The 72,089-nt window shown below is 36.8% G+C and overlaps 2 protein-coding genes and 1 pseudogene across 2 annotated transcripts; 2 read left to right on the top strand and 1 right to left on the bottom strand.

The window, feature by feature from the left end:
- The first annotated feature begins 2,760 nt into the window (after positions 1-2,760).
- On the top strand, positions 2,761-2,858 carry LOC132305696 (small nucleolar RNA R71; annotated as a pseudogene).
- Positions 2,859-41,827: 38,969 nt separating this feature from the next.
- On the top strand, positions 41,828-43,408 carry LOC132304959 (uncharacterized). The gene is made up of 4 exons (XM_059802654.1): positions 41,828-42,016; positions 42,077-42,154; positions 42,552-42,839; positions 42,905-43,408. Exons 1-4 carry the CDS (start codon positions 41,828-41,830, stop codon positions 43,406-43,408), a joined length of 1,059 nt encoding a protein of 352 aa, XP_059658637.1.
- Positions 43,409-53,510: 10,102 nt separating this feature from the next.
- On the bottom strand, positions 53,511-55,355 carry LOC132303236 (UPF0481 protein At3g47200-like). The gene has a single exon (XM_059800419.1). It carries the CDS (start codon positions 55,178-55,180, stop codon positions 53,681-53,683), a length of 1,500 nt encoding a protein of 499 aa, XP_059656402.1. The 5' UTR covers positions 55,181-55,355; the 3' UTR covers positions 53,511-53,680.
- Positions 55,356-72,089: the final 16,734 nt, after the last annotated feature.

Raw genomic sequence — 72,089 nt, 5'->3', positions numbered from 1 at the left:
GGGTGACGAGATCCGAGAGGAGAGAGAGATTCGAGATGAGAGTGAGGTCACCGGAGATTCGCCGGAGATGGAAGATGTGAATGGGTACGGTGGTGATGAGCTCCTAGTGTTTGAGAGAGGGTTAGATCGATCCTTGGAATCGATCTACAAACCCTCGGTTTCTATTTTTAAAAACATCCCCGACAGAGTTCAATCGATTGAACCTCAACTGAGATCGATCGAACTTAAAATTTTTTTATTTTTTTTTTTAATAAACAATTAAAAACTAAATAAAATATTTTTTAATTTTTGAAAAATAAAATAAAATAAAATGAAAATGTTTTTGGATTTTAAAATTTGAAAGTCAAAATAAAGTCAAAATAATGCGATGAAGAATTGAGATCGATCAGAACAAGTGTTCCATCGATTAGATAGAGAGTAAGAATATGAAAGATAGAAATGAGGGAGGAATAGGGTTTTGACACCCTACGATTCTTGTGCTAGTCTTTAACGTCTCTAGCAAGACATTGGGCTCTTTTAGCCCGGATCAAAGATCTTGTTGTTCATCCCTTCCTTTTTGGGGTGATAGATACCTTGAGGTCCACCCAAAAAATGGTTCTTGGAAGAACTTGTTAGATCAAACTCAAAAGAAGGTTTTGTTCCCTTGTCAATGCAATTAAAATTTTTGGGCTTCCATGCCCTTTCAAAGCAAGAATATGAAACAATGGTCGTAGAATGCAATGTTGAAGATAAAGCTTTAGAAACTTTTGAGTCACACAAAAACTCATTTCCTTCACAATTGAACCCATGACATTTTTCCACAACATTGACCTCTCCTTCATACTTGTCAAATGAGTTAGGGGTTAGATTGAATATATTCAACTTCACTTTCATGTGGCCAAAAGAGATCTTCATTACCCTCTTCCTACAATTGATGTTGGCATATGCGGTTGCCAAGAAAGGACGGCTAAGGATAATGGGTATTTGGCTCTTAGGATTGGAAACCGGTTCCGTGTCTATGACAACGAAATCAATCAGGAAGAAGAATTTATCAATTTTAATCAAAACATCCTCAATGACGCCCTAGGCTTTTTGATGGATCGGTCGGCAAGTTGTAAAACTACCGACGTCGGTTTTAATTCACCTAGGCCTAATTTGACATAAACCGAGTATGGAAGAAGGTTAACACTTGCTCCTAAGTCAAGAAGCGCCCGATTAATGATATGCTCACTAATGATGCATGATGTAGTGGGTGAACCGGGGTCCTTAAACTTTGGGAGAGTGTTGTGTTGAAAAATTGAGTTCACTTGCTCAGTCAAAACCACTTTCCTTGGTGCTTGGCTTTTGTTCTTCCTCTTTTGGGTGCAAAGATCTTTTAAAAACTTGGCATAAGCCGGTATTTGCTTGATTGCATCCAAAAGTGGGACATTAACTTTTACTTGCCTAAACATTTCCATAATCTCATTGGTCTTAACCTTTTGCTTTTCTTTTGAAATAGACCCTTTCAAGGCATCCAAAAATGGATCTCTTGGCTCAAAAACATTTTCAGCATTTTCTTTTAAAGCCTCTTCAGCACAAGAAGTTTTCAAATCACTTTTCAATAAAACTTTCTCAACATCATTTTTCAAAACTTCTTTTTCAAACACATTTTTCAAAACTTTTTTCAATGAATCATTTTCAAGATCACTTTTCAAATCACATTTTGAAGATATCTCATTCATAAGATCAAGAACATGCAATGAAGGAGGAATAGAATGTTAAACGGGACGGGTGACAACTTATGGTTGCACTAGTTCACTCTCTTCATTAGACACTTCTACTTGATTGTCCACAACCCTACCACTCCGTAAGGTGGTCACCGCATTGACATGTTCTATGGTATGCCCTTCCGCTGAGGAATGGGTCTCCACAACACATTGTTGCTTGATTGGGGAATTTATAGGCATCTTTCCTTTCTCTCTAGCATTAAGAGTGCTAGCTATTTGCCCTACTTGGGTTTCTAGCTTCGCAATGGATTGAGAATGGGAGTGTAACAATTGAGTATTCACCTCAAGAGTGCCCAAAGCATTTAAAACTTTTTCTTCAAAAGCGGGACTTCTAGTATTACCTTGAGAATAAGATTGGTTGGGAAAATGAGAATTAGAGAATTGATTTCCTTATGATTGGTAAGACTTATAACCTTGGGATCCTTGGTTTTGAAGTGGAGGTGGAATATACTTCCCTTGGAAACCGCCTTGGGAAGGGTTTGAGCCTTCTCCTTGGTTTTTCCAAGAGAAGTTCGGATGATTTCTCCAACTTGGATTGTAATGAGTACCATAAGGATTTCCCCCTTGATTCACAAAAGCTGCATTGACTTACTCATTAGGTTCACTTTGCACTTGTCCATGAGGACAATGAGAAGTAGAATGAAGAACATTAGAACAAGTCATACAAGATTCATTGGATGTACGATGTGAATGGTTAGTGTAGGAAGATACTTTGTTTGCCGAGTTTTGGTTGATCAAGAATTGATTAAACCTTTGAGATAGAGATTTCATCTTGGCGGCTATCTCATTTGAATGGTCGACTTGATGTAAGCCAACACTCTTCCTACCTTGTGTATTTCTACCATTTTTTGAAGACAATGTTCTATGCAATGAATTCTCACTCATGCTTTCATAGAGACGCCACACATCATCCTCATGCCTATCAATATAAGAACTACCCATAGAAGTATCAACCATACCTTTGTAATTGTCCGATAAGCTCTCAAAGAAATATTGAACTAATTGCCATTTCGGTATGTCATGATGTGGACACTTCCTAAGCAATTCATTAAAGCGTTCCCATGCCTCATGAAATGTTTCCCCATCCCCATGTGTAAACTCTCTAATGGACATTCTCATGGCATTGGTTTTTGAAACCGGATAGTACTTCTTCAAAAACTCTTGTTGCATTTCTGCCTAAGAAGTGATTCAAAAAGGCCTAAGATTGTTGAACCAATTTTGCCTTGTCCTTTAAGGTGATTGGAAAAAGTTTAAGCCTTTTTTACCTCTTCCGGCATGTCCGTGTATCTAACAGTGGAACACACTTCAAGGAACTTATCCAAATGCTTGTAAGGTTCTTCACTAGGAAGTTTATGAAAGTTAGGAAGCATTTGAATGGTTTGTGCTTTGATTTCATAATGATGTGCTCTAAATGGTGGCAATTGGATGCATGTGGGTGCATTATACTCATTTGGCACATAATGGTCTCTTAAAGCAAGTGGTGGGTTAGCAACTTGAGTTGCAACATGAACACCTTGATTTTGAATTCCTTGATTGATGATGGGAGGTTGTGGAGCATACATTGGCCTTGGCATTCCAAATGGAACTTGGCCTTGTTGTTATTGAGGTTGGTGAATGTATGGCCTAGGGATGCCTAATGGTACTTGTATGTTCTCATTGTGCATATTAGGATGAAGAATGCCTTGTTGGTCTATGTGACCAAGGTCCTCAATGTGATCATCATTATGGTCATCCATTGATAGATTGGTTCTATTTGAACTTCCTCTTCCCCTAGGATTTCTAACGATGGATTTAAGATGCAAATCTAAAGGGATAAGAACGGGTTTCAATGAACGACGACCATGCATGCACAATAACAAACAAGCAAGCACAACAAATGAACAAACACTTTGCCTTCCAACAATGCAATTAAACTTCCTCCATAATCACAATTCCCATGTTTGAAACAACAATGATGCAATGACAAGAAAAATGCCTCTACGCGGGCTCACGATTTAACTAAGGAGATTGAGTAGAGAAAAGCTCACAAAGGTCCTATAGCACTTCAACTCCAAATTTTTAGCCTAGCTTAGCAATTTTTCAATTTTCAGTTTTTTTAGTTTTTTACTTCCTTTGCTTTGCTTTGCTTCCTCTCCAACAATACACCTAGTAAAGTAAGAATAAACACAATAAGTAACCAAAAAGAAAAATAAAATTAAAGTAAAGACACGATCAAAAGAGTACTAATCCTAATTGATTCCACAAATTCGACGTTGCCAAATCAAGTCAATCCCCTGCAACGACGCCGAAAACTATGGCCGTCGTCCACCGCATAGCTTAGAGAAGTGCATTAAGGTGAGGGCCAAGTTTTACATTTATAAAAGCCACTACTACCTTCACTAAAAATATAGTTAGAGCGAGTAGGGATCGTCCCAAGGGATTGAGGAGTCGAATTGGGTTGTGGAATTGCAACTAGGGTAGTATGTTGAATGATCAAACAAATAGATGGTTGGTTGTTTAAACTAGTGAGCAACTAAATTAAACTAAGTATGAATGCAATGAAGAGTAAGTAAGAGAGAGAGAGAGAGATCTTGGGGTTTAGAGATCACCACCAAACAATGCATTTCTATACCATTAGCAAGTGACTAATGAGGGAGATGTGTGTTGCAGTAATGATGTGTGTGTGTTTGGGTGATTCAATTAGCAAGGATGACTAGTTAAGCATATAATGTCTAAACAACATGTTAAAGGCACAATATATCTAATCAATGAAGCATATATTGTCTAAACAACATGTGAAAAGCACAATAGATCAAAACAAACCATTCACCTTTCTTTAAACTCACAATCTTAATACACCACAAGGTTAGAGATATATGCTACTTGTATTCAAAAACATGGAACATCAAATAACAAGCATGGATTGTCCTCCCATTTAACATCTACACTATGCTACACTACCGCTACACTACAATTAAGCTACTAACATGAAATTAAACTAAGGGAGAGGCACAATCCATCAAGAAATAAGTATGAACCATCAAGAAAATAGCAAAAGCATTCCATTAAGCACTATGTCTTGACAATCTCTAGATCTATAGCAATAATACACATAGACATGCATCAATAACATAAAATCTAGAGACAAGCACATGAACATCTATTTCTAGCATACATAGACATATAGATAGAATGAAATGATCAATTGAAAGCATTAAACCATATAAATCATTGAATAAACAAGATCTATATAAATCAAAGTGTCAAAACATGTATTACAACACTAATCCCTCAATAATACACAAGATGAAGATATAAAAAGCATGCTTGGGGCTAACTCTAGCCCTAAAAGGATGTCTAGCCACTCATGGTAGTGATCCTCCAACCCTCAAGGGCAAGCTCCATGTAATGGCCCGGTCATTTGACTCCTTTTCCTTTTTCCTGAAATTTTACGGATAAATTTTTTTTTCGTTTAATTTTCTGTTCTGAGTTCAGTTTCTCATCTCATAGTGTCGTCTCGAGTGCTCAGAAAAGGTTTCTGAGTCTCTTTTGTTCGGATTGACAACTTCCTTTGAAGACCGAGTCATTTTCACATTTTTTGTTCTTCGACACTATGCACTATTTTGTCATTTTCCCTATTTCGTGCTTTTCCCTATTCTGTCTTATTCCCATTTGTCAGTTTTTGGCACAGCCTCACTTTCTGTGCTCAAAGTTAGTTTTTGACTTCACATATCTTGATCTTGAGTGGTTTCCACGAAATACGTTTCTTTACTTTTTCAAGAAAGTACTCTGGTTGCTCCCGGTGTAAATAGGGGCATGTATGCATAATTCTTTGGAATTCTTTTCTTTTCTTGGGGTGTTTTTCATAAATATCTTTTGAAGATATTTTATTTCAAGGGTATCTAAGAAAATATCTTTTGGAAGATATTTTCATTCAGGGGCAGTTTTGCAGTTAACCCTTTTTGTAGGGGCCATTTTGCAATTAATGTAAGTTATTGTAAAATACTTCGTCTGGAGCCTGGATTCTCTTACGGGATTCATTTTCACATTTCATCGAGTCGTGTACTCATGGAATTCCATTCTGGTCATTTTTCTCCAGTTTCAGGGTTTCTGGCCCCAGTTTACGCCAAACTTGTTTGGGCCATAACTTTCTACACGGGACTCAGTTTTTGACGCCGTTTCTTTCGTTGTTCATATTTTCTCATTTTAAAACTTTTTTGTTCATAGAGTTTTGCCATTTGAGTGCGTCTGCTCAAAATTCACTTTTCCAGACCTAGCGGGGCCCGTTCGGGGCACTTTTTGAGATTTTCTATAAATAGGAGGACTTAAAGTCAAAAAGCCATCTTCTCCTCTCATCAAGTACAACCAGCAGCTCCCATGGCTGCCTAAGGGGGGATGCCACCTTTCTTCTCTCAAGTAAACCTCCTTCCCTTTGTTATAAAGTCATAGTGCCTTCGCGTTTAATGATTGTCTTGACGCCGCGCACCTTTCACCCTTACTAGAACCTGTTTCTGACCATTTTTTGAGTTTGGGATTGAGGCCAAGTTTGGATTTTCATGGGGCTTCTTGCGGATTCTTGTTCCCGGTGTAGTCCTCGACAAAACCTCCCTGTATCGTCAGATTCGGGACACTTTTATTTTGGTGGGCTTTTGAGATTTCATCTTAAATCGAGGTAGGGGATGTTCTAGATTTAATTCTTGTTATATATCATGCTATTGATGCTTATACAACTTGTTTACATGATTAAATATAAAATCTAGAGATTTTATTATTTATTTTTCTTGTACTGGATCTGATTTTCCCGGTTGCTCATGACTTGGTTTAAACATGTAGCATGATATTATATTGCCCTTTGATATGTTCATTGTCGTGTATAAAAATTAGAATAATTGAATAAGTATTAAAGGTTTTATTTAATAATTATCTTAGGTGAAAGATTAATTCACATGGCCTTAACTAACTTAAAATCAATATGTGTTAGCATATTAAATTAGGCCCTAGCATGCTCTTCAACATAGATTAATTTGAGAGCATTCGGATGTGTTTTGAAATCTAGAGAATATTTAATTAATTTATTCCGAGTGTACTATTCATTCCATTGGAATTCCGACTTGATATTCGTGATATGCATGCTATGTAGTTTCACATATGTTTAATCTAGAATATTTGATTAGGTTTTGAAACCTTTCATTTATTATTTTTCTAGTATTAAGGTTTAATACTCATGGCCGTGCATTGCATGTACTGTACTTGTGTCGTGTTCTTAAATCAAGTCTTGGCATGTTGTATAACATATATTAATTTGAGATCATTTAGATGAATTTCAAAACCTAGAGATTTTAATTAAATGAAGTAATTAAAATTCATTTCATGGTTCATTGGTCTTGATTCAGTTCTAACCTTATATTCATGATTTTCTAGACAAGTTCATTCACGTGTATCAAATCGAGAATAATCGGATAAGTTTTGAAACTTATATTTAATTAATTCTTTTATATGGAACTTAATTCACATGGTTGTATCTTGCTTAGAATGAACTTGTAACTTGACATTGGACTTGCCTTGTGTAATGATTTGCACACTTCGCATTAAACATCTTTCATGCATAGCGTGTAACAAATCGCACACTGAGGATTCGACATTCATCATATAATATTAATGCGAACTTAGGGCATGACTTGTATGTTTCAAAATCTTGGTTATGTATGAAACGTGATAAATGCATATCTTGTATTTTTGATACTATCTTGACTTGCACAACATGTTGATTTTGGAACTTGGGATATCAATCAAGAAATGACATGGTTAGGACTTGGTTCTAGTACGGGAGATAGAGAGCTCCCTATTATCAGTGCGCATTGGGGGAAAGGTACCCTTGGGTTAGTAGCCCTAAATTGATCTCAATTGAATGGTTATCTTATAATAAGCAGTAGGGGAAAGGTACCCATGGGTTAGTAGCCCTAAATTGATCTCAAGAGTACGGTTTTAATCCGGGCGATATCTAAGTTTCCACATTGGTTGATTTCACTCTTTAAATTTCAAGTTGCTATGCCTTGAAGATTTAAACTTTTCGTGTATGTGAAATGCTCCATTCTTGTTTCATAGCATAGATTTTATGCCTTGTCCTTGCATAGATATTATGTCGTGTTCCTGATTTCGTGTATAACTCTTGTCTTGCTAATTGGATTATCCCAATCTTGTTATTTGCATAGATATTATGCATTGTTCTTGATTCCTTGTATAACTCCCATTGTGTAAATTAGAATGTTCTAATCTTGTCGTTAGCATAGATATTATGCCTTATTCGTGATTCAAGTATACTTCTTTTCGTGTTTTATGGAGTGTTCCATCTTTGTCTACTTGCATAGATATTATGATTCGTTCTTGATTTTAAGTGTACTTCATGTCGTGTATTCTATCCTTGTATTCTAGTGCAAACTTGTCGTGTTCTTGGATTGTTCCAAATCTTGACTTGTTTCATACCTGTATATGTATCATGATTCTTGTTGCTTATGCTCTAGGGTAGCTTAGGATGCTCCCTGAGTCTCATTGTGATATAGACGTTAGGTGGCATGAGCCCTTTAACATGTTTCACCCTAGGGTGATAAAACTATAAAACGCTAGGTCGATGCATGCTCATCTCCTACGAGTAGCTTTATGTTGCTCACCCCTACATTACTGGGGCATATTTCAGGTACGAAGACTTGGTTTGCGATGTTCATCATTGCTTGGATGATCGTAGACTTGAATGTTTTAAATTCTTGAAAAGGTTGGCTTGAAATGCCATTTGTAGCTATTTTGTCAAATGCGTATATTTGATCCCAAACTTGTATTATGTGCTTAAGCATATATTTTGGTATTCATTCTATGTATATGATATGTGGCCAAGTGCCAAATTTCATTTGAAAACCTTGTATATTGAAAAATGTTGAATTTTGCCTTAAATGAGAAAGGTATGAAAAATTAGGGTTTTAATATGTCATTTTTGCACCGGAGTGTGCATTGTATATGAAATTCATCCTTTAGCATTCATTTGCCATATGTGAGGTGTGGCCAAGGGTCAAACACCATTTAGTTTTCATTTTTGCATTTTAGTTCACATATTGCATTTTTGGGCTAAATAGTAGAATCCGAGCCTTTAAGGGTTCATTTTCAAATCGGGTGGTGCAAAGTGTGTTCCGGCACCTCCAATAGGTCTCATTCATCTTGTATGAAGTGTGGCCAAGGGCCAAATGGTCATTTGAAACCATTTCCTAATTTCGGTTTCCATATTTTCCATTTCAAGTTCATTTTTGCCTTTTTGCCCATTGGGTGGTCGAATTTTGCATCGGCTATATTTTTAAGCCATGGACCATTGTAGCGCATCTAAATAGGTAAGTTGCACTTGCGTGCACATTCGTTTCAACCTAGAAATGCATTTAGGGCCAAATGCATACTTGGTGCAAAGTTTCATTTTCCTCATTTTTGCTCTTTTCCGATCTAGGGGCATTCTGGGTATTCCATAGTGCATTTTTTTCGTTTTCTTCCACGCATCGGGTAGAAAACATGATTTAAGGGGGGGTTTTTTTTCGTGTTTTTCCAGAAAATGTCGTTAAGGTCCCCGTTTTTGCTCTCAGTTGTGGGCAGATTCTGAAAAATATGTGTAGCAGCTTTTTGCAAAACCCTCTTGACCTAGGCTGTTCTAGGGGCATTTTAGGGATTTTACAGCTTGTGTTTTTTTGTTTCTTCAGCGTTTCCGGTTAGAAAATGTGATTTTAAGGGGGGTTTCTTCTTTGTGATTTTCCAGAATAACTTGTTTAAGTGTCCGTTTTTAGCCTCAATTCTGGGAAAAAAAAATCAAAAGATGTTTTCTGTCAAAACACTATTCCTGCCCAGATTTCTTACCCGGAAAATGAGTTGTTTTTTTTGAAACTTTGAGGCTTCATATCTTTATCATCCGGACTCCAAATTAAGTGATTTTTGAGAGTAAGTTTATAAGTTTTTTCTAGTCTATCCAACGGTATGCACAGTTGCATCTAATTATATCTTAAAAGACCATTTTACCCCTTGCAAAGTACCCTTGCTGCACTGATTTTAAGCCCAAAAGTTATTTTTTTTGAAACTTTGACGCTTCATATCTTTATCATCCGGACTCCAAATCAAGTGATTCTTGAGTCTAGATTCATTAATTTTTACTGTTCTATCTAAGGGTATACTCAGTTTCATCTATTTCTGTATGAAAAGACCATTTTAACCTTTGTGAAGTACCCTTGCCGCAATGTTTTCAAACCCAAAAGTTTGATTTTATGAAACTTTGGAGTTTCATATCTTTTTCATCCGGACTCCGAATCATGCGATTCTTGAGTCTATCTTGACTAGTTTTTCATTGTCTTTCTAGTGCTATTCTTGGTGGCATCTGAATCCATACTTTCAAAAATAACTAACTTGCCCCTGGGGGCTTAATTGTCATTTTTCCAGTCCTTTGCTTCCGCACCTCGGTTCTTTGAGTTCCGTGATCTCATGGAGGGTCATATTTGGGTCTTAGAGGTGTTTTTTTTGCCTTGGAAGACCATCGTTTTGTTCTTGGTTCCGCATCTAGATTCGTTATTGGGTCAATCTTCGGTTCATCACTGTAGTACCTGGTTGAATCCAAACCCGGGTCGTTACACTCCATCAATGAAATCTGCTCCTTGGAAGATGAAAGGCCTCCAATGGTGTCTCTAGCCTCCTCTTCCTTTTCTTCTTCACTAAGAATAGCCTCTAAAGTTCCTTTACCAAATGCTAATCTCCTCTTTTTTCAAAAAATGCATCATATTCCTTTTATAGGTAGGTCAAGTGACACACAAAATGAGCTGGGGTCGTGCAAAACATATTCCCCAATGATTGGATAGATGATGGAATGAATGAGCTGGCTTTTTAACTTTTTTGCACTGGAGGAAGTTCGATCAATCGAACCATGGACTTGGATCGATTGAACTTGGCTGAGATATATCAAACTAAGGCTGGATCGATCCAACTGGCTAAACTTTTTCGTATAAGAACAAAGCTGAGATATTTTTAAGATATTTATGGGGAAAAGGACAAAAGTGGTTAGTGGGTGGTACAAATGGATAAGATCAATCATTGGATGAGGACAAAGGTGTTTGATCAATCAGAGATGGAGTTGGATCGATCGAACTTTGGACTTTCTGCTTTCGGTTCAAGGTTTGGATCTATCTTGAAATGCTAGGATCGATCCATGTTGGATCGATCGAACCTTTTCTTGGATTGATCGAAAATCTTGAATTCCACCCTTTTGCTCATTTTGCTTCTTTCTTTCTCCACTTTGCTCATTTCTTTGTGTCATCTCAGAATTGCTTCTTTTAAGCTCTTATTTGGCTGAGTTAGCTTATTTTCGGGATAGGTGCCTAAAAATGGAAATAACATGAAATCAATTAAAAACGGTAAAGTAAGATAGATAAAGGTACTAGAATACCTAAGCTTAAAGGGTTTAAATACACACTTTTCAGTACTCATCAATGATAATGTATAGCTTAGCTTTATTTGTTTATTTTTGTCCTCTTTCAGGTTAGTTCCCCCGAAATTGATTAAAAGAATAGTTTGGGCAAACTTTTGAAAAATCGAAGCACGCCATTGTTGGGGACCATTCTTTAGGCCATGTTCTTGAGCCATCATGTGCATGAGTTTTGTGGCATTGCATTCAATATGATGTCCGCGTCAATAGGCCAACCAAAATGGCTAAAGAAAAGGCTGAATGTTTTGAGCAGAGGGACCCGCGGGCACCCGCTGAGCCACCGCGGGCGCCCACTAAATTCTTCAGATTACTACCTTCATCCGCGTGGTCTTACAGGTCTCGCAGGCCCCCGCCGCAAGCCTCCGCGGGCGCCCGCCAAACGTGCCAAGAGTTCCCTTGGATGCTGAGAACTCGCGGGCGCCCGCCAGCACACCGCGGGCCCCCGCCAGCACACCGCGGGCCCCCGCCGATCTGCAGGTAGAAATCACCTGCTCTTGTTTTTGTGCTAAATCTTGTTCCCTATGCAATTTGTGTGGTGCAGATTACTTCTAGGGTGGTTGGAGCTCGTGATGGGGTGGGAAGAGAGAGAATTTTTGGTAGATAAAAGGGGAGAGACCTTGTATATGGATATATCTCACATGTTGGTTATGTTTTAGAGAGAGAAAGATGAGTCTTGGAGGGTTTGTGTGTTCTTGGAGCCTGAGGTGCGAAAAATGGAGAGGGGATCTTCTTCTTCTTCTTCTTCATTCCTTGTATCCATGGGTAACTAACTCCCTATCTAGGGAGGTGATGAAGCCCTATGTTGTCAGCATTGCTTTGTTTTGATTTATTTTTGGGAGATAATGTATATATGTGATTTTTCCATGAACTAGAGCACTCTATATGATGGAATGAACTTCAAGGTTTATAAATGATCATTTTGAGTTAAATATCTTATCTTAGATTGTTTTTCTCTCATGATTATAATGCTACATTTTCATAGGGACAATGGAGATAAGTTCATGGAAATGTTTTTATTGGCATGATATTAGGAAGTTTGATAATCTATTGCTTAGGGCCTTCCTTTGATAGATTATTCTTAATTTCTATTTCATGTGCTTTTATTATGAGATTAAGGGCTTGATAATCTTTGGCTTAGTGAGCATGTCTAATGTTGCATCTTAGTTTAGGTAACCAAAACATGTAATGCTTTGATAGGTTATTCTTGCCAATTGATTTCATAAAATTCTTGAAGGTAATGTAGCAATTTTATGTTGTTGCATTCCATGGTCATGTATATATGTTATTTCCCCAAGTAAACCATGTCTTAGCATGCTTATTGATAGGTAGTGGATTCACTTCCCTAGTCCCTTCCGTATTGTCTTTATCTCTTCACTTCCTAGCACATTACCATTTTATGCATTTTTTTCGATTCTTAATTTTAGTGACAAACCAAACAAAACTCTATACACCTTCATCATTCTAAAAGTGATTTTAGACACCTTGGTTGCCGCAAACTAGCAATCCCAGTGGTTCAACTTACCCGACCAATAGCCCTATTTTACAATGGTTTGTGCTATTGCAAAGGTTGATGTATAATTGTCATTCCGATCAATTTTTGGCGCCGTTGCCGGGGATTGCAAATGATTTTATGACCGAGGTCTTAAAGATTACCTTTTTTTTCATTGTGAATATTTTGTTTTGTGTATATATTTTGTTTTGTGTTTTGTGTGTTTTTGTGTGATCCTAGGAACTGAAAACTCGCTAAGGAGAAGCTGAATTTTGAAATCTTAAGGACTCTGGGTAAGTGTTTGATGTTCTAGTTTTACATCCATTTTTGTGTTGTATATATTTTGTTTTGTGTGAATTTATCTTAATGTTTCTAAAAAAGTGGCTGAATTAGTCCGAGATGGAGGGTAATTATCTTCCAACTAAATTTTACACACCACATGAGTTTTATGCATTTTGCTCTAGTCATACACATCATACAAGAGATTGTCCTCCACCGGGACAATTCTCAGATTTTTATTTAGAGCAACCAACTGAAAATTTCTTTGAACCAGGTAATGATCCATACTTCAATGGTTATGACTCGGGTTGGGGAGATCATCAAAACTTCTTGTGGCATGACATGGGAAATTCAGCCCCACAATCTCATGGGCAACATTTTCACGCCAATTTTAAACCCAATGATCATGATTTCCAGCCCTCTTCTCTTTTTCCACCATCTCAATTGGATGAGTTTATTGCTGCCAACAAACAAATGTTGGAGTCTATCAACAAGCAAATGACGGATTCCAACAAACAAATGTTGGATGACACTGTTAGCATGCAATCCACCACCTATTCTCATTCCCAATCTAGAGTTGAGTTAGATGACCAAATAGCCCAAATTCAACAAATAGTTAATGCTCTAAATGATGAAAGGAAAAAGAATTTCCAATTAAACTTGTGGTCAATCCAAAAGAAAATTCTATGAATGATGAGATTACTCCTAGTAACTTTCATCATGAGAATGATCAAATGGTTACCATATGTGAAAATGAAGAAATTGTGGTTGAAGATGAAATTGTTGTCACACAAAAAATTGAAGAATTTGTGGTTCAAAATGAGGAAAATAATGATGAAGAGATTGTCTCCTTTAAAAATCCAAAATAGCCCTTAAAGAATCCTTCGCTTGATACACTTCCTTTAATGGAGAATCCTCTAAAAGCTTGCTTGGCTCATTTCAATTGTGAGGATTTTGATGTTGACAATTCTATTTGGGAGGTAAATTCTTTGCTTGATATTCCTCCACCCATTCACTCTCTTCCTTGGGTAACATCAAATGTATCTCTTTCTTGGGAGCTTGCATCTCCTCTCATTCCCTCACTTGAGTTGTCTCAAACTATTGAGCCCGAACCACCGGATAAGTGTGAGAAGGATGTTGAAAGTTTGAAGGACAAATTTTTGGGCATTCCCGTGCTAAATATGATCTTTCACAAACCTTTGCTAGGTGTGCCCTCACTTGATCTATCTTCCCATAATCCAAATCAGCCCCATAATCCAAATTTCTTCATTGAGGAAGAAGAGTGGGTTGAGGTCTTTCCTTTACCCCTTTCCAATTTTTTTCTTCAAGCTCTTTTCCCTCCGTTTTTAAAAGAACTTTCTTATTTGGGGAAGTATAACTCTCTTGAGAGACTTGGTGTAGGGTAAACCCTACTTTGAGATTCGTCTAGCTATCGACATTAAATTTAGCACTCCTGGGATGCAATTCTTTCAATTCCAAAGCCTCCCTCTCCCAAAGTTGCCTTAGCCAATATTTTTTCGGAAATTAGCTAAGTTTATCCAAAATGTGACTTCTTCCAGAATTGTCCCGAATTGCATTCCAAAAATCACATTCGGTTTTCTTAGTCATTTTAAGGTCTTAGTACCATTTGCGGAACTCTTCAGGGTCATTTCGGCAACTTTCTTATCTAATCCAAAAATCACGGGACATTCGGCTTCTAAACTATCACTTTTGCATTTGAGATCCAAATCCCATTCCGCAGCTTCTATACAGTGTCTAGGGTCCATCAGAGCTTAAATTTCATATTAGAGACGCCTTTGATGCCAGCTTGGCCTTTGTAGGCCAAAAATTTACTACAAAAGGCAGCTTTTACATAGGCCTACGGGCGCCTGCCAAAATCTCGCGGGCGCTTGCCAAAGCAGGCAATGGGCTCGTCAGTTCCGCGGGCGCCCGCCGCCCGTCGCTGGTGCATTAAAATGGGCATTCCAAGCCCATTTTAAATCATAAACTCTTCCTTTCCCTCTCAACCCTTGCCCCCACCCTATTCAAACCTCAAACCTTTCACTCGTTCTCTCTCCATTTCCCATCTTCGTCCATTCCATCCATCATCCTTCCCTCTTCCATCTCATTCATCCCTCAATCTCTCATCCTTCAAGCATAAAGGAATTTTATTCCACCAAGTTGGATAAGTCTCTTCCCCTTTATTTTTCTTTAAATTTTTGCATCATGTAGGTTGGGACTCTTTTTGTGGAGGATTGGTAATTGTTGGGTGATAATTGCATGTCCATTACAGGTTAATTTTTGGGATTTTTACATATCTAACCTCATTTTGCCCCTCTCCCCAATTCTTGTGCACGCCAGGTGTCCGTAGAAATTCCTGAACCAAATTTCCTCACTCCAATGGTTCCCAAAGTTGCATCCAAGAGTGCTCGCTCGTCTGAGGGACCTTCCAATGTGCCTCCAACTCCAGATTGGGCTGAATGGCCAATTGTCCCCAAAGAAAAATTCAACATGGAAAATGATTTTGAGCAAAATCAAGAGACGGCATGGTCAGTCCGCGAATTAAGGGCACATGGCCTCGCATCGCTTTTCAAGCCATGCGCTCATGCCTACTACCCGTATGTGGTCTATCTATTCTACGCCAACATGTTCCACTCATGTGCGAAACCAGTTATCATCAGAACCACCATTGATGGCAAGGATTTTGAATTCACTCTTGATGACCTTGCCATGGCTATGGACTGCCCATTGGCATCGCCGGTGGATGATGCGGGCCTGTCCCTATATGGTGCATTGTCAGACATTGTGGGAGAAATTTGTCATGGTCAATTTACCGGCAATCGAACCACAAGCACCAATAAATCCTTTTTACCATGCCGGCTATGGTTTTTTGATTCGGTGCTAGCCAAGAACGTCCTTCCCAAGCCAGGCCATTCCGAGCATAAGGGGGATTTTCTGCATGCCCTCTACGCCGCTGAGACAAGATGTTGGTTTTGTGTCCCACAGCTGGTGTGGGATCAAATTCTCAAAATTTACAATGAGCTGATTTTGGTGAGGTCAAGCAGCGCCACAAATTGGGATTTCCCATTTCCCTACCTTATCACCAGGTTGCTGAAAAATGCAGAGTTCAAAGCACCCTGTGGTGAGAAGAAAGAGAAGGATGTGTTTGATTTCAACCTTGGGGTCTGGAAGTCAGGCACGGTTCAGCTTAAGACGTCCCTTTAGGCCCGCATCGGGGGTGAGTTGAATTGGGGTGCTCCGGCTCCCCCTGTGGCTCCTGCCCCTCCTGCTCATGATGCCCCAGCCGCTTCAGCTGCCCCTGTTGTTCCACCACTAGATGTCATGACCCAAGCTGATTATCTTCCCCTCAATGCTCGTCTTGATGCGTTTCACATGCGCCTAGACAACATAGAGGGCACCGTTAAGGCGACTCAGGAAGGTCAGCAGGTTCTACAGGCTATGCTCCAGACTCTGATTGACCGTGCACCTGGCGCTTCCTCCTCCACTCCAATGATGGACTGATTTTATGATTCTAGTTTTTATTTCCCATTTCAGTAGTACTTTTTAGACTTCTTTTGGGCCGCGTTTGGCATTTGCTTTTCGTCTTATTTTGAACTTATAACTGCATCTCTTTTGTTACTTTGCATGGTGGTGGTGCGTTGGGGCACGAGCTCTCCCGCTAAATTTTTAACAACGTTGAAGCCGGATTTCTTGGGAACAACTTGAGTGGGGCTCACCCACTTGCTATCAGAGATGGGGTAGATGATTCCCGCATCTAGTAGCTTGATCACTTCTTTTATGGCCACTTCCTTCATGTTTGGATTCAACCGGCGCTGCACCTCTCTAGAAGGTTTAGCATCGTCCTCCATATAAATGCGATGCATACAAATAGAAGGGTCGATTCCTTTTAAATTAGCCACTGCCCAACCAATAACTTTTTTGTGCTCTTGTAGCGCCGGTAAAAGGCTATTTTCTTGGTCCTTTAAAAGGTCTGATGCAATAATGACCGGAAGGGTTTTATTTGCACCAAGAAATACATACTTGAGGTGGGCCGGGTACGGCTTTAACTCAAGTTGTAGTGAAGATTTCAAGGAAGGGACAGGAGGAGTAGTGGAAAGTTGAGGAAGTGGTTCTCTTGGCACTTTCCAAGGAGGAAAGTCCATGATAGTACCAATGTTGAGCAAAGAGTTTACTTCTTGGATGGATTGATTGATATCAAAGTTTGCGAAATCAAAGTAAGACATGCAAGTTTCAAGAGGATCTTTGCTTAGAATGAATGGGAGAGATTCTTCGACTGCTTCATCTACCACATCAATGGGAAAACAATCATTCTCTTCGGAAGGATGTTGAGTTGCATGGAAAATGTGGAGTTTAACTTTCATATTTCCAAAGGCGATATCCATCACCCCGGTTCGGCAATTTATCGAAGCATTAGCCGTAGCTAAGAAAGGCCTACCGAGGATCACGGGAATATGTTTCTTTGAATCATGGACCAGTTTCATGTCAAGAACCACAAAAGTCTACCGGGAAGTAGAATTTGTCCACTTTGATTATGACATCTTCAAGAATGCCTCATGAGTGCTTGACCGATCTGTCGACAAGCTACAAGACCACGGTGGTCGGCTTTAGATCTCCCAACCCAAGTTGTAAGTAAACTGAATATGGAATCAAGTTCACACTCGCCCCTAAGTCAAGAAGGGCCCTCTCTATCTTGTTGTCACCAATGACACACGAGATTGTGGGGGCACTCGGATCCTTATACTTTGGAGGAGTGTTGTGCTGAATTATCGCACTTACTTGTTCAATTAGCCTTACCTTCTTCGGTAAATGACTTTTGGAAGTGCGCTTTTAAGTGCACAAATCCTTAAAAAATTTGTCATATGGAGGATTCTGCTTGATAGCATCCAAGAGAGGTAGGTTGATCTTTACTTGCTTAAAGACCTCCCACATGTCCTGAATTTTACAACTTTAATTCCCAAAATGTGTTGACCCTTAGAGACGTTGAGGAAAACGAGCCTTAGGCTCATAAGAAGTCTCCACATTTAGGGTGATAAGCTTGGAATTTTCAGTGCTAGACTTTGGATTTTCAGGAGTGAAATTTGGATTAGATAAGCTAAGATTTCGATTTTTGGGAAGAAGAACGATGCGACCCGAGTATGTGCACAAAATAATGCACAACACTTTAAGTTTGGAAATTAGTGTCAAGTGGGCATCATATTTTAAATTTATAAACCGCTTAACACCTATACTATGTAGTATGAGTGAGAAAGGATCATCCCAAGAGATTATACGTGTCGGAATTTAACTTTGACTCTAATGTATCACAAGATTGCAAAGAGATTTCATGAGATGATTAAACTACTTCAATTAATGAAAATGCAATTAAAATAAAACTAAGTTGAGATAGGGATTTAAAAGATATGAAGAGAGGTCTTAGGGTGTTGGAATCACCACTAAGCTCGTGTAATTAACCACTTGCTTTTCATTAATGGGGAATACATTGTTGTGAACAAAATGCGACTACCAATTGCAATATTAAGCATGGATCATCTAATTTAAGAATGAATTGTCTACCTAAACTAAGTGTAGCACAACCCATCAATTTTAAGCATAACCCATCTAACTAGTAACAATTGTAGCACACATCAATCTAGAGAATCATGGAATTTGCAATAATAAGCCATAGAATATCTAAGCAAGCATAAATTATCTACCTACCTACAAGTATGAATTAAATTGTAGAACAACCCATCAAGCATAAATATAAACCATTAAATTAATTGACAAACCCATTCAATGAAAACCCATGCTTAGCCATCACTAAATCATTAATTAATCACACATAGATATGCAACCAACATAGAGAATCTAGTGTAGAGATCAATTCCCCAAATAATCACACATAAGACAACATGTAATTAAAATAGAGAATCATAAGGAAGAATTAAATCAACAATTACAAAGCTAGAGCACTAATCACAACAATATATATATAAATTCCCAAAAATAGAAATACAAGGGTTTAGATTACACAAGACTTAGGACTCATCCAAGCCCTAAGTATAGATCTATCCAATCATAGAGGAGGTGGATGTGGTCATGGAATCAAGCTCCAAATATGGCTCCATCTTCTTCTTCCTCTTTTTTTTCTTCTTCTTTGAAGCTCTAGAGATGGAGAGAGAGAGTTGTCTAGAGATGGATCTTGAGATGTGCCTCCACTTCCCTCTTTTCTTCTAACCCTAATCTCTAACTTTTTCTAGAGAGATAAAGTAAAATTACAATGTAGAATTAAAATGATAAAAAGCTTCTTTACAAAATGGGTCACTTCCCTTTATATAGAAGGTCATTTTCTTAGTCACTAAGTCAGGAATATAGCTTCAAAAATATCTAATCCCGTACTACTTGGTAGGTGGACTTTTGGGCGCACACGGGAATAAGACAGCTCGCTGCCAGCAAAAGTTCGATCGATTAGAGAAAAGTTCGATCGATCCAACTTTGATCGATCTCAAAAAAAGCGATCCATCTCAGAAAAAGTTGGATCGATCCAACTTGGCAATTTTTCAGCATTAGCCTCCTTTTGCTCCAAATCAGCCTCTTTTTGCTCCAAATCATCACTAAGACTTAGTTTGACTCCAAAAAGGCCTTAAGAAACCATTTTTAGCCCATTTTAATATTATTGACCTGAAATAGACAAAAACACAAATAAGTACTAAAATAGGAAAATAAGATAGATAAAGGTCCTAGAATAGTTAAGCTTAAGGGGTTTAAAAGCGCACTTTTCAGCGCTCATCACACCCCCAAACTTAAATATTACTAGTCCCTAGCAATGAACTGCGAAGTAAATGAATGAAATGAACAACTAATTAACTATGAACTAGAAAGCAATAAATGGATAACGCCACTTTCGTAGGGAACACGATTGCACTTAGTATATGTAACAAGCCTTTTAAACCCCTAGGTTACCCTTAGTGGACGAGTGAAGTCTCGTGAGGGTTTCCAGAAATGATACCCGCAAACATTAAGCTCATTCTCACAAAAGAGGCACCAATATTACAAACAAGCATTGGGAGAAAACTACCTCAAGTATGCAATTTTCAAACATTTCTAAGCAATCTTCCAAAATTTCAACATCAAGCAAGCAAGTATGGTCCTCCACACATCAAGAAAATGATCATGTAAATCAAAACAACTCTAGAATCCTTTTTGAGTGGTCTGGCATCAAATGTGTTGCTATCTAAGACAACTAAAGAATTAATCATATCCTTACCCTCAAACTAGCACACAAATCTAGTACCGATCATCAAGCCAAAAAGTGGACCTTTTATTAAAACTTTATTGTTCTAGGTGCGCTTATTCTTTGCACTCGATTTTTTCTTTTTTTTTTTCTTTTTTTTTTTTTTTTTTTTTTTTTTTTTTAGGATCAAAGATGGAAGCATGGTGTAATGTGTTGATCTATTAAGCTTTCTAGCGATTCATGAGATCGAACGTTAAGTCAATGACTCCCAAACCAGACGGCTTTAGGGCATTAGGCGTTCAAACACCTCTACGGATTTACAAACTCAAATCAACTAGGCTACAAATCAAGACAACCTCCATCTAATCATTTCCCACTTCTCACCATTTGGAAGAAGTCATCACTTTTTATTACTCTTGCTTTTGCTCTTTTTTTTTTTTTTTTTTTTTTTTTTTGTAATCAAGTTCAATTATTAACCTAGAGTTTGGGCCCTCCACCTTTCGGCGCAAGAAATTCAGTGCTTGATGAGGCTAGAATCCCCGCTACTTAGTGAAAAGGGGTTGTTATCAACCTTTATCAAGAATGAAAGCTTTCAATACACTACTAGCCCAATTGGGATATAACCAATTCAATAATCAACAAAGCATGTACCCCACAAATGAATGTTAGTGTGCGCCTGTACTAGTGTAGAATCCTAGAATGAATCTCAAAACAATCACAAAATCAAGATGATGTGGATCACAAATGCAAGCAAGATATCAATCTTTCGAAAAATTTACTCATAAATGGCATCCACAAGGCATACAAGGAGTATTGGACTCTCAAGTCAAGCAATTTTTAAATTTTAAGCAATATAATCCTCAAAAGATCAAAATCATCGCTAATATCAATCTCAAATCTCAATCATGCAATTAAGTCTTAACTTAAAAAAAATTTTTAGACATAACAAATATGTACACAAACAAGAATTAAAAGGCAAGTAAATAATAATGTAAGAAGAAAAAAAATGCAAGGAAATAAAAAATGCAAAGAATAATAATTTTTTTTAAATTTTTTTTTTTTTGAAATTAAAAAATTAAAAATTAAGAAAAATTAAAAATTAAAGTTAAACAAAATATTTTTGGATTTTTTTGGAAAAAAGATAAAAGGAAATAAAATAAAAGAAAAGAAAAAAAAAATATTTTTTGGATTTTTTTTTTTTTAAAAGTTTGAAATAAAAATAAATCTTGAAAGTAAAAATGAAAATAAAATAAAATAAAAATCTTTTTAGAGTTTTTGAAAATAAAATAAAATAAAATAAATATTTTTGTATTTTAAAAATATTTTAAAACTTTTTTTTTTTATAAAAGAAAAAAGAGTAAATAAAATAAAATAAATAACAAAAGTCAAAGAAGATAAAAAATAAAAGAAAATAAAAATAGAAAGAAGAAAAAGTCAAAAAGTCAAAGGGGCGAAGCTGTGATCGATCTTGACTTAGATCGATCACACCATGATCGATCTATGCTCACACGATGGGATAAAGTATGAAATTTGCAGTGCTTTGAAAATTTTTCTAAATATGGAATCTCGATCGATCCAATAATGAAGTTGGATCGATCGAAGAACTTTAGATTGATCTAGGAATGTTTTCGATCGATCTGACAGAGAGCTGAAATATGCTGGTTGATGCCGGCGCAAAATTTTTCTAAGTGTTGATACAGATCGACCGAACTTGATGTTTGGATCGATCGAAGGTCTTTTGATCAATCTAACTAAGAATTGAGATCTGAAGATTTCCTTGGATCGATGAGACAGAGAGTAATTTGGATGCAGGTTTGATGCAGGTATGAAGTTCGATCGATCGAACTTATGCAAAATGCTCAATTTTCAACATGAAAGTGCATAAAACCCTATGCTAAGCCTCAATGACGATAATAAGAATAAAAATTGAAAATTAGAAGAAAGAATGTACACAAGAACGAAAAATAAAAATAAATAATAAAAAGAAATGGGAGAGGAATAGAGTTGAAAACTCTACAAATACTAGTGTTTAACGTCTCTAGCAAGACGTTGGGCCAATTCACTAATCAAAAACCGGATATAAAGCATCCTTATTGATCCTCTTTTCACTTTTCTCATTTAATGTCCCACTTACAACAATGAAATCATCCTCCAAACGAATGACTTGGAAAGAAATGAAAGAGATGATATTGTTCCTTTCATCCACGGTCTTAAAAATAGAATCAATGATGAGCGGCCTTACACTTGGCAAGGCAAAGTCTTTTAAAGACTCAATTGGGATATCAAGAAACACATTCTCTTCATCCTTTTCCTCTTCCTCAAAAATCACCATCTCCTCACCTTCCAAGTTAGCTAAGGAGTCCATTAGAGAGTTTATTTCATTTTTGGAGCTTTCAAAGTTAAAACCACAATTTTTATACATTTCAAAAAGGCATTCCTCAAGAGGGTCATTGGAGATAATAGAAGGAAGGCCCTCTTCAATAAGTTCCTCCTCATTCTCTCCTACCTCAAGTGTGGTCAACATCTCCTCACTCTCTAAAGTAGCAATGTCTGAGATAAAATCATAATCAAAACAAGGAAAGTCCTCATTAATCATGTTATGCTCTATTGGATTAGCCACTAACTCACTTGCCACTTCCTCCTCTATACAAGATAGAGTGCTAGGCATTAGCTCACTTGCTACTTCTTCCTGACTCTCCTCATCCTCATCTATATACATTGAAGTTCTTGCCATTTTTTCATTTGCCTCTTCCTCCTCCTCTTGACGAGAAAGAATACTTGGAATTTGCTCAACTTGAGCTTCTAAATTGGCTAAAGTTTGAGAATGAGAATTAATAAGTAGAGCTTGTGAAATATGCACATCAAGTAAAGCTAACACTTTTTCTTCAAATCTGGGTGAGTACCTAGAAGGTGGTGGAATTGGTTCATCATAAAATGGTGGGGGAGGATAATAGTCATAAGAAGGATTAAATGAGTGATCAAGTCCATAATAAGATGATGCATGTTGTGAATTGGACTCAATCTCATAAGGATTAAAATATGGTGGAGAGACAAAAGGTGAGGGGAAGTAATTTTCCCCCAAACTTGGATCAAACAATGGCTCCATCCACATTCAAAATCTAAATGCAACAAATAATGGCCTCCACACGGGCCGATGCTTGGACAAAAATTTAAGCAATAAAATAAGCCTCAACAAGGGCTATCACAAGCATGCAAAGAAGTGAAACAATTAAAATACACGAGTTCCAAGAATTGCTCACAACAGTCCTTAAGCAACTTCAAATTTTAATATTAGCTTTAAGCTCCAATTATTGCTTCAAGTTTCAGAGTTTGCCTTCCTTGTAGTCAAGTACCTAATTGAACAAATAATAATAAGAACAAGAAAAAATAATATACAATGAAAAATAAAATAAAAATAGAAGCAATCGAATGAACACTATTGTCTAGTTTAATTCAACAAAACCGTCAATCCCCGGCAACGGCGCCAAAATTATGATGTGACCCAAGCGTGTGCACAAAATAATACACAACACTTTGAGTTTGGAAATTAGCATCAAGTGGGCATCATACTTTAAATTTATAAACCACTTAACACCTATACTATGTAGTATGAGTGAGAAGGGATCGTCCTGAAAGATCATATGTGTTGGAATTTAACTTTGACTCTAATATATCACAAGATTGTAAAAAGATTTGATGAGATGATTAAACTACTTCAATTAATGAAAATGCAATTAAAATAAAACTAAGTTGAGATAGAGATTTAAGAGATATGAAGAGAGGTCTTAGGGTGTTGGAAACACCACTAAGCTCGTGTAATTAACCATTTGCTTTCTATTAATGGGGAATGCCAATTGCAATATTAAGCATGGACCATCTAATTTAAGAATGAATTGTCTACCTAAACTAAGTGTAGCACAACCCATCAATTTTAAGCATGACCCATCTAACTAGTAACAATTGTAGCACACATCAATCTAGAGAATTATGAAATTTGCAATAATAAGCCATGGAATATCTAAGCAAGCATAGATTGTCTACCTACCTACAAGCATGAATTAAATTGTAGAACAACCCATCAAGCATAAGTATAAACCATCAAATTAATTGACAAACCCATTCATGCTTAGCCATCACTAAATCCTTAATTAATCACACATAGACATGCAACCAACATAGAGAATCTAGTGTAGAGATCAATTCCTTAAATAATCACACATAAGACAACATGTAATTAAAATAGAGAATCATAAGGAAGAATTAAATCAACAATCAGAAGGCTAGAGCACTAATCACAACAATAAATATACAAATCCCCAAATATAAAAATACAAGGGTTTAGATTACACAAGACTTAGGGCTCATCCAAGCCCTAAGTATAGATCTAGCCAATCATAGAGGAGGTGGATGTGGTCATGGAATCAAGCTCCAAATATGGCTCCATCTTCTTCTTCCTCTTCTTCTTCTTTTTCTTTAAAGCTCTAGAGATGGAGAGAGAGAATGGTCTAGAGATGGATCTTGAGATGTGCCCCGACTTCCCTCTTTTCTTCTAGCCCTAATCTCTAACTTTTTTCTAGAGAGATAAAGTAAAATTATAATGTAGGAATAAAATGATAAAAAGCTTCTTTACAAAATGAGTCACTTCCCTTTATATAGAAGGTCCTTTTCTTAGTCACAAAGTCAGGAATATAGCTCTAAAAATATCTAATCCCGTACTGTGTGGTAGGTGGACTTTTGGGCGCGCACGGGAATAAGACAGCTCGCGGCAGCAAAAGTTCGATCTATCAGAGAAAAAGTTCGATCGATTAGAGAAAAGTTCGATCGATCCAACTTTGATTTTCGATCGATCCCACTTTGATCGATCTCAGAAAAAGTGATCGATCTCAGAAAAATTTGGATCTATCCAACTTGGCAGTTTTTCAGCATTTGTCTCCTTTTGCTCCAAATCAGCCTCTTTTTGCTCCGGATCATCACTAAGACTTAGTTTGACTCCAAAAAGGCCTTAAGAAACCATTTTTAGCCCATTTTAACATTATTGACTTGAAATGGACAAAAACACAAATAAATACTAAAATGGGAATATAAGATAGATAAAGGTCCTAGAACACCCAAGCTTAAGGGGTTTAAAAGTGCACTTTTCAGTGCTCATCAAAGAACTTGTTCATCTTTTCCTCCATCAACCTTTTTGTCCACAATTCGACCACTCCTAAGGGTGGTGATTGCTTCGACTTGTTCATGAGTAGGCCCACTCGGAGGAGGGGCTTCGTCAATCACATGCATCCCTCTAGGATTCTCAAATGGTTGAGCGGGAAGTTTTCCCTTATCTCTTTGAAGAAATTGGTTCATTGAATTAGCTATTTGTCCCACTTGATTCTCAAGTTTAGCTATTGACTGAGTATGTGAATGAACCATTTGAAGAGTGGGCTGCAATGATGTCAACAGTTGCTTGTTAGATTCTAACATTTCCTTGTTAAGAGATTCCATCATTTGCTTATTTGCAGCGAGAATTTCATCAGTTGGAAATACAGGAGGTGGAGTAGAAACATTTGGATTATAGGGTGGATGGTAACTTGAAGAGGCTTGAAATTGCCTATTTAGAAATTGAGAAGAGGGCTGATTTTGATGCCCTTGATTTTGAAATGTCAAATTTTGTGGGGCGGGTTGCCTCCATGAAAAATTCGGATGATCTCTCCATCCCAGATTATAGGTATTGGAATAAGGATTATTTTCGGGCCTAGAAAACATAGCATTTGCTTACTTTTGATTGTTACTAGGAAATTGCTCCGGTGTGGGGCAATCTTCCGAGAGACGGAATGGGCTAGTATATGATGCACACACCACACTTGCTGAATTTTGAGACAAGGAAGGAGAGAGATGTGGTGCCATTAATTGATAAAATTTGTGAGCTATGGTATCCACTTGAGAAGATTCTTCCCTCAGTGTCTTTGGTTGACACAGATTGGTGTTATTTGTATCGGTTGAAGTTGGAGCCCTACGAGAATTATGTTGTAATGAGTTTTCACTCAAATTCTCGAGTAAGGTCCAAGCCTCATCCGCATTTTTAGACATGAATATCCCTCCACATGATGAGTTAACCATGAATCTATGTGGGTCGGTTAAACCATCATAGAAAGCTTGCACCAATTGTCATTTTGGAATTAGATGGTGCGGACATTTTCTAAGGAGGTCTTGAAGTTTTTCCCAAGTCTCATGGAGTTATTCCCTATCGATTTGTGAAAAGTTAAGAATGGAATGCCTCATTTGATTGGTTTTACTCACCGGATAGTATTTTTTTAGAAATTCTTATTACAGTTGTGCTTATGTAGTGATGGAATTTGCAGCAAGGGAGTTCAACCAATATTTTGCCCTATCTTTTAAGGCGAATGGGAAGAGATGCAAATGGATAGCATTTTCAGGGAAGCCTTTCAGCTTGTTGGTAGAACAGATTTCAAGGAACTCATCAAGATGCTTATAGGGGTCTTCATTTTCAAAGCCATGAAAGGATGGAAGCATTTGAATTGTGTTAGATTTGATCTCATATTGGGTTGCCTCGATATTTGGCATCACTATGCAAGAAGGAAAGGCATAAGTTATAGGGATGAAATGGTCCTTAAGAGTCATAGGTGCTACATTTGGAATTTCGGCCCTATCATTTTTGATTCCCTCATTCCGACATTTCCTTCATTTCCGGCCATTGTATTAAATTCAAGTTCAATTTCTCCTATATTTTCAGATTCCCTAAGGTTTCTTTTAAGAGTTCTTTCAAGTGAATTTATATCAATTGGGGCTTCAAGAGTTAGCAAAGATAATAACCTACGTCCCAACATCAACTACACATTTCACAACAAGCACAACACTTCTTCCCCATAACATCCATATACAATGTTCCTTTTCTCCTCAATTATCAACAAGACAGAAAATAAATGGCCTCGACAAGGACCGATGCTTTGTAAAATAGTACAACAAAAATAGCCTCGACAAGGGCTCCACAATCAAATATTTCTAATTTAACCACATGCAAGATATTCACAATTTTAAAACTAGAACTTTGAAAAACTTACCTGAAGTCCTCTAGACTTATGATATTTTCAGTTTTCCCTCGACAAGCCTTGAGTCCCTAGAATCCCACAAGAAAACTTAGAACATAATGTCACCAAAACCAACAAGAAAATATTCACAAGACACAATATTCACAATCAAACCAAAGTTAATCTTTGAACCTCGGTTACAAAACCGTTTGCAATCCCTGGCAACGGCACCAATAATTGATCAGTTGTGTCGATTACAATAATAATCAACCCTTTGCAATAACACAAATAATTGTAAAATAGGGTTATTGTACGGGTAAGTCGACTACAAGGATTGCTAGTTTATGGCAACCAAGATTGTAAAATCACTTTTAGTTTGATGAAAGAGGTGTAGAGTTTTTGTTTGGTTTGTCACTTAGAAACTTGGAATTAAAGATTGCATAAAACAATAAATTGAAGGAAATTAAGAGGAAAGAAATTTAGGTAGAGAGGACTAAGGAAGTGAATCCACTACCTACCATATAGACATGCTAGCTTGTGATTACACTTGGGAAACAAATTAAATATATGGCAATGATGTGTAACAATTCAAGATTACTACACCATCTTCAAGAAGTTTATAGATTTAAAAGTTAAGTATAATCCCTCAAAGCTCCACATGTTTGACTACCTAAGTTAGAGTGTAGCTTCACATATTTACTAAGCTAGGGACTATCAAACCCTTCAATAACTATGGTGAAAGCACACGGAGTCAAGAATCAAGAAAAATCCATCAAAGGGGGGCCCTAAGCCATGGACTAACAAGGTTCTCAAATACATGCCAATAAAAACATTTTCATAATCTCATTTCCATTATCACTATGAAAATAAACACAATATGATCATGAGAGGAAACAATCTAAGACAAGATAATCAACTCAAAATGATCATTTATAGACATTAATGTTCATTACAACATATAAAGTGTTATAGATTATGAAAATACCATATACTCAATTCATTCCCCAAATAAAAATCAAAACTAGAGCATGCTTACAAATAAAGGCTTCATCACCTCCTTACAAGCCTTTTATATATCAAAGATAGCCTCCCAACCACTCTAATTTTGTAGCTCACCATCCCTAGAAGATTGCAGAACCACACATTGGGTCAAGGGGACAGCATTGGGTGAAACAAAGCAGTTGGTGGCCTGCTGTCTGCAAAATGGTGGGCGCCCGCAGTGGAGGGAGGGCGCCCACAGGGTGTTAACATGGCTTGTCTACGGCACAAGGCGAGGGCTCGCAGGTAGTGGCGGGCGCCCGCAAATTTGCAAACTTTCTGCCTCATTTGGCGAACGCCCGCGATGCTTGGAAAGCACCACCTTGCATCTTGAACTGCTTTTGGCTTGGTCTAATGACGCGCTCATCGTGGCTAGCGCTTTTTGCAGGGATAACCAGGAGTTCAATGGATTACTAGCTTGGCCAAAATGAAGATCCCCAGCAAAGGCATGCTTTGATTCTTCAAGAACTCAACAAAGCCGTACTTTTAACTATCTTTGGGGCACCAACCTAAAAGTAAACAAAACACGCAAATCAAGCTAATATATACAATATGATCAACTAATGGACTTAACTAATGCAAAAAAGGGCGCTTGAATATGCAATATTCGGCGCTTATCACTAGCCATAACAATTTTCAATGTTCATACAAGCTTTCCAAAAAATTATTAAGTTGTGCAACAAGTATATCACATATACACAATGCACCAAAATCAATTACCACGCACAACCAAGTCATGGAATACACAAAAGCCATGCCCTAGGCATTCAAGCTACAATGGCATATTAAATGTCATATAAATAAAATGTGAATACTTACAAGTTAAATCATAACTTCAACTCATGGAATACTATCATGTAATCATATAACAAGTTCTAAACTACAAATTAAGCAAGAATACAACATTAAAGCCTAATTACCTCAATGGAAGCATAAAAAGGAAAATTCTCAAGATTACAAAGCTAAGCATTACTAGGTGAATTAAATTCCATACAAGGAAATAATTAAACAAAGTATTCAAGGCTCATTCAAATATTCTCAATTCAAGGTATGTTATTAAACATATCAAGGCCTACATTAAAATCATATTACAAACTAATTATACACTAGTTACAACTAGATAAATTAAACTTAATGCCAAGAAAATAAACAAATAAAATTTTCAAAACTTATTCAAATATTCTCTATTTAATACGTAGGATAGAACATGCCAAGCTCATCAACAATATCAAGTTAAAAATCCATTCTAGTGGATAGAACACTTAAAATAAAATTAATTAATCTAATTAATTTATTTTCTCTAGAATTTAAAACAACTCCAAATGTCCTCAAACTCACATATGTTAAAGACCATACCAAGTACTAATTTAATATCATATTACAAGTTGATTCTATGCTAGCTACAACCATGTGAATTAAATTTTCATAAAAGTGAAAGATTAAATAAAAGTTGTAATACTTATTCAAATCCTCCCAATTTAATATATGTTAACAAACATATCAAAGCCTAATTTAATAGCATGTCACAATTTATTTCCAAGATATATACAACCCCGAGAATTAAATCTTATCATTAGAAAATAATTAAATTAAATTCTAGAATTAATACAAAGGCATGCTTACAAGTTGTATATGCTTAGAAAACAATCAATACAACATAAATATAAACCTAAAACATCCCCTACCTCATTTTTGTGATAAAATCACAAATCCCCACCGAAACGAAAACGCTCCGAATCCGACGGTACTCCTAGGTTATGTCGGGGACTACGAGGGAAGCAACTTTAACCTTTGAGGCACCATGAAAATCCAAACCCGAACTCAAAACCTGAACTAAAAAATGATCGAAAATGATAAGGAAGAAAGGTGTGCCTCGCTAAGGCCTTCGATAAATGTTAAGGCACAACGGCAAAATACCTAAGGGAATAAAATTAAAATGAGAGAAGAAGAGTGGCATCCCCCCTTAGGCTGCCATGGCAGCTGCTGGTCATCCATGAAGAGGGGAGAAGGTCAAAAATGAAATGTCCCACCCCCCTTTTATAGGAAAACCCTAAAAGTGCCCCAGAAAGGCCCCGCCGGGTCCGGAAAAATGGAATTTGAGCAAACACGCTCAAACGGTGAAACTCCATGAATGAAAAAGAACTGAAATACGAGAAGATGAACAATGGAAGAAACGCCATAAAAAACTGAGTCCTGAGCAAAGAGATATGCCCCGAACAAGTTCGGCGGCAATCGGGGACAAAAATCCCTAAAACTGGGGAAAACAACCGGGAGGAAATTCTAAGAGTACACGACTCGATGAATGTGAAAATGAATCCCGTATGAGGATCCAGCCTCAAAATGCGGTATTTTGTAATAACTTTCGTTAATTGCACAATGGACCCTATAAAAAGGGATAACTGTAAAACTGCCCAGAATAAAGATATTTTCTTAAAAACCCTTGAAATAAAATATCTCTAAAATATATTTACGAAAAACACCCCAAGAAACAAAAATATTTGGGAAGAACTTTGCATCCATGCCTCTATGGACACCAGGAGCAACCAGAGTACTTTCCTACAAAAGTAAAGATACGTATTTCGTGAAAACCACTTAGGATGAAGGTAAATGAAGTCAAAACTCAACTCTAAACATGAAAAGTGAGGTTATGCCAACAAAGTGACAAACGAGGAAAAGGATGAAAAGTGCATACTGTTGAAAAACGAAAAATGTGAAAATGACGCGATCCTTTAGGGAAATTGTCAATCCAAAGGAAAGAGTCTCAGAAACTATTTCCGAGCACTCGAGACGACACTAAGTGACGAGTAACCGTACTCAGAAAAGAAAAAATAACGGAAAAAATTTATCCGTAAAAATTTGAGAAAAAAGAAAGGAAGGAAAATGACCGGGTCATTACATAGGTTGATTTCGCAGACAAAATCCTTGTAAGTCGGGGAGATTGTGACGTTTCACAATTTTTCATTTTACCATTTTTCGGGTATTTTTTTTATTTTTATGGAATTATTTATTTGTCTCTTCGTTTTACATGCTGAACACCGTAAGGTGTAACGTATGGGTCACGAGAGTCTTTTGGGGCATTTATTCGAGTTCAAGACTCTTAGAAATGCATTGTCAACCATTTTAGCATTTTTTTTATTTTCGGGCTAGGAGGTCCTTGGTGGGACCCGCACCTGAATTTTTAGCGCACGGGATTATTTTTCGGCATCATTACACATTATATATATATATATATATATATATATATATATATATATATATTATTAATTGGTGTATATTTGTGGGGCTATGTGCATAGATGTGTAGTTGTGGCATGTATATATATATATATATGCATATATAAAGGGGCAAAGATGATTTCTTTTTGGGCATGTGGATCCCACAAGGACATAAGGCCATTACATAGGCCATACTTTGGCTAATTTTCTACATTCTTTTCCTTCACAAACCGTCGCTCCACTTTCTCTCTCTATAAAACTTCATGTTTTCAAGCTTAGAGTCATCCTTTTCTAGTGGGATCTGATCTTTGCCATTGAAGGCAAAGTTGTAAAGCTCGACGTGAGCTACGAGGTGATTGGAGCAGATTTCCATTTGGAGGATTTTGGCATTTTTGAATTTGGGGTTTTTGGGAGTTTTTGCTTGATTTTCTTAAGGTAGGGGTTTCTAAACTGCAAGTCTTTAGATTTTTGTGAATTAAACTCCTATTTTGTGATCTAACATGTTTAGTTTATAATTTTTAAGCATGACTTCCATGTTTTGGGTAATGAAATGTATTTAATGACATGGCTATGTGAATTGTTGTAAAGATAAATGTTTAATACATGTTATACCATGACCTTCTTGTGTAAGATGTTATGTTTGTTAAGTGATAACATGATACTAGTGGTGTTGAAATTTTTTTTTCTAAGCTTGCTATATGATTAAGGTTTAAAAGCATGGGATTTCATGGCATTGAATTGCATGTTGTATTTATACATTAGCATGGGGTAAGAAAGGGGGAAATTGTTTTGGAAAAGAAATGAGATTTTTTTGGAATGGAAAGGAGATTATTTTGGAAAAGGGCTTGGAAATAGGGAGCGACATTTCATCTCATGGTTTTGCATAGCATTGCACTTATTATGTATGGGTTGTATGTGAAGGTGTGTGATGGTATATATTTCCCCAAAACGAGTATGACACCTCTTCTATGAGCCATTCTTTATTTGGATTCATGGGATCATTAAGGGGTGCATTTTAGGCACTTCCTACTAAGCCATTGTGCTCACCCCATTCTTTTTTTTTTTTTCAGGAGCCGTAAGGGAGGTAATGGGCGATCCACAGTTTTGTCCATGCCAGCGCTGTGGATATTTTTTTTATTAGGTCCTAGCTTAGTTCGAAACTATAATTTTGATGTAATCACTAAAACTGTAAGGATCATGTATTCATTGAGGCTTCTTGAGTAATTTGGATTCATGTAAGGCCTTCAGGCCATTTTGTTATATATTCAGGCTCATTTTGATTTTCGTTGATGTAGTAGATTCATTTATACTTTAATAAAATGTATGAAAGGTTTAATTATAATGTATGCCACCAAATGCATATTTTTGGGATGGATTTAGACCATAATCAAGGTTACAAATGGACTAAATGATGTCGGGGCCTCAAAACATCAAGTGCAAGCCTTGAAGGCCAAAGCAGACCCAAACCAGTCGACGTGCTGCAGGTTAGGCGTCGACCGGTACCCCTCTCTGTAAAAGATCGCAAGAGCATTTTCAAACCAATCGACATGAACTGGCACACGTCGACCGGTTCTAGAAAACCAGTCGACCGTTTTAAGTGAAACCGTCGACGTGTACCCTGCACACATCGACCGATTCCTATTCTTTCCTGTTTCCATCTTATCTTCCTCTTCTAGCCAATTCCGAGCCACAAGATGGTATGATGGTACACCATAAAGACTAAAATAATGAATTAACCATGAATAGACATTAGGAATGACCTTAATGCCCTTAGTTGACCTCGGGTCTAAGTAAGGACCCGAATAATGATCTGGACCCTCGGGTTCAGGTCGTTATAGAGGCCAAGCTGCAAAGTCAACACACTCGATCAATCGAGCAATTTCCTAGATCAATCGAGCCCTTTGGCCTTATCTCACTTTGGCCTTATCTAGAATCAATCTCCAATATACTTGATCGATCGAGTAGCATCCCGGATCGATCGAGCACTTTAGCCTTATTCGAAATAAATATCTTCAATAACCTCGATTGATCAATCCAAAGCTTCGATTGATCAAGCGAGCCTGACAGCTACAAAAATTAAAATTTAAGCCTTGAAATTGAAGGGCTCGGGGTGCAATCTGAAGGTGTTTTTAAAGGACGGGTTCTGACCAAATTGGGAAAACATGAGCCACATATAAATACAAGATTAGAACCTTAATTAAAAAGCTTGGTACATTATTTGGAAGATTGAATAGAATTTAGGGATTTTCTCTACATTCTCTCTTTAGGGTTTTTCTTAAAGAAGAAAAAGAAGATGATGAACCCAAAATTGGAGATGGATTGTGAGACCACCAAGATGACATCTACCTTCTTCATGAGTGGCTAGTTCTTCACTTAGGGCTTTGATGAGCCCTAAGTTTGTGTAATTAAATCTCTTGCATTTCAATTTTAGGGATTATTAATTGCAATTAAATGTTTAGTCTTGAGATTTTAAACTTGGTTGTACCAAGGTTTATATTGTTAATTTTTTCCATTGATTTTCTATTTTGATTACATGTTGTCGTATGCGTGATTAAATGAGGGTTGATCTCTACATTGAGTAGTTTTTGTAATTATGCTTAATGATGGCCATGCATGGTTTTTATTGGATACAACTACTCTTAGTTTGATGGATTATGCTTAATCTTGATGGATTGTGCTACACCTTAGAGTAATTATAATTAGGTAGACAATTCGTGCTTGAATTTGATAGTGCATACTTATTTATTGCAATTTGTATTATCTTCTTGAACATTGATGTGAGCTTGTAGCCATATTTCTATTACAATTGGTTTTCCCCATTATTTGAAGGCATTTGGTATAATTGCATGAGCTTAGTCGTGAAATCCATGCCCTAAGCTTCTCCCCTTATTACTTTAATCCAAGTTTACCTTAGATTTAATTTCGTTGCAAACTTCACATATTAAAGTCATCATTAGTATAATCAAACAAACCACCATCTTTTCAATCTCACGCTCATTGATGTTAAATTAAATTCCAAGCCAATAATCCTAGTGGACAATCCCTTCTCCCTATACTAACATATAATTGTTTAGTGGTTTTATAAATATAAAAGTTGATGTCCCATTTGCCACATATAAACATCTATTTTGTTGACACACTTGAGTCGTATCAATACGTCTGTGGACTGGTAACACTTTTTTAGTTAGGAGATCTTAAGAGTCTGACTGGTTCCACTTTTAAGATTGGTCTCATTTGCCTGAAATGTGCAAGAATTGTTTCCTAATATGAGAATTTGTTTTCCTAAAGGGTGCAAACTTGTAGGGTAAGTTATTTTTTGTAATTAAGGAATTTTCTTGTAAAGAAAGACTTAACCACCAAGAATTTTTAATCATTATCCAACAAGGAATTAGGCGTTGAAAAATCTATAAATAGAGATGGAGTTGAGTGAAGAAGTTAGAGAATATATGAAAAAGGGTTTAAGTGAGCGAGTAAAGAGAGAAAAAGGTGGGTATAAAACTAGAGGAATGGAGCCTCATAGGAAATGGGTTTGCTCTTAACCCAAAATCAAGAGTGAGTTTGCTCTTAGCCCAAAGAAAGCTGATGGGTTTGGTTGACAAACTTCCTATGGGTTAAGTGAATGAATGATTGAGTGAATGAGTGAATGCTTGACTGAATTTTTAACTAACTGAGCATTCTCTACAATTGTACGTTCTCTTCTTCATTTATTATAATGGAATTTATTCTCTCTATTGACATTGCCCTAAAGGTTAAGTGTACCACATAAAATATTGTGTTGTGTGATGATTGTTCGATTGTTATGTGATTAGATCTCCATACAAGTTGTTTGTTGATGTGATTTGCTTCTACTGTGTTGAACGAAGGGGGATTTAATTCTTGACAGAGGAATCCATTGATCATTCCAAAAGGAAGTCTTCAGACCTAATTTAATGATGTGTTTAAACCTTAATTTAAGAAATTATTTATGCAGCAACATTTGTCTCCAGCACCAGGAAGATGAAGAAAGCATATTCATAACCCAAAAATTCTTACCTTTAAGGAAGTATGTGGAAATCCATCTGCACCAAATAGAATCAAAATTGGGCGGAATGCCAAAGATGAGATTCCATATGATTTTACAAAAGATACCTTATTCCAGGCTAGTAAGTCCTTGATACCATGCCCACCTTCGGAGATATGAGCAAAAATTGCAAACAAATCTACCTTGCAACCACCCTAGTGAAGAGAAAAACATTTCCAAAGAAACCTCATAAGAGTTTGATTGATAGCATCAATGATCTTCTTGGGAAGGATGAATAGAGAAGACCAATATACATGAATAAAGAATATAATGGACTTCAATGGTTAAAGTCTACTAGAGTAAGATAGCCAATTAGTATTTTGACTCCTAGCTTTGGCAAACTCCAAATCGATGATTAGTGTAATGGACCCAATTCAAAAATTTGTAATACTCTTTATCAACATTTATACTTCTAAGACAATGTATATATATTTGTGTTTATTTATATATCACCAAATCTCTCTTTCAAAGAAAATTTTTTAATACCCAGAAGTACTTATATGTAGTATCTATTAAAATATATATTATACATATATATTATATTCGGTTTCCTTTCTTTCCTCCTTGATTTACTTCGTGATGTATTCCTTTTGTTTTCCTTCTTCCTTATATATATGTATAATATATATATATATATATATATATATATATATATATATATATATATTCGGTTTCCTTTCTTTCCTCCTTGATTTACTCTTTGATTTATTACTTTTGTTTCCCTTCTTTCCTCCTTGATTTATTCCTTTGTCAACTTTATTTCCTATATATAGTGTATCAATACAATGTAAACATATCAAAAAATACAAGCAATAAGAGAAATGTAGCCTTAGTGGCTCTTGATCAATGGATGTAGGTCTTATTGCCGAACCATGTATATACTGTGTTCATCTTACTATTTTACATCTTATATTTCCGCATCCTAAATTTAACATGGTACACAGCAACAATCCTAGATCGTTTTTTTTTTTTTTTTTTCTCCTTTCCTTTACTGATTGCAGAGAGCAGTGAAAGAGAAGACCTATAAAATATGATCCGTTTCTAGTTCAGATCTCTCTTTGTTTTCCTTTTTCGATCAACCATGTGCCTCCAAGCAACGTCCCACCCGTCACGCACCGACACTCCTATGAGTAGATCTCACTCGCGCTACACGCGCTCCTCTTTTACTAACGGTAGTCAACACTCTGAAGCGTTGTTCCGACCACTTCCCCCACTTTGTTCTGACCACTTCGCCGGCTTTGTTCTGGCCACTTCCTCGGTTTTGTTTTGGCATTTCTTGGCTTTGTTCCGACTATTCCCTGGCTTTGTTTCGGCCTTTTACCAGTTTTGTTCTGAATCTTTTTCATTTCTCAGATGGATTACCCGGATGTCTCCCAGTGTTACTCCAACCCATTTCTCGGCTTTGTTCTGGCCTTTCGGATGTTTTTCACTCCACCACCATTTTCAAGATTTCATCTCCAAACTCAAGTTGGCTTCGAGAAACCCATCTCGAGTTTGCGAGAGAATATTGAAATATATATTACACATATGTATAATATATTATGTATAATATATTATATATATTATATATATATATTACCAACAGGCCTGTAGCCTAGCGATACAAGGCCCCTACTTCTCAAAGGGAGGTCAGGGGTTCGAATTTCAGTGGAGGCATGTGTGTGTGAGTACCAATTAGGAAAAAAATATTATACATATTTATTATATTCGGTTTCCTTTTGATTTACTTCTTGATTTATTCCTTCCTTTTGTTTCCTTTCTTTCTTTATATAAATGTATAATATATTATATATATTATACATATATATTATATTTGGTTTCCTTTCTTTCCTCCTTAATTTCCTCCTTGATCTATTCCTTTTGTTTCCCTTCTTTCCTCCTTGATTTATTCTTTTTATCAACTTTATTTCCTCTATATTGTATATCAATACAATGTAAACATATCAAGAAATACAAATAATAAGAGAAATGTAGTCTTAGTGGCTCTTGATCCATGGATGTAGGCCTTAGTGTCAAACCATGTATATACTGTGTTCATCTTCTTATTTTACATCTTATATTTCCGCATCCAAAATTTAACAGTATCATGCCCAATGAAGACTCCTTATATATTCTCTTAATAATATGATAAGATAACTATATTATGGGGTATACATACGCAAACCCAAAGACTAAATTGCATGCTCCATTCAAACCTATTAGAGACGATTGAAGATCATTGATAGAGTGAAACACGACAACCTAAAACCCCATAACTAACTCAAGATATTCGACATTTTCCTAAGAAATTGCTAAAAAAACTTTCCCCCAAAAGAAAGCACCAAAAAATCACCTTTTAAAGAACCGCTTGAGTGCCAAAAAATGATAATTACAATTTTGCTCCAACCCTAAATTGCAATTCCAAAATGAGGAATATATCAAGAAAACAAAATATGTATAATAAAGTGTAAATAGAATAGATATATGCATCAACAATGTATTAAAAGTGTATGTATATTTTTTTTAATCTTACATACATATATATGATCATACATTCTTTCTTACAAGTTTATTTCATTTTCATTTGGAGGTTGATAGGTGATGGCCATGGTGGTGAGAGGTGGAGGCCATGATTTTGGGGCAACGGTGATAAAAGGTGGAGAGGGGAGACAGAAGAGAAAGAAGAACAACCCTTCTTTTTTTTTGGGACAATACTTGGTCCTTTCATGGAAGGATGAACTTTATCCTCCCAACTGAAGTGGTCCAATATAATTAAGACACATGTCCAAATTTTTAATAATAGTTATTATCCAATTTCTTATGGGTTAAACCCAAATCCAATATTTTTTTCTTTTCTTATTTAAAATTTTTAGAATCCCTTAAAACCAAACTCAATTTTTTTTCTTCCCCCTCACTCTCTCCTGCCACAAATCTCCATACCCAACCTCAATTTGAAAGCATAGTCTATCTACATCAATAAAAAACACTCAACTTTGATTCAATATGAAAAATAATATACAAACCAATGTAAACTCATAAGTGACACAAAACTATACCAATTGGAGTATTCACAAACTTTTAATATTTCTTTTTCATAATTTCCACCAATGAGGAAGAAAAAAAAAAAAACAACCCTTAGCATTATCAATTGAAGGTGTTGGAACTTGGGAAGGATGCAAAAGATAGATTTAACTTTGACAAAAAATAGATCTACGAGAAAAGCTAACTCTGAATAAGAAATAAATATATGAGAAAAACTCGTGTCAAATATATGTTAACATCAAATTTTCATATAATATTTTAAGCTCATATTCCTTCCCTATTCAACACTTGATATAGCACATTCTTTAAATAATTTTAGTAATTTTTCAATTTGGGTATAGAAACAATAGTATTCTTTTGGAAAAAAAAAAAAAAAAAAATTGGGATTCGGTTTAACCAGTAAGAAAATAGGTAATGATTATTTTTAGAAAATTTAAAATTTTAAACATATGTCTAAATTGTATTGGGCCACATCAGTTTGGAGGATGAACTTTATCCTCCACGAGGAGGGCCTAAGTATTATCCCTTTTTTTTTTTTTTTTTTTTTTTTTTTTTTGCATTGACAAAATTTGAGGGGAGTATTTGTCAAAAAGAAAATGATTCTTGCACCCAATAGTTGCAATGAATTGTTAAACATATTTTTTTAATTGGTCAATTATGCAACAAATAAGAAAGTGGAGCCCTCCACTTAGTTATATTTGATATAAATAACAAATTAAAAATTATTAAATTAGACAATTTACTACAAATATTCAGTGTAAGTATCACTACTCTTGTCAAAATAAAATAAACCACATAAGCACACGGTGCAACCCAATAAATTTGCATGTTAATCTCTTAAAATAAAACTACCACACTCTAAACTACTGAACGTTTAAAAATACGAGAAACAACCTAACTGCCGTAGATCATAGTCAAAAGTGTCTGGAAATTTAAAAATTGCCCCAAGTTTAGTGCACAAAGCTCAAGGACTATTATGCATGGTTATCAAAATCGCGATTCTGAGTCGTAGAATCGCACGATTCTACGACTCATAACTCAAAATCAAGTCAAATCGTAGTAGAATCGCTCAATTGGTAGAATCGGGGATAGAATCGGGGAATCGGAGGTAGAATCGTACGATTCTTCACGATTCTACCGATTCTACAAAATTGGTTGTTTGGGCCTTTATTTTTGGGCTTTTTTTATTTTTTGGTTGGTTTCTTCTAGGTTACAAAATAAAAGAGGCCTGGCCCAAGTATAGTATACAAAGTTAAATATTTATTCGATAAAATATAAATTATTTTTCATTAGTGGCAGAAAAAGAAATATATATATATATATATATATATATATATATATATATATATATATCAATTATTTTTACCATGCATGTCGATGTTCCATAATATATTTTTGTATTTAATTATAAAAAATTAAAATCATCAATTATATTTCAAGGATGCATACTCATGACTAACAGGTTTAGGCAAATTTTGGTTTCATGATCAATATTTTCATTTGACTAATTCTTTTTTTTTTTTTTTTTTTTTTTTAAAGGCTTATCATATATATTAAAAATTAAAAATAATTTAAAAGCTTAAAATACTTGTCGGATCTGCCAGCCAAGGTATAATCCTGTAGTCTAAACTGATAATATAATGAGATCGAGTTAACACGTGGTTCATTAATTTTGTTGTTCTAACTCTTGATTAATTTCATACTTGTGACTAATAAGGTCACATATACCGAAACACTTGGATTGGTGGACAAAAAGGTCTTTTTATTTCTTCACTTTTCAAAAAAGAAAAAAATAAAGAAAAAAAAAAGAAAGGAAATTGCATAGAGTTAAAAAAAAAAAATTCCTTTTGATACGTAATTTTAGTTTCTAACTTTGGAGACGGATGAGTTAAGATTTGAGATTTGTAAACTCATGTTATTTTAAACTGCATTCTCTTTTATATATATTCGGACTTTGAAATATTGTTAGGATTTGAGATTTGTGAACTCATAAATATGTAACATTGTGTGTTTTGGCTTCATTTTTGTTATATTTTACAGATCTTATTGTTTAAGAAGATAGTTTCAATTCTTTTTTCACAATTTGGTAGAATCTTACGATTCACGATCCGATTCTATGGAACTCAAAATGATTCTACGTAGAATCCCGATTTTAACAATCTTGCTATTATGTACTATTTCTGTTTTAACATCCTTTCAGTTAAACCAAACAGTAAGTTGGGATTTCAAGTCTTAATAGTCAATACTTTGACAGCCTATTTTGCCGTTAATGAGCGGATTCTATGCAAAAATTTTACTATTTAGGTATCTGCTAAAAATTTACGATATTGGAGCAATATGCAAATTTATTAATTCATTCAATTAAAAAGTGAATAGTCAAGTCAACGTCTGAAAACTACAAATCTTTAGGAGAACTCATTTCGACTATCCAAGCAACTATAAAACCAATACTTTATTTACGAGGATGATGTCACTCCAATCCTCATTAGCATACGTCAACCAATGACCCACTGGCAAGAATTACTTATTTAGCTACTCCACCAAAATTATGATATAAAAATTACATTGAAGAGTGGAATTAATGAAAGCTTACAAAATTTTACATTTTAAGCATTGAGCAGTGATTCTTGGGCAGAGTCATTGATGGATGTATAATTTAAATATCCATAATTAAGGAAAGATTGCTAAATTAACGCACTATTGAGATAGGCTCTGCAGATTACGATAAGGATTACAGATTGAGATAGGATTTACAGATTACGATAAGGATTAAAGATTGTGATAAGGATTAAAGATTACGATGAGGATTAAGTCTACAGATTACAATAAGGTAATTCTACGTGACATCTTAACCTAAGCCCTATAAAAAAGGCGGGGTAATCAACGTTTGGAGGTACGCAAAAAACCCTAACTCAAGTTCTTGATTTCTCTTAAGAGATTAGTTCGCACACTGACTTATTCGTCGGAGCCTACTCCACTGGTAACACACCGGTGCTTGTAGGATCACCTTTTCTTCTCTCTGTCCAGGAAGTTAGATCAGATCCGGGTTGCGCAGAATCCATCATCAACAGTTGGCACCGTCTGTGGGAATGATTTTAGTTCTCTAAATAAAGTATGGTTCGATTGCGATCTGGTCTGGTTGCTAGCGAATACGAAGCGTTGCAAACTTCTGATCAAAGGGACTCGACGAGGCAACCCCCCGCCGTCCCAAACGATCAGGAACGCGTCACATCGTTGGAACAATAGGTTTAAACCTTAAATAAGGGAATGAACCAATTAGTCCAGAAAAATTCAATGATTCTACAACGCTTAGCCGACCTTAATGAGGTGGAGAATAATGAAGTACCCAATAATGACTCCCGTAGGATTGACAACGACGCTGAGCTTAGTCAAATAGGGGGTCAACAGAGAAGCCATCACCATCGGTCTCTTGAACGGAATAATACCAAGCTCCGTGTAGGTACCTCTGGTTGTGTTGGTGACAAGACTGAAGACGTCACTTATTTCAATCTGTAGATGCAAGATCTGAGAACTAGGGTCAAAGACGTCATGCAAGCAATGAAAGGGAAGGGCCAGGCCACAGTGAACGATCTGGTACAGAAGACCAACCTAGCATTTAGCCTCGCTGTTATGTTATGAGTTGTCCTCTACCTAGCAAATTTAAGATGCCAACTCTTGAGAGCTTCGATGGATTGCAGGACCCTCTAGATCATTTAGAGACCTACAAAGCTCTTATGTATTTGCAAGTCGTACCGGATGAGATTATGTGCAGGGCTTTCCCTACCACACTAAAGGGTTGGGCTTGTCTTTGGTTCAATAAATTAAAGCCAGGCTCCATTGAAATCTTTAATGAGTTGAGCAAACAATTCATTGGACACTTCATCGCTGGGCAGAGGCATAGGAGACAGCAACACACTTATTGAATGTGAAACAGCAGAAGGGAAAGCCTCTCCGTAGTTACATAAGTAGTTTTAACGCTGATATACTGCAGGTAGAAGAGGTGGACGACAAGGTTGCCCTCACAGCCTTTATGGGAGGACTACAGACTTCTAAGTTCCTATTTTCCTTATCAAAAGAAGCCCCTACAAGCATGACAGAGTTGATGGTTAGAGCGTGGAAGCACATGAACGCTGAGGATGCTATGAATGCACGAAAAAACAAAGATGGTGAAGATAAGAGGTCGGAGAAGAAGAGGCCAGCACCTAACACTAGGGAGGAAAAGGAATCGAAGTACAAGAAATTCTCAAACAACCAGGCTGACAGATCGTCTCGCCGCCCAGTGAGTCCAGGCAGGTATAATAACTATACCCCCTAAATACATCTGTAGAGCCAGTCTTTCTGCAGATTCAAGATGACGCATCATTGAAATGGCCGCCAAAGCTAAAAGCTGATCCAACAAAGAAGTCTCTAGGTAAATACTGTAAGTTTCACCGGGACCATGGGCATAACACAGAAGATTGTTTCGACCTCAAAAACCAGATCGAGAACCTTGTTCGTAAAGGTCATTTACGCAAATTCACAACTAGAAATGGAAAAGGAGGCTCCAACCCAGCCCGGGAGGGCCGAGATGATCGCCCTCCTCAACACCAACCAATGGGTGAGATCAAAGTTATATCGGGTGGCTTCGCTGGTGGTGGTGAGACAAGTTCGGCTCGAAGGGCTCATGCTAGGAGAATTCGGAGTTTTTCAGAGGTGAATGAAGTTGGAATGACAAGTCCTCCAACAAAATTACCTCGAGTTGAGGAGCCGGTCATAACCTTTTCTGAAGAAGATGACAAGGGAATTCACCAGCCCCATGATGACCCTCTGGTAGTTTCCATGGTCGTTGCTAATTTCACTATTCGATGAATACTGATAGACAATGGTAGCTCGGCTGACATACTATTTCTTAGGGCGTACGAGAAATTAAAAATTGGCCGAGAGAAGCTCCGACCCATGAAGTCACCACTGGTGGGATTTTCAGGCGACAAAGTATATCCACTGGGGGCAGTTACCCTTCCAGTTACTGCAGGAGCCAATCCAAAGCAGGTCACTATAATGGTGGACTTTGTAGTGGTGGACTGCCCATCATCATATAATTTTATCCTGGGGAGGACAACATTGAATGCCATGAAAGCAATCACGTCCACTTACCATCTCCTGATGCGTTTCCCAACTGAATATGGTATGGGAGAGCTAAGAGGGGACCAAACAATAGCTCACGAATGTTATGTCGCCTCTCTCAGAAAACAAAATCGTAAGAGGCATTTATGATTGAAGGGCTGGAAGGGAAAGATAGACCAGACTTTCATAGAGCGGAACCTACAGAAGAGCTAGAAGAGGTCATCCTTGGTGATGGTGAGCCTGAGAAAAAAGTGAGTATAGGGTCTTTACTCCCCCCAGGTATCAAAGATGAACTTACTCAATTCCTCAGGAAGAATCGAGACGTATTTGCATGAAGACATGCCGGGTATAGACCCCACTATCATGGAGCACCGCTTAAATGTAAATCCTGACTTTAAACCTGTCAGACAAAAGAGGAGGACTTTCGTTCCAGAAAGGAATCAGGCTATATCAAAAGAGGTGAAAAAGCTCTTAAAAGTCGACTTTATTCACGAGGTGTACTACACCGACTGGCTGGAAAATGTGGTCTTAGTGAAGAAGGCAAATGGAAAGTGGAGGCTATATGTGGATTTCACAGACCTTAACAAAGCTTGCCCGAATGACAGCTTTACTCTCCCAAGAATCGATATGCTCGTTGAGGGAATGGCTGAACACGAACTATTAAGTTTCATGGATGCATATTTTGGATACAACCAGATATCTATATACACCTCAGATAGAGAAAAAATGGCCTTCATCACTGATAGAGGTTTGTACTGTTACAAAGTAATGTCGTTTGGGCTCAAGAACGCTGGTGCAACATACCAAAGGCTAGTGAATGCAATGTTTAAGCATCAAATTGGTAGAAACATGGAGGTATATGTTGATGACATGTTGGTGAAAAGCTTAAAAGCTGAAGACCATTTGACTGACCTACAGGAGACCTTCGAGGTACTTAGGAGGCATAAGATGAAACTCAACCCCAGCAAGTGTGCCTTTGAGGTTTCCTCAGGAAAGTTCTTAGGATATATGGTAAGCAGAAGAGGAATTGAGGCCAATCCAGAGAAGATCCGAGCAGTCATTGACATGAGATCGCCAAGATCAACCAAGGATCTACAATGACTAACAGGGAAGATTGCTGCCTTGAGTAGGCTAATCTCTCGGTCAACTGACAGGTGTCTACCTTTCTTTTGTGTGCTAAGGAAGGCGTTGGAATGGACCCCAGAGTGTAAGCAGGCGTTCAAAGAGCTAAAGCAATACCTTAGTTCTCCCCCACTAGTGTCTCGAACCATACCGAGAGAGGAACTATACATATACCTTGCAGTCTCCACGACAGCTGTCAGTTCAGCTCTGATACGAGAAGAAGAAGGGGTCCAAAGGCCAGTATACTTCGTGAGCAGAGCACTTAGGGGTGCGGAGGAAAGATATCCAAGGATGGAACAGTTGGCCTTTGCTTTAATTGTGTCCGCCAGGAAACTGAGACCATACTTTCAAGCGCATACGATAGTGGTCCTAACAGATCAACCCCTTCGACAGGTCCTACACAAGCCAAAAAGCTCTGGTCGACTGATGAAGTGGTCAGTAGAGTTAGAAGAGTTCGACATTCAGTATAAGCCAAGAACAGTAGTAAAGGCTCAGGTGTTGGCTGATTTCTTAGCTGAGTTTACACCTCCAGAAGAGGAGAAACAACCCCAATTTTCGACAGAACCAGGTTTAAGTGAGCAGATGGGACCAGAAGTAGTTTGGGACTTGTTCGTGGATGGGTCATCTAATGTTCAGGTTAGCGGAGCCGGGCTTGTTCTTGTCTCCCCAGAAGGAGAAAGTATACAGTACGCACTTCGGTTTGGTTTCAAAGCAACCAACAACAAAGCAGAGTACGAAGCCTTGATAGCAGGATTAAAAGTGGCAAATGCCCTAGGGGTTGAGCAATTAAATATGTACACTGACTCCGAGCTGGTCGCTGGACAAGTTCAAGCGGAATATGAGGTACGAGACGAGAAGATGAAGAGTTACCTATAAAAGGTGAAGGAATTAAAGAATCACTTCCAAAGATTCTCAATTCATCAAATACCACGAGAAGAGAATGGGAAAGCAGACACTTTAGCCCGGCTAGCTACTGCATTGAACTTGAGATCAATAAGAATATACCACTGGAATATTTGGAAGAACCATCTATATCTCAGGAGAGACAAATTGAAGTGCAACAAGCGATATTGAGTGTGGAATGGGCAGATCCTATCATCAGATATATCAAGGATGGGGTGTTACCAATAGACCGAGCAGAAGCTCGAAAGGTCAAGATGCGGGCAGCTAGGTATACGCTTATCAAAGGGGTGCTCTACAAGAGAAGCTTCTCCATGTCGTATTTACGATGCGTTTCTAGCGAGGAAGCTGACTACATTTTAACACCTAGGAGTTTGTGGAAACCATGCTGGGGGTAGGTCACTTGCTAACAAGGCCATCCAACTAGGATACTATTGGCCCACCATGCAGAAAGATACACTTGACTTCGTTAAAAAGTGCGAGGGGTCAGCTTCATCTTCTTCCCTCGTAAAAAGATGAGGGGTTAAATACTTCCCTTGTTAAAGGGTGAGCTGAGTGAAGTTCATATTAATCTACTTCCCCTGTTAAAGGGTGACCTGGGTGAAACTCGTATTAATCTACTTCCCTTGTTAAAGGGTGAGATGAGTGAAGCTCATAGTAATCTACTTTCCTCGTAAAAAGATGAGGGGTTAACTACTTCCCTTATTAAAGGGTGAGCTGAGTGAAGCTAATAGTAATCTACTTCCCCTATTAAAGGGTGACCTAAGTGAAGCTCGTATTAATCTACTTCCCCTGTTAAAGGGTGACCTGGGTGAAGCTCGTATTAATCTACTTCCCTTGTTAAAGGGTGAGATGAGTGAAGCTCATAGTAATCTACTTCCCTCGTTAAAAGGTGAGCTGAGTGAAGCTCATAGTAATCTACTTCCCCGATGAGTGAAGCTCATAGTAATCTACTTCCCTCGTTAAAAGGTGAGCTGGGTGAAGCTCATAGTAATCTACTTCCCCTGTTAAAGGGTGAGCTGAGTGAAGCTCGTATTCATCTACTTACCTTATTACGAGCTACGTGAAACTCGTCTTAATCTACTTTCCTTATTAAAGGGACTAGCCGACTAAGGATGTCAATAAAATTAAGTATAAAATAACGGTAGCATGCCAGCAGGGCAGCTTGCCAAATAATGGGAGCATGCCAGTAGGGCAGCTTGCCAAATAAAGGCAGTATGCCAGCAAGGCAGCTTACCAAATAAAGGCAGCATGCCAGCATGACAGCTTGCCAAATAAAGGCAGCATATCAGCAGGGCAGCTTGCCAAATAACGGCAGCATGCTGGCAGGGCAGCTTGCCAAATAAAGGCAGCATGCCAGCAGGGCAGCTTGCCAAATAAAAGCAGCATGCCTGCCAAATAAAGGCAGTATGCCAATGGGGCAACTTGCCAAATAACGACAGCATGCCAGCATGACAGCTTGCCAAATAAAGGCAGCATGTCAACAGGGCAGCTTGCCAAATAACGACAGCATGCTGGCAGGGCAGCTTGCCAAATAACGACAGCATGCTGGCAGGGCAGCTTGCCAAATAAAGGCAGCATGCCAGCAGGGCAACCTGCCAAATAACGGCAGCATGCCAGCAAGACAGCTTGCCACGGCAGCATGGCATGGCAGCTTGCCACATAACGGTAGACTACCAGCATGGCAGCTTGCCACATATACGAGCTGCCAATGTGGCACTACGACAAATATACAAGCTTGCCAATATACGACAAATATACGAGCTTGCCACATATACGAGCTGCCAATATGATATTATGACCCCCGACTGTATTCGCGAAATGACAATATAAGTCAGGCTAATGGACAAGGCTCTACAATTCTAACTATATATTATTGTGTGATATTTTAGAATTAACGTTCCGGTGGTTTGACAAGTAATCCTCCGAAACGAGGGGCAACTGATGGATGTATAATTTAAATATCCATAATTAAGGGAAGATTGCTAAATTAACGCACTATTGAGATAGGCTCTACAGATTACGATAAGAATTACAGATTGAGATAGGCTTTATAGATTACGATAAGGATTAAAGATTGTGATAAGGATTAAAGATTACGATGAGGATTAAGTCTACAGATTACAATAAGGTAATTCTACGTGACATCTTAACCTAAGCCCTATAAAAAAGGCGGGGTAATTAACGTTTGGAGGTACGCAATAAATCCTAACTCAAGTTCTTGATTTCTCTTAAGAGATTAGTTCGCACACTGACTTATTCGTCGGAGCCTACTCCACCGGTAACACACCGGTGCTTGTAGGATCACCTTTTCTTCTCTCTGTCCAGGAAGTTAGATCAAATTCAGGTTGCGCAGAATCCATCATCAACAGTCATAAAGAGAATTATTTGAACTATAATTTTTAATTAATTATTTTTACTAAATTTACTTTTTTTATAAAAGTATATATAATTAATTAAAAGTTGTCGGTCAAACAAATCACTTTAATTAATTAACTTTAAAATTATGCAGCAAATAAAATTTTAATATAAAAAATTGATGATATTATTCGTGTTTGTAGCATATGCTAACACTCTCGAATGGACTAAGCAGGACATTCAACATAACCCAAAAATAAATATATAAATAAATAATAAATAATAAAACCATTTTGTTTTGAACACTATACTTTTAGATACTTTGTATAAGCTAAATATTTTAGACCACATATTTGACATATCTTAAACATTAAAAAGTTTAATACATGTTTTGAACTTTAATGTTTTTGTACATTATTACTTTAAAACCTCTCGAAGAACTACAAGATTTTTTTAATTAGCTTTAAGTTTTAATGGCAGATTGGTTCATTTTAAACATAAAATTAAAATCGATTTGATTCGAATAATTTCATGAAAATCCACAAACCAATGAAAAGTTGTAATCGAATCAATCTAACTCTTAAATCTAATTATATCATGGTGGTTTTACGGATTAGACTTTTCTAAATACTTCAATACTGATTAGGCTTTTCTAAATAGTTTAATACTTACTTTGTAGATATATATATATATATATATATATATATATATATATATATATATATATATATTTCTAACCACACCCCATTACATATTAGGATATGGATTGAGCTATTTCCGGTTAAGTTCACCAAAATAAAAAATAAAATAATTTCATTTGTTAGATTGCATATTATGAGCTTTAAAAGTAATAAAACTATAACTTAAGGTTATTGGAATTGTTTTAGAGATTTGCATGAAAGATGTCAATAGAAAAGACTATCATGATTGATGGATTGCTATCATAGTTGGTAAGGTTATTAAGGGCATTTTCAATGGACTCTCCGAATTTGTCATATCAACATTTTTTCATAACCACGTCAGCATATCCCATAGTCACGTTAGCGTTTTAGAATCTCCAAATTTTAGTTATCGGATATACTCCAATGTTGCATTTTCGCTTTCCAAAATAATTAATATTTTATTATTTTTTAAATTTTTAATAAATTTTATTTTTTAACTTTTTCGTAACGCCTATATTTTTAAAATGGCTATATCATAAAAAATAAAAAAATTAAACAATAGAATATTTATTATTAAAAACAATACGATACGACATAAATTTAAACAATACAATAAATTTATGTCAGTAGGAATATTCTAAAAAGCAAATTTAAAAAAAAAAAAAACACTTTATCCATATTTTTTTAAACTTTTTTTGCCCAAAAAAGCCTTTAAAGCACTGTTTGTGCCAGCCAAACAGTGCCTTAATAGCTCTTTGGTTTAATTATTTTGAGAAAAAAAAAAAAGAAAAAAAAAAAGATCAAAATCAGGCAAAAAACTATTTTTTTTCCCAAAGAAAAAGAAAACTGATGCGGACCCGTATGTTAGGCCCGCAATTCACCAAACCAATCTTGGTTTTTGGAAACTTGGATCAAGATTGTCTTAAAGGGGCCCACTTTTTGAAGAGTGCATTGGAGCAGCCCAGTTTTTATATTCAGCCCAAAATCGCCGGATTTTGCACCATTAGACCTGCTCTAAGAAAATTAAATTCTAGAGTCACTGGGACTTAACATAGTGATTTGAAAGGAATTCTTTTTGTCACACTGTATATGAGTACAGGGTATGCATTGGAATCGACATTGTAAAGTAAACAAAGTTCAACAATCATAAGAAAGCTGGTATGTATTTTTATATCATATGCCGACTACCAATCATAAGTAAGGCACAGTGTGAAGGTTATTTTGAAAAGGGTGATGCTATATAGTCAGAGGGATAAATCTAGAAAAAACATATGAGGGAGGGCAATTGTGAAAATGTTTAGAAATTTCAATAGGGGCAATAGTAATTTTTTATAGGTATACTATCAAAATGAGAAAAAATAGCAAGGCATAATGATAATAAAAAATAAAAAATAAAAAATAAAAATAAAATTCAGTGGGGCAAGACACTCTTAGAACCGTGCCTGCATAGACTTCGACTCCTACCGACTCCTATGTTGCAAGTTGAGGTGGAATAAAAATACTAGATACCCTTTAAACTTTAGTTTTTACTTTCTTTTGGGCTACAATAATAAAATAATGATTTTAAAGAAAAATGCAACAGTTTATACGGATGCTTTTAGCATTTAGACTTCTCATGGAGTGCTATGGTTGACATTCGCTAATCTCTCTCTCATAAAAAGCATCACTTTTTTTTCGAATTTTGAATGTCACAAATTAAATTGACACTATTCTTAAAAAATGACATATTATTTTGTTTTTTTAAACAAAGGTAATAAAATATTTATAAACCACACAACTGGTTTCCAATTTGATTCACCATTTACTAAAAATTTTACTAGCCCCAAAGTCCAAGGAGGCCCAACAACTAACATTTTGTCCTCGCCCGAGGTTTAGCTGTTCAAGTTACTCGAAAAAATAAAAAGGAAAAAAACCGAGTCTTTGGAGACTACCAGGATTAATAAAACAATGTAGTAATATTGTGGTTAAAAAGAAAAAAAAAATTTAATAAAACAATAGAAGTCTTCGGTGGCAGGTAAGATTAATATAAAAACTTAATTATATAGCATGAACCTTCCTAAGATGCAACTTAATGAACAAATAAAATAAATCCTACGGTATTAAAGCAACAATTAAAATATTGTCACTTATAATGTGAAATAGCGACAAATTCAACCTCTGTGACAAGAGAAATTATAAAAAATTGTAAAATGTAAAATAAGGTTTAGCTTCAGTTTGTGATGTGTCTTGGATGTCTAGTATGAGAGACAATAACATTTTCAATATAAGAGTCTTGAATTTCTTATTCATTATAAAGAGGTCGCTCAATATAATTTAAAATTTTAGGGCGAAAATAATAAAAGTGGGCTGAAAGACCACTTAAGCATTTGATTATCATTATGAATTAAGTAAATAATATATATATTTTTCTTTTATTAGTGTATAATTTTTAATAGATTTTCATTTGTTAAAGTGAGTTCAAATGGAGAGCGAAGATAATAGTATAATTATATATAATAGTTGCACTATATATTCGGAATTATATATAAAAATTGCAACTATATATTCCGAGTTATATACAATAGTTGCACCATGTGGATAATTCATAGTATATATATTCGGAATTAGACATGCAGGCAGGGTACATGGATGAATAGGTCTAAGCATCTTAACGAACTTTAACAAAACTTAATTCCCAACATATCAATTGACCACCACAATTACAATGAGAAATAAAGAAAAAATTACCTTTAAAAAAATAATAATAATAAAGCAAAAATTAAATTTTAAACTTTCATGCAAAGAACACCAATTTTATGTCGACAATTCAAATAAAAAAAAATCACAAGAACAATTTTTTTTTTCAATAAATTCATAAGAACTTAGGACTAGCATAATCAATCCACTGTCAAGAAAATATTAGAATTATGAGTATCAGAGTCTTAATTCAAAAATATTGTTGAGTCAGAAGTAAATCTGGGTTAATTCAAAAAGACAGATTACATCTCTATATATATGAGAAATCGTTTCCAAAAAATATATATATACTACACCATGACTCAGGCCAATTGAATATTAATTAAAGAAAAAAATGTACACAATTGATATGTCAACAACTAACTTTTAATTAATTCCAAAATATGTACACTTGTTTTGAAAATGAGTGGAAAATGAAAATTGCCTCCATAATTTTCTAAGTATCTATTATTTTTGAAAATATTATATATAAATGGTGCTAATGATCCATACTTTTACTATTTAATGGAGTGAAAGTCTCATATATAGTTTCGAAAAAATGAAGTTGACCAAAATTATGATGTAGACATGAAAAAACATTATTTACCTTCACTGAAGTATCACTTTTAGGCACATATGTACCATTTTTTGTACACTGAGGTACTACTTTTTATTTTTAACATAGAAGTACTACTTTTATTCACATAAGTAACACTTTTTGTGTATCAGGTACTATTTTTTTGTGCAATACAAAAAGTGGTACGTATGTGCCTAAAAGTAGTACCTTAGTAAGAGTAAATAATGTTTTTTCATGTCTTTATTTTTTCGAAATTATAAGACTTTGACTCCATCAAATGATAAATATGGGTCACTAGCACCATTTACATGTAATAATTTCATTATTTTTCATCCATTAGTTAAAATGTTTTATAGCTCACAGCCCGGTATTGATCCGAAATTTGTTCAAGCAAAATTTATTCGAGCTCCAAAATCCAAAAGCCCTAGGACTAAATTTATTAATTGTGTTTATCGTAGTATCAACAAACGTTAGTCAATGGGAGCAAAAAAGTGTGTGAGTGGGGTATAAGTGTATTTTTTGTTCATTTAAAAAAATAAATAAATAAATAAAATAATAAAGTGTCAAGAGACTTCATTGCAACCAAAAGTACTGTTACTCTGCTAAGTTGCTCCCAAACAAATTACAAGTCTTCTATGGCATGCAAGATTAGTAATAGAAAATTATATTCCCATTACATATTTCCTAGCTTGCAACTTGCTAAAACATGAGCCAACAACTAACCAAGAAAAAATTGCCTGTCGTGAGAAGCAAGCAGAAATATATATATATATATATATATATATATATATATATTAGACTTCACAAGAATCACAACAAGGTTCTCCGCTTGGGATGCATGGCTCCGGCATGTTCAATCTGAGCCAGCTTGTATTCTTCATTTTTTGTCATAAGATTATGCAGACAGCTTGCAATTTTCATTTAACAGGCTTTAAATGAATGATTTTGCAAGTATGTGGACAACTTGTTTCATGGTTTTGCAAATGCACTCCATTGACTTTATTAATTTGGTGGAGCTAATTGGCTCTATAAAAACATTGAAAGTGATTTGCCAACTCGGTACGTACAATAAGCATTATTCAAATAACAAATCACCAAAATCACGAAATCTTTTAAGAAAAAAAAAGTTCCTATCAACTCTATTTTCCTGCCCACAATTTTCAATAGCAGAAACAAAATCATTTGAAGTTAAATTTGCATTTTGGTACGTGGAAGCTCTCCCATAACAATAATGCTACTAGACCAGTAAGAGTTCCAAAGTGTATCATCTCTTCACTGCCCAGTGGATGTAAATTTTGGATCTAAAAGTCCAAAAAGTTTACAATACTCTGTGTACTTACACATGATACCCTGATCAATATGATCAATAGACAGTTATGAAAACTTTCAATTTTATATTTTTTTCTCGGTAAGTAACTCAATTTATCTTGATACACAAAAATGGAGAATTTTTAAGAAGAATCATGACTGATCTAAATACCTCGTAAGTTCACGACTATATAAGAGTAGAAGATTGCATCTGAACATTTGGGTAATCAAGCACTTTAATTGGAGAATCAAACACTGTTGAACACAACATGGCTTATGTAAATGACAACGCATAACAATGATAAATACGAAAGATTGGTAGGAACAAAGGCATAAATATGCACATTATTGGTATTGACTGCAACAGAAACCTAGTTAATAATAAGCAAGCAAGGTGTATAGGGTGGATAAAAACGTAAGGGCAAAAAGGATAAGGGCAGCAACGACTGATATGCCTGACCATGGACTACCAAAATAATATTGTGTTAGCCTTCTGCTATAAAGTCGCCAAGGATTGCAGAACTTCATGACATCCTTGTATTCCTTACGGTAATGAAAACGACGTGGAATGGCATTCTTGCATATACCATTGAAAAGTTTGGCCACTTCTTCCCTGGAACCTAAATTGTTGCGTATGATTCCTGCTTCCTCCAACAGTTCAACATCTTCGGCAGTGTCGATGAGGATATCCATGAGAAAAGCAAGTGATGTGAAGTAATTACCAATCCAGGAGTAACTCTGCTCGAGAGCAATGCAGTTTCTTAAGAAAGACTCGGTGGAATCAAAAATAAGGAAAGGTGTTATCTCTAAGCGACCTTTTCGAAACAAGGAAGAACAGCTAGTAAAACTAAAAGTAGTACTGAACTTGATGTCGAATAGGTTTCCATGCGCGCCTGCCTTCAATTCGACTCCCGCCAATTGAAGTTGTGTTGCAGGGTAGCTGATTCTGTTCTCCATCTTTTCTTTTTCTTTGTTCTCCATCTTTTGGTTTTCTTTGTTCTCCATCTTTTTTGTTTCATCATCTTTTTTGTCTTTTTGAAGGTATGGAGTACAAACCGGCAGGTATTGCATATGCAAAAGATGGAGTATATGATAAGGAGTTTCGTCTTCCTTGTATTCATTTTTTTCAAGGCCCATTATGTTTCCAAAGAAGACTAGCACCCATCGAGTAAGGGAGGACTTCTGGTCGTTTGGATTTGGGATAACATTTCCCACCGTTAGTCGGAACAATTGTTGAAGAACTGCGAAAGGAATCTGATTCTCGAGCAATAGCAAGTCACGTTGGATGGCATAGTACTTGAAAGAGTTCCCCAAAATGGGATCATCATCATTATCCTTGTTTCCATTTCTGAATAGAAGCTCAATGATGAAGCAACCATCAATAAGCATCACTTCTGCAAGTTTGCTCTCATCTTCTGTGTGGCAGGACTGCAACCTGGCCGGCTCATAGTATTTCCTAACTTCATCTTCCATCTCAAGCATAGCTACCGCACAAGCTCTTTTTGTTTCCTCAAATGTTCCAGCTCGATTCAGTAGTACACGGGTGTAGCTCGACTTCACAGGCTCCATTGCTTGAAGACTTTCTGTCCCTCTGTGAAGAGGGCCAATAGATATGGTGGTAGGGCTATACGCCTTTTCGTTTTGCTGGCGAAGCATATCAGGGACCCTGTCCATCATCACCTCATTTTTTTCACTGCAGTTGATTTTAATCTCAACAGACTTTAAAAATGTAGACACTACTTCATCTTTCAACGAGGGGAGACTTACTTCTTCATCTTTCGACAAGGCACAACTTGCTTCTTCACCGTCCCACAAGGCAACAATTGCTTCTTCATCTTCCCAAATGGGGACACCAGGTCTTGTCACCGTTGTCATACTCCTGGTTTGTTTGTGATCAGGGGTTCTCTAGATCTGTATATAATTAAATTGGTTTCATTTGGTAAATTATAATGACAACCCTAAATCCCTAATAGCCACTGGATTTGGTCCTTAGTTGACGGTGAAATGTCATTTTGGTCTTTTTATTTGATATAAATAATACCAACACGGCAACACCCCAGACCCCACTGAACTAAGGTCTAATTAGACGCGGATTCCAACAGTATATATAAATAAAAATATACCCATATGAGTCTTATTTTATTCGTGTTTGATTTTTATGTACCATATTAGTCTTAAATATGGTTTCATAAGGAAAATAATAATAATAATAAGATCAATAAAATATAAAATAGGATTTATTTATCAATAAAAAATATTTTATAACCGATAAGTGCATACAAATGGTAAAAAAAGAAAAAAAAAAGAAAAAAAAAGAGGCATAAATAAGTAAAAAATAAGGATAATACTTGAGTCCACTTTTAGGAGGACAAACTTAGTCCAATTTTAACATATGTTCACAGACTTGGTCCAATTTAAACACATGCTTGAAAAAAAAAAAATTAATAAAATAAAATAAAATAGGTATTACCAATCTTATTAGGGGTTAACCCAAAGAAAAATGATGATACTCTCCATCCAACCAAACAACAGAAAAATCCTAAAGAATCTAAATCATTACTCACTAGCCACACCGCATTTCTTGGACTCTCCGATTTTGGGTCTTTATTGATGAAGATACATAGATCTTGATCATGTACTCTTCATCTCTCATCTCTTTCCGATTCTGGGTATCTCTTGATGAAGATCAATAGATCTTGTTTAATATCTTACAATGACAGAGGACTATGAGACAGCAAACATTCAACATATTTGAGATATAGCCAACATCTATGGCTGTATGGCTGTTTTGAGAAAATCATTGGTATAATGAAGGAAAAATCAGTTAGATTATTTTAATTTTGGATAATATTTGCATTACAATCACTTTACTTAAATAGGCAAGAGAACGTAATCACCTAAGTGATAAATAACCACAATCATTCAAACTCTAACAACCCACCCAACCCTATCAATCTAATTGACAAGATAACATTGGCGTGATATCACTGAAGTTAAATTTGAATTAACTTCCCGTACTTTCCTTAATTCAAAATTTCAAACAACTTCAACAAGTTTAGGGTCTTCAAATCAGGGACAGCTCGATATAACTCGGGACCTTGGGCGAAAAATAAAAAAGTAGCTTTTTCATATCATAATATGCCATATATTAATTATTAAATAATAATTAATTAAAAATTATCCTTCTTGCTTTTTGAGCTAAATCAGGGAGAGCGGGAGCGGGAGTGAATTTGAGAGCGGGAGAATTTGAGCAAGAGCGCGCGCAGAGCGTTAGAGCGGGAACGCGTTTGGAGCGTGAGAGCGACACCTGTTAAGAAATATTGTGTGACTTGATTTTTGAGATGCAAACTTACTAATTAAATTATTATATTCAAGTGTGGTTAAAATATTTTTTTCAATAGACATATAACCAATCCATTTAATCTTTCTTGTGACATAATTAGTGTAGATATAATTTTATCAACTTTAATTTTGAAAAACTTCTTTATGCATTTGGAAAAGAATCTAATCTTTTAATATAATTTAATATTTTAATTGGAGTGTTTGTTTCTATGTGTAAAATTTCTTTTAAAACTTTTAATTATAAAAATAAATCTAAACCATCAATATCAAAAGACTCATCATGTTTTAAAAATGGTTCTAAATTAAAACAATATTTTTTCAAACTATCATCATCTAATCTCAACAGACTTTAAAAATGTAGACACTACCTCATCTTTCAACGAGGGGAGACTTACTTCTTCATCTTTCGACGAGGCACAACTTGCTTCTTCACCGTCCCACAAGGCAACAATTGCTTCTTCATCTTCCCAAATGGGTACACCAGGTGTTGTCACCGTTGTCATACTGAATGAACCTTTGGTGTGTGTTGACGGGGGCAAAGACTCCTGGTTTGTTTGTGATCAGGGGTTCTCTATATCTGTATATAATTAAATTGGATTCATTTGGTAAATTATAATGACAACCCTAAATCCCTAATAGCCACTGGATTTGGTCCTTAGTTGACGGTGAAATGTTATTTTGGTCTTTTCATTTGACATAAATTATACCAACACCCCAACACCCCAGACCCCACTGAACTAAGGTCTAATTAGACGCGGATTCCAACAGTATAAATAAATAAAAATATACTCATATGAGTCTTATTTTATTCGTGTTTGATTTTTATGTACCATATTAGTCTTAGTATAGTTTCATAAGGAAAAAAATAATAATAATAAGATTAATAAAATATAAAATAAGATTTATTTATCAATAAAAAATATTTTTTAACCGATAAGTGCATACAAATAGTATAAATAAGTAAAAAAATAAGGATAATACTTGAGTCCACTTTTAGGAGGACAAACTTAGTCCAATTTAAACATATGTTCACATACTTGGTCCAATTTAAACACATGTTAAAAAAAAAAAAAAAAAAAAAAAAATGGGGGGTGGTTAAAAATAGGTATTACCAATCTTATTAGGGGTTAACCCAAAGAAAAATGATGATACTCTCTATCCATCCAAACAACAGAAAAATCCTAAAGAATCTAAATCATTACTCACTAGCCACACCGCATTTCTTGGACTCTCCGATTTTGGGTCTTTATTGATGAAGGTACATAGATCTTGATCATGTACTCTTCATCTCTCTCTCTTGTTCCTGAACTCTTCATCTCTCATCTCTTTCCGATTCTGGGTATCTCTTTATGAAGATCAATAGATCTTGTTTAATATCTTACAATGACGGGGGACTATGAGACAGCAAACATTCAACATATTTGAGATATAGCCAAATCAATGGCTGTATGGCTGTTTTGAGAAAATCATTGGTATAATGAAGCAATACGTACCAACAGGAAAGAGAAAATATACGTGAAGGAAAACTCAGTTAGATTATTTTAATTTTGGATAATATTTGCATTACAATCACACTTTACTTAAATAGGCAAGAGAACGTAATCACCTGAGTGATAAAAAACCACAATCATTCAAACTCAAGATAATATTGGCATGATATCACTGAAGCTAGTTAAATTTGAATTAACTTCCAATACTCTCCTTAATTTAAAATTTCAAACAACTTTAACAAGTTTAGGGTCTTCAAATCAGGGACGGCTCGATGTAACTTGGGGCCTTGGGCGAAAAATAAAAAAGTGACATTTTCATATCATAATATGCCATATATTAATTATTAAATAATAATTAAAAATTATCCTTCTTGCTTTTTGCGCTAAATCAGGGAGAGCGGGAGCGGGAGCGAATTTGAGAGCGGAAGAATTTGAACAAGAGCGCGCGCAGAGCGTTAGAGCGGAAACGCGCTTGGAACGTGAGAGCGACCCCTGTTAAGAAGGATTGTGTGACTTAATTTTTGAGATGCAAACTTACTAATTAAATTCTTATATTCAAGTGTGGTTAAAATATTTTTTTCAATAGACATATAGCCAATCCATTTAATCTTTCTTGTGACATAATTGGTGTAGATATGATTTTATCAACTTTAATTTTGAAAAACTTCTTTATGCAGTTGGAAAAGAATCTAATCTTTTAATATAATTTAATATTTTAATTGAAGTGTTTGTTTCTATGTGTAAAATTTCTTTTAAAACTTTCAATTATAAAAATAAATCTAAACCATCAATATCAAAAGACTCGTCATGTTTAAAAAAAAGTTCTAAATTAAGACAATATTTTTTCAAACTATCATCATCTAATGATTTCAGCTTTTTGAAATTAAACAAAAAACCAAAAATATCTTCATATATTTTAAATTGTTCAAACCTACTATGAAGAAGTAGCTTGATCAACTAACCTAATTTAGAAAGTCCCAATTCAATGTTATTGCAAATTCTTCAATAAAAGAAAAGTGCGTTCAAATTGAGATTTGAGACTAATGAATATTGAGTCGAGAAGAAAGAAAATTGTAAAGTTGTAATGAGAGAAGACTGAAGGGAGATGACTTGTAAGTAACTTGTTAATTTTGTTGAGAGAGAAAATAATGAACGTGAGGATTAGGAATAAGAAAAAAATAAAATAAAATAAAATCTAGGAAAAAATAATATGGAAAGTTTCTTCACTTCCCAATACAAATGCTAAATATTTATTGTGGTGCAACTTACCAAAAAAATATTAAATATATATAGTGCTGGTGTAAAAAAAAAAAAAAAAACCTTGGATAAAAAAAAAAAGTGTATAAGATAGACAAAGAAAAAAAATATTATTTAAGAATATAAATATTTGGGCCCATATTAAGTATGTGTAATGGTTATAGTTTGGTTTACTAAACAACAGTGAATGAGGAGGAGAGAGAAATTGATAGAAAAAATGAGATATTTTAGGAGATAAAAAAAATGAGATATTTTAGGAGATAAATAATTTCTCACTTGGTAAAAGTTTAATGACAAGACGTGAATGATAATAAGGAAAGACAAAACAAAAAACAGTAGAGTTATTTTAGGAGATAAATTTTTTTACAATTAGTGTTCAACAAAGAAACAATTACAATATATCATCTACAAGGCAACTATAATATTTTGGGGCCTTTTTATTGACTAGGGCCTTAGGTGGCCACTTAAGTCGATAAAGCCTCAAGCCACCCCTGTTTCAAATTTCTACCACAATCACTGCATGAGACAGCCCAAGTTTTTCAACTCGGTGCGTTAGTGATGAACCGAAAGATGACCTGATAACGGATCCAAAATGCAGAAGCAAAAGACAAAACAACGGTCTCTAGAGATACAACATGGCTCTAAGACACCATTATGACCCTCAACGAGGTCACGGAACCCAAAGGAATCAAATGCGGAAGTAACGTTTTCAAAAACGAACAAGAATGAACCTAGGGGCAAAAACATCATTTCCAGCTTAAAAGTGGGTGCCACCAAGCACACCATTGGAAAGAGAACGAAAAATTAATGAATTTAGACTCAAAAATCACTTGATTTGGAGTCCGGATGAAGAAGATATGGCTAACGGAAGGAGAAGGGGCAAAACGGTCAAAAATAGCAAACCCTAGGTCATCTAACCGGTTACCAAGCCTTCCTAACTGGTTAGGACACCAAAATTCTCGACCAAAACACTACCCATGCACATGTAACTGGTTACGAAACCCCTTCTAACCGTTTAGATGTGAAGGAGGCAGAATAGACAGTAAGAAATTCTGGCAGCAGGGGTTTTTCCGGAAAAAATGGAAATTTGAGGGCCTAGATGACATTTTATGGAAAAACACAAAGAATAAACCCCCCTCAAAATTGAGTTTTCTACGTGACTGACAAGGAAAATAAAAAAATATGCAGTGTGAAATGCCCAAAATGCCCTCCCAAGAAAACTGGTCCAGAGGGTCCAAAAAGCTGCTAAATGGAAAAACAGAAGCTAAACTTTATGATCGATTTCCGACACCAAGATGGCATTTTCTGGAAAAACACGAAGAAGAAACACCCCCTAAAATCACATTTTCTAAGTGACCATATGAAGAAAGGAATTTATTTCCCAAAGAAAATTCCCAAATTACCCTTAGGTCAGATTATGCAACAAAAGTGTGAAATGAGTCCGTAAGAGGCTCATTTCACCAAAGAAGAAGCTTTGGACGGAAACGACCATGCATGCAAATGTAACTTACCTAATCAGATGTGCTACAATGGTCCATGGCTCAAAAATATGGCCGATACAAAAAATGATCCCCCAACGGCCAAAATGCCAAAAACGAAGTTTGGAATGAAAACTTGGAATTTAAAATCTTGAAATGGTTTCAAAATGCCGTTTGGCCCTTGGCCACACTTCAAACATGCTAAATGAATTCTAGATAATGAATTTCATACACAATGCACGCTTCGGTACAAAATAACATACTAAAACGCATGAATTTTCATATAATCTCATTAAAGGCAAAAATCAACATCCATGACATAAATGTGATTCTAAAATAAGTTTGGCCCTTGGCCTTATATCATAAATATAAAATGAGAATCAAAAAGTGTGCTTCACAAAATGGAAATCTCCAAGTCCACAAGTCATCCAAGCATAATGGGAGTCTCAACTTTAATTCTTGTACCTGAAATATGCCCCAGTATCGTAGGGGTGAGTAACATAAAGCTACTCGTAGGAAATGAGCATGCATCGACTTACATTTTACAAGTTTGCATGATTTAATTATTGTGGTTCATTCCACCTAACTTTTATGTCAAAGGTGAGACTCAAGGAGCATCCTACTTACCTAGGATCATTTCTAGCATCAATCACCTCATTTATGCAATTTTAGTAACATAGGGTCATGCTTACACAAAGCAAAAACATAGGAGCATGCTTACATAAAGCAACAATATATAGATTCTCAAGGTTATCAACTTGAAGTATAAAATGCAATATCAACTAAATATAACAATTTAGCATAATTAGAATATCTAAACCACACATCAAGACATAGATTCTCTAGGTTATCAACTAGAAATCTAAAAGTGTGTAATCAACTAAATATAACAATTTAGTATGGATGTACTTAACAACGTCAAAATCGTCAATTGCCAAAACCACAAGTCAACAAGGTAAACATGATTGTCAACTAGGAATTGAATGCGAAAACAAATAGTAGAAGACTTGGACATCACGTCTCGGATTTCCGCCGAGAACAAAATGGTTGTTCCGGGCACTAACCAGTAGGGAAAACCACCCTAAGTGCACACTATTTCGATTGGGAAGAACTTATACCTCCCGCCCTAAAGCCGAACTTTAGTCATATCACATAAAATAATAATATCCCAAGACTTCAAAATAAACCAAATAAGTTCATAACTTATACATATTACTACTACATAGAAACAAGTTAGCAATATAACTCTCAATTGTGCATAATAAGCATTTCATATCCATAATACTATGCAATCACAAGCCAACAATAAATTCATATTAGAAACATACTCTCATGTATATAAATTTAACAACAATGCTCTTCAATGCATTTAACACAATCAAGTGAATACATCACAAGTCTAAATCCATACTCTTAAAATATAAACAACTTCTAAAACATGATTAGATCCATGGATAAACAAGATAGGATTTAATTATATCAAAATAATTAAACTCTCTAGATTTCAAATCATTTCCAAATGGCCTCAATTTAATATATGTTAAAAAACATATCATGATCATTACATATATTCACACACAAGCTTAATTAGGCCCATGAAACCACAAAAAATGGATTTTAATTAATTCTCTTAATTAAAGGCTCTAAATTTTCAAACTCAACCAAATGCTCTTAAATTAATGTATATTAACAAACCTGCCAAAACTCAATTTAGAAACATAATACAACTTAATTTCATGCAAGGTACGGCCATGAACTTTAATCTTTCACAAAAGATAAATATTAATTAAAAAGAGCAATTCTTATTTAATTAATCCAATTTTAATATATGTTAACCAACACATTAAAACAAGATTTTCTAGCATGCCACAATTCAAATCCAAGTTACACATCATCATAAATTTTAAATCTTATACAAAGAAATAAAAATTACTAACTTTCTAGATTTGATACAAGGCATACATATATGTTATATAATCATGGCAAACACATAATACAACACACAAATAACCCTAAAACATTCCCTACCTCCATTTGAGATGAAATCTCAAATCCCCACCAAAATAAATCGGCTCCGAATCCGACACACTCCTAGGTTTTGTCGGGGACAACACCATGAACATGAATCCCAAGGAAGCCCCATCAAAAACACAACTTGACTTCAAACTTGAACTCAAGAAATGGCCAAAATGAGATTCCAGTCGGTTGGAATCGAAGGCCTCGCCGAGGGGAACAATAAACATAAAAGCATCACCCCTTTTTAGTGAGGGGAGGAAGCTCAAAAGAAGAGAGAGAAGATGGAAGCCATGGCTACCATGAGATCCGGCCAAGAGAGGGGAGAGAGAGAGTGAAATATGATTTTTTCACTAAAGATCCCCTATTTATAGAAAACTCAAAAAGTGCCCCGAACGGGCCCCGCCAGGTCCAAAAAAGTGAAATTCGAGCAGACGTTCTCAAATGGCAAAACTCCGTAAACTAAAAAGATTCCAAATGAGAAAATATGAACAACGGGAGAAACGGCGTCGAAAATCGAGTCCCGATCAGAGAGTTATGCCCAAAACAAGTTTGGCGCAAACTGGGGCCAGAAACCCTGAAACTGGAAAACATCATCCAGGAGGAAATTCTAAGAGTCCACGACTCGACAAAATATGAAAATGAATCCCATATGAGGATCCAGGCTGAAAACAAGGCATTGAGCAATAACTTTTATTAATTGCACAATGGCCCCTCTAAAAAGTGAAAACTGCGAAACTGCCCCAGAATGAAAATATCTTCCAAAAGATATTTTCTTAGATACGCCTGAAATAAAATATCTTTAAAAGATATTTATGAAAAATACCCCAAGAAAAGAAAAAGTTTCCAAAGAACTTTGCATTTATGCCTCTATGGGCACCGGGAGCAACCAGAGTACTTTCTCACGAAAGTAAAGATACATATCTCATAGAAATCATTGAGAATGAAGATACGTGAAGTCAGAAACCAACTCCGAACACAAGAAGTGTGGTTACACAAACTGAGTGACAAACGAGGAAAAGATGAAATAGGGAAAAGGACGAAAAGTGAATAGCGTCGAAAAACGAAAAATGTGGAAATGACTCGTTCCTCAAAGGAAGTTGTCAATCCAAAGAAAAGAGTCTCGGAAATCACTCCAGAGCACTCGAGACGACACTAATCGACAAGAAACCAAACTCAGAAGGGAAAAGACAACGGAAAAAATTTATTCGAAAAAATTCGGGTCATTACAACCTTCCCACCTTAAAGGGATTTCGTCCCCGAAATCCAGCCCAAACAACAAAAGGCAAAACCAGGATAACTACGGAGTACATCTCCGAGTACCCCACACAACACGCCACACTAGCGACCTGAAAGCTGAAAGGAACACACAAACCAGTGTTATCTACACCCACGTGCTCATGATAAGACAACCTCTCAAAGGAAAAGTGACCACACGGCCACACGACAAGTCTGAACTCACACAAAGAACCCAAGGTCAGACAAAAGAACGGAAAACAACAGCCGTAAGCGTCCCTCATGACAAACCATCATAAGGAACCAAGAACAACCACCAAAAGAACTCCAAGATAACCACATATCAAATCAGGGTACAGAACAAACACAACGTGGCAGTACGAATAGTGACCAAAACCCGCCCACGACGTACTCAAATGTGTGGTAGCAATGACAGTACCTAATGCCCGCCCACACTTACTCGTCAGTAAGGTAGCATCGACGACAACTAGTACTCGTTCACAACACACAACTTTATACGGTAGCATGACAGTATAAGGCACTAGTTCATAACCTGCCCCCCACTAGGTCTACCCATGAAACCTCTCAATACCAATGACATCAATGTCAAAAATGATCATTACCAAAAGCACTACGGGGACCAACATTTTGTGAGAGTCGAGATATGGTCCAAAGATGTCCGGCCGGACCATCCTGGCCAATCCCAAAACTCTGACAACAATCCTATAGGTACCGCTATACTTAAGGCCCCAAATCCTCAATACAGCAAAATCAACATCTCCAATGTCTCAAAATACCCCTATTAACAACATTAATCAGGAATCCAAAACCTGACAAACAAATTAATGCCTACAGAAATCAAAACGAACCTCACAATAAGACATTTCGTCGAAAGTCCTTCATATCTCCCTGAAACAGATCAATTACAAGACTACACCATAATCAAATATCAGATCCACATCTCTATCATGGATAACTAAATCCTCAAAATATAAATCCATTAAGTGGCACACACATCAAAATGCCAACAACCAAGGTCACAAAATGAATCTCTTAAAACCGTACTTGGAAACACCAAGTTAAATCAAAATTCCTCAATTTCTATCGATCCATAAACAACCATTGGAACTACGATTCCTCAAGACCATACCTAGTTATAACTAGGACGAGAAGACTCCACAGACAAGCCATATCTAACAGCAATCCTTTAAAACTCCTCATAAGAGTCAACAACATCAAGATTTCCAAAACTGAAACAAGTCTCCAAAAGACATTCTCAAAAGAGCATCGAGCTCACCTCACGAATCAAACAAATCCTCAATGGTATGGACATATGTCCCCACAAAATGATCTCACACCAATCAACTCAGTTTGAGCACCACAGCTGTCAACAACCACGGCAGAAACTCCCCAAGGGAAGACACGAAAGAAAGGGAACCACCAGTCCTAAAAAGGACAACACCACAACTCCATCTCTGAAATGAAAGACAATAAGGTTAAAGACTTCACCCATTACATGGAAGTAAGTCGACCAAAATCCATCAAATCCTCACCAAAGACTCAAGACAACGATAGTGATCCTCACAGACAGACCAACCCCAAAACTGTGCATAATGCAACGAAGAGAAGAGACTCACTCCTTGTGAAGTCCCTTACACGAACCAAACACGAAACCATTGTGGAAACCCGCATACACGTTACGTGCGACCGAGGGAAGACAAAAGGGAATACCAAACCTGGAAGTCATGCATATAACAAGGAATGCAACTACCAGAAAGAAAATCTACTCACGTAGATAAAAATCAAAAGTACATGCTGCACGTCTCCACATAAACACAAAATCATGTCAGTAAAGCACATAAACAACATGACATCTCTATGTATATAAAGAAGGCATGCTAATGCCACACAACAAGAAGGCAAATGTGGATAGACCTCCACCTACTCATGCATCACAATAACATAAATCATACTACTAACATGGTAGTAAACGAAACTGCATAAGATAAAATGATGCAACAATGAACCCTATAGACATCGTGTCCTAGAGTGTCTAGGTAAAAGGAAGGACAATTCCTAGCCATAAACTGACTCCAAAACTAATGCGACAACAACTTGTCTCTAAACAAACGTGAGCCCTTACCACAACGGTAAGACTCTAACAATCTAACTCCGAATCTAAAGGTGACACTACAAGTGACACTAATAGTGCAATGCTCTCACTACCCGAAACATCAATCAATCGACTTGATCCCAAAAGCGTCATCACATAAGAACTCCTCAAGGAAAATGACAACTACAGCCATACCAATAACAACTAAATCAATCACCACGACTGATCCCTAAAGCAACCATCATCATCACCGATCAAAGGACAATGCCTATCAAAACAAAACCAACACTAATTCCATCTAAACTGCGCTTGTAGCTAGCCAGCACAGTAGCATGACAGTGCCATGCACCCGCCCACAAACGTACCTGCCCACGAAAAATGCAAGTTCCTGATCGGTTGGTCAATTAACATCAACCTTCGCAATAGCACGAATCATTGTAAAATAGGGCTATTGGTCGGGTAAGTCGAACCACTGGGACTGCGCTAATCTACGGCAACCTAAGTATCTAGAATCATTTTAGAGTGATATGGAGTGTTCATAGAGGATTTGTTGGTTGTCACTTAAGTTATGAAATTAAGATGCATGAACTAAAAACTTGCAAGAATTTAAATGAGATGAAATTCGATTAAAGACAACTAGGGGAGTGAATCCGTCTCCATCCCTATACACATGCTAGATTAGAGCTAAATTGGGGAAAAACAATATATAATGGCCAAGAATTATATAGCAACTCATGGTTGCCATATAATTAGCAAGAAGTACATTGAATCACAAACAAGAATAATCCATCAAAGGTGAATATGTTTAGACTACCTAAACTAGAGTGTAGCTTAAACACATATACTTAAATGAAAGACTATCAAGCCCTTGACACAATGATGAAGCACATGAAGGTAGGGATTAAGCATACACCATCAAAGGGCTTCCCTAAGCAATGATCTATCAAAGTCACCTATCAACATGTCATTAAACCATTCCATAACCTAGTTTCCATTCTCACCATGAAAACTCAAGCAACATGATTAATGTAAGAGGTCATCTAAAACAAGATAAACAACTCAAATAAATCATTCATAGCAATATTAACATTCATTACAACAAATGAAGTGCTCTTGGTTATGAAAAGACCATAGCATATACATTGTAATCCCCAAAATAAAGCTAAACTAGATCATGCTTACAAGGGAGGGACTTCATCACCTCCCTAGAGGGTGAGTTAGTTACCCATAGAAGCTTTAGATGAAGGAAAAACCATGCCTTTTCCCTCCATTTTCGAGCTCCCTTCTTGTGGCTTCAAGAAAACCTTCTCTTGCTCTCCTCCCTCTCTCTAGAAATTCTGCCCTTCCAAGATCTTTGATAATGAAATGCTCCTTTAGCTTTTGTAGGCAAGAAAACCAACCAAAACCCCTCAAAACAAGGCCCTCCACACATCTTCTACCAACTCCAAAAAGAGGAAATAAGAGATGAGGGTGACAAGGCACAAGTGGGCTGAAAATGAGGACTTCCGGAGGGCATTCTGCCCAATTTTCGAGCGCTCGAAGGTGGCTCTTTGAGCGCTCGAAGCTACTTTCCAGCTTGAGCCACTTTGGCAAAATGACCATAACTTCCCGCTCCGAACTCCAAATGACGAACCGTTTGAAGATTTGGAAAGCTAATTCAAAGCTCTACATAAACCATGTTATAATGAAAGTCCAGTTCTGAAGGTTGGAGGGTCAAAAATGAGGAGCAAGGTCGAAATCCATTGCTGCCAGGCTGTTCTGCGCACCTTTGGTGAAAATAGCATAACTCTTTGCTCTGAACTCCAAATGAAGCAAACTTTATGTCTTTGGAAAGCTGATTCATAGCTCTTCATGTTATATGTTTTGATGAAAGTCCAGTTCTCGAGTTTGCTAGGTCAAAAATGGCGATCAAACTCACTTCCCACTGCTGCCAGAACTTCCTTAATGAGCACCATGACATTTAAGGCTTCAACAAAAACTCATTCTTGCTCCTTTTTGGCCAATGAACCTGAAAATAAATATGAACATGCAAATGAAGGCAATCTAAATAAAATAAACAACTAATGGACTTAACTAATGCAAATAAGGGCGCTTGAATATGTAATATTCGGCGCTTATCACACCCCCAAACTTACATTTTGCTAGTCCCTTAGCAAAACTAGAATGAAAAAAAAACTTAATGAAATGACAACCAATGAAATGCTTCCCATAGACATCAACCATGGTGAAAAGGAAACATGCATAGCTCAATTACAACTTGAAACAGACAAAAGGTCAGAGATGCTATCATTAGGTAGACTACCTTGCATATACGAAGCATTGATACAAAAATTTGCTAAACACATTTTCAAATACATGCATCAACATCGTGGTCAATATAAATAATTCAATTGTCATCTCTTGAATGGAAATCAACTCTAACTTCAGTGAAAGTGAACCGGATTTCCTAACATGTGGCTTTAACCTTTTCTTTTCCAATTCCAAGACACAAGTCTTCAAATCATTGAATTCCCTTACTTTTGAAGTCCCTAAGGCACGAATTTATTCACAAAACAACTTTTGTTGCTTGTTGACAATTTATTAAAACAAAAAAAAACGATACATAATATGGTTGTGCAATGTTGAAGTCCCTTAAGCTTTCTAACCAACCCATGTAGCAAGCGTTAGGCCAGCAACTCCCAAACCGGACGGCTTTAGGGTGCTAAGTGAAAAGACACTCCTAGGGCTTAATAACTCGAATTGGCAAGGCTACGAACTCCAACGAACCACAGTTATTTATTCTTATTTTTGTGAATGACCGTGCAATGCCTAAGTCCCTTAAGCTTTCTAACCAACCCATGTAGCAAGCGTTAGGCCAGCAACTCCCAAACCGGACGGTTTTAGGGTGCTAAGTGAGAGAACACTCCTAGGGCTTAATAACTCGAGTCAGCAAGGCTACGAACTTAAGCTAGTCATTATCTTTCTATTTTCCTTTTTCTTTCTTTCTTTTTTTTTTTTTTTTTTTTTTTTTTTAACATGCCAAAGGTATCCATCCATTAGGTTCATCAATTCAGATTAACTAGGTCAAGAACAAGGTCAATCCAGTTACATGCCTCACAGTCAAGTTTCCGGTGTGCATCTGTGCATTGTGAAGCATACAAGAGTATAAGATCCAACGAGAATCTAATTGAAGCATTTATACAGATTGAATTGCATCCGCATGATCATTTCAAATTCAAAATTTTTTCTTTATTTTCCAGACTTAACAATTGCTTTTATACACAAGGTATTAAACATGAGCATCATCTCCGACAAGTTTCAAATTGTCATATCATTGTTTTACAAAAGTTGACTTTATTGCTTTACATGGATCAAAATACATTATGCAGGCAAAAATGAAATACCAAAAATGCAATTGCACCCCCAAACTTGAATGACACATTGTCCTCAATGTGTGAAGACAAGTGACGTCAACAAAAAGTGAAAAACAAAAACAGGAACAACAATACCATGAGAATGAGGAGAGAGCATGACGGGGTGACAAAAAGCTCCTATGCGACGTCTCACAAAAACAAGCCCCCAAACTTGAATTGTGCAAGCTGCAAGAAACAGTTAGAAAGATAGATGGGAATAAACATGACAAAAATAATGAGACAGTAAAAGAAAATATGTATTGAAAAGCAGGTGGACAAAAGAACAAAAAGAACTAAAAAGGGGCATGCCAAACCAGATCTAGAAAGACAAAAACAACTTGCCAAGTTCAAAATAAAAACGAACATACACAATTGAAAAAAAAAAATAATAAAATAAACTAAGAGCTAGGGGGAAGACGGGCAAGGATAGCATTGAGGAGAGAGTTGGTTTCACGCCTTTCTTCTTGAGCTATGCGACGCTCTTCAGTAGCAATACGGCGGTCTTCTTCTGCACGGTGGTAGTCCTCACGCATGGTCCGATTGTAGTCAGCAAGGGTGGCCTCAAAATGGTCCAGGCGGGTGTGGATGCCGGCAATGCTGGCTTGTAGAAAAGCATAGTCAGGTGGAGGGTCAACAGGGGGCACCTCCATGCCAGCAGCCTCAGCCATGGGATCATCCCCGGAAAGAGGAGGAGATGGAGAGCGGGGGACTGGAAAGGCAGCAGGCTGAAGTGGCCGAGAATGGCTAAGAACATTGGTCCACCGGCGGAGAGAAAAAGTCTGAATCTTTTTGCCTTTAGGTTCATGAGGGGGAACAATGAAACCTTTACGCTTCAAGAGCCGGATGATGAAGAAAGGCAATGGCAATGGCCGATTTTGAATGTGCTGATGCCGCGCATTGATACATTCGTCCCAAAACCGCATAAATGTGTCCCAAATGAGCTCTGGGATAGAGAACCATTGGCCTTGGTCCATGGCATACAAAGCTTGCAACATTAAGCCTCGACGCTCGGTGCTGTGCACCAAGGGGCAAACATTGTGCTTGAGAACCGAGTCAAGGAACCACACGCGCTCCGGAAGAGTGGATTTGAGTGTAAAGCTCCGGGGTCGATGAGGGTCATTAATATTGCAAATGGCAGCCACCACTTGCTCGACAGTTAAATCATCGACTTGCTCATACAATGGCCGGCCTGTGGGGTCTAAGAGGTCATCGGGACATTCCAGAGGACAACCGGAAATGTTAACAATGTCGGCCAAAGTGAACGAAAAAGGAACACCATCAATAGATGTGGCGAGAGAGATGATGGGCGACTCTTCAGGACAAGTGAGATTCTGGTAGAAGAGTTGCACCACTCGAGGATAGGTGGTCCTAGCGAAGGGCCGGCAAATGTGCTGAATGCGCCGGTTGGCTAGGTCGGACACTGCCCAAGAGGTGGTGGGAAGAGCGGCAAAGACATCCGTGAGCGGAAAGAGAAGCTCATAATTGAGCTTTCTGTCGAGCCAAGGGGGCTGGGGCTGCTCACGAGCAGCAATTGGGGCATCCACAGATGGTCTAGAATGACAAGAAGGGCCGGCACGAGACATTTGGAGAGGAGGACGTGGATGGGGAATTTCAGCGAACACCTGGCGTGCACTACAAGAAGAAGAAGGTGTAAGAGATGGCAATGGATGAAAAACCCAAAAAAATTTTAACAACCTATGCTCTCTATCCTAGAGCAACATCAACAAACCCAACACTCCTCCAAAATTATCATCCCCACACTCCTCAAAATGACACAATAGAAATGAACTGAAAAAGAAAAAGAAGAGGATACTTACAGTGAGAGGAAGCTTGGGAGCAAGATGATGGATGGATTGAGGGAGGAGGGTGGTGAAGAGGGGTATTTAAAGGGGTGGAAGATAGGAATGGGGGTGCTGGAATGGGGGAAGTGGAGAGGTGGTGGGGAGTTATGGAGGAAGTTCATGGAGGGAGTGGGAGAGGTGGTGGGGAGTTATGGAGGAAGTTCATGGAGGGAGTGGGAGAGGTGGTGGGGTAGTGGAGAGGTTAGGCAGTTGGGAGAGGGAAAGGGTGGGTTTTAAAAAAAACTGAAGCTGCTCGAGCGCTCGAAGGTGGCGTCGAGCGCTCGAGCTTCTGGCAATGTGGTCGAGAGAGGGCGCTTCGAGCGCTCGAAGGTGGCGCTTCGAGCGCTCGAGAATTGGGCAGTGGGGCATCAGGAGGCGTCGAGCGCTCGAAGGAGGCGCTTCGAGCGCTCGAGATTCGGGCAGTGAGGGGTGCAGGTTGCCTCGAGCGCTCGAGGGTGGCGCCGAGCGCTCGAGATTTGGGCAGTGGGGTGCTTGGCTGCGAGGGGAAGCTTCGAGCGCTCGAAGGAGGCTCCTCGAGCGCTCGAAATCTGGGCAGTGTGCTCCTTGAAAGCTTCGAGCGCTCGAAGGCCCTTTTTCGAGCGCTCGAACTTCTGGCAGTAGG

This window comes from Cornus florida, unplaced genomic scaffold (genome assembly GCF_030987335.1).
Source record: "Cornus florida cultivar Cherokee Brave unplaced genomic scaffold, ASM3098733v1 CherokeeBrave_3.0.0_Hap2_Chr04, whole genome shotgun sequence".
Classification (NCBI taxonomy): domain Eukaryota; kingdom Viridiplantae; phylum Streptophyta; class Magnoliopsida; order Cornales; family Cornaceae; genus Cornus; species Cornus florida.
The sequence above is the reverse complement of the archived record's forward strand: the minus strand, read 5'-3'. Positions and strand labels throughout refer to the sequence as shown.

Coding starts and splice junctions, on each gene's coding strand:
- LOC132304959 (XM_059802654.1), top strand. CDS start 41,828: ATGAACCAATTAGTCCAGAAAAATTCAATGATTCTACAACGCTTAGCC. Junction 42,017..42,076: donor GGAATAATACCAAGCTCCGT/GTAGGTACCTCT, acceptor TTCAATCTGTAG/ATGCAAGATCTGAGAACTAG. Junction 42,155..42,551: donor AGGCCACAGTGAACGATCTG/GTACAGAAGACC, acceptor GATATACTGCAG/GTAGAAGAGGTGGACGACAA.
- LOC132303236 (XM_059800419.1), bottom strand. CDS start 55,180: ATGACAACGGTGACAAGACCTGGTGTCCCCATTTGGGAAGATGAAGAA.